This window comes from Rousettus aegyptiacus, unplaced genomic scaffold, assembly GCF_014176215.1.
Source record: "Rousettus aegyptiacus isolate mRouAeg1 unplaced genomic scaffold, mRouAeg1.p scaffold_m13_p_3, whole genome shotgun sequence".
Taxonomy (NCBI): Eukaryota; Metazoa; Chordata; class Mammalia; order Chiroptera; family Pteropodidae; genus Rousettus; species Rousettus aegyptiacus.
Window position 1 is genome coordinate 13,954,070 of NW_023416306.1, and position 72,089 is coordinate 14,026,158.

A 72,089-nucleotide genomic window follows, 5' to 3' on the forward strand; every position below is an offset into this window, starting at 1 on the left:
ATTTGCAGCCATCTTCAATCTACCATATAAATAGTACTATGGGTACGATTATAACATGTAAAAGTAATAGCAGATTCTTCATTTCTATGAACATATAGAATGTGCATCGATCAGGGATGATTGGGGAACTTGGAGCTGCTGAGAACTTGGAGCTGCTATACTATTGAAATGTGCTATTTCAACCTCCAGCTACACCCTGAAAAGCCGGTGAGAACTAAGCAAGTGGATTTCCTAGCTCCAGGGGATTGGGACTTAGGGGTAGCACTCTCTGAATAGGGACACTAAGAGCATCCTTAGATTTCTTTTCTGAATCACCTGAAATGAAGCAGCCAACTCTATCTAGCCTCTTTCTGTCTCTTACATGATGGAGGTCACACTGGGTTATCTTTTCAAACTGCTGAGGTAAGAGGATGAAAGGTCTCAGCTATCTTGGCCGTCACAAGCTAGAGTTACTCATGGGGAACGAGGCAGGAGGTCTAAAGAGGACACAGCAAAGTGGATGTTGTACATAAAAGACACTTTCTAGCACAATGTAGTTCACATTTCTTCTCCTTACTGACTACTCTTTTCTTTCTTTCTTTTTTTTTTTTTTTTTTTTAACAATGTGGGGTTTTGTCACTACAAGATATGTATGGCCTCTTTTCTCAGTTCATTGATCTGGTTTAAAAAAATAATAAATTTTTGGGGCTGACTTGCTCTCACCTGTTATTTTTATTAATGCATCTATTATAAGTCTACAACTTGAAGAAGGCCTAAATAATTTAATGACTTCTACTGTTCTTCTGTTATTTGTGTAAAGTACTGACCCCAATAACATGTACAAAATTAAATACACACAATATCCTTTCAGACACACACACACACACACACACACACACACACACACACACACACACGTATCAGTATATCCTGGATTGGATTTCCAGGGCCAGTCATGGATTTACCTGTCATCCAAGTGTAATTATCAATCAATCACATGCACATGCAGACATGTCATTCTCAAAACATGTCCCACACGAGTGATAAATTATACAATCACCTTAACTTTTAAGTATACCCTACCCAATAAAACATATAATTCACAAAGACATGCGTGATTATATAAACACATACCAATACACTGAATTCCCCTTCTCCCCACAAGCACAAAGATATTCAACCATTCTAAAAGCACACATACACACAAACTAGAACACAAAAATGCCCTCAAATTCTAAATGCACACTTTCAAATTCTTTCCTAAATTATCCTTTCCACACTAAGAACACACATCCATTCACTCAGACGCTGACAAACTCTCAGATCCACAAACATGCACGACAGAAATCGAGGAAAATGATGCACAAAGAAAAATGAACACAAAATATACAGAGATATACATTTTTACACACCCCTAAATATTCCCTATACAAATGGCACCTTCTAGAAGGCTACAGACACCTCATGGACACACATACATACCATGCTCAAACGAACCCTCATACATTCATATCCTGCATTCAAATCTAAGCACGCACTTCAAAAAATATATGGTAGAATTAAACATCTACTTTTAACTATAAAATAATCACATATAGGATGTAATAAAAATACACCCGTGCATAGTCACACACACCCACATACACAGACTCATGCACACACTCTTCTGACCCTGGTTCTCTTCTCCTGCCAACATTTTTCCCCACTTCATCTTAGAACCCAGACTTCACTCAGATGGACTTTACCTCAGAAATCTCCCCAACACAAATGAGCCTTCTCTTTTCTTTAACACAGACCTTCTAATGCAGACAATCCCCTGCCTGAGATAGCTTCTACCTGCATTGTCACCCAGACTCACTGCCCTGGCCACCAGCGAAGACTCCAGGAAAACTTTTGCAAACATTAGTTTCAACCTAGACAGAGGACAAAGAAATTCCACGTAGGAAAGATGATGTTACTTTACTTCATAAGATTCCTAAAGCTATGCTTCAAAATATTTGGACATTTCTGAGCCAGAAACTGCTAGCAGGTAGCAACTCTTATTTTGATTAAATAAGCACATCGAATCCTTCTGCCTGAGTGGAACAGGAAAAGGCATGCAAAATTTGGAATTGAAAGAAAGCTCAGCTCAAATCTTAGTTCTGCCCTAAATTAATTAAACGAATCCATAAATTACTATTTAGCAGCTACCATGTGTCAGATGCTGTGCTGATTATGGGACAAAGACTCATCTGAAACAATCTCAGTCTTTATAGTTTAGATTGAGGGAATGATACATCAACAAAGAACCTGGATATAAATTATTTAAATGCAATGAAAGATGTATTATCATCACATCTGATTATTGAACCACATTGTTACATCATACGATATTATTATTGTGTTAGCGTATCTACAAAAATGCACCCACATCTTCTTTTTTCCAATCTCCCACTTCTTGCTGCACACATCTCGACCTCTGAAGAGCTCCAGGCAAGCTCCAAAGCCGCTTTCCAACCTATCCGTGGTTTGGCACTGGATATTTCTCACATGGCAGGAAGGGCTGAGCAGCCCCTAACAAGTTCCTGAAGTCGCGCAGCATTACACGGCACTGATATTTAATTTCATTACTTTTATTCATCCAGCCTTGGGTACTTCAGCTCGTTGGGTTCCAGCCGCGATTAATTGGTTGATCTCCCACTGACTCCTGATTAGCTGCTTTTGATTAGGGCCTAATGACTTCATTTGGTCCCTAATTCAGGGGGATGAGTTGCAAAACTGCCAGCAAACAGAACAACGTTTCCCAGGCCCTGAAGACATCACTTAAATTCAGCATACACTTTCTGTTCCACTTCCTCATTGCCTCCAGACCGCGCTGCACAGAACTAAGAGAGGAAGGAAGCTTGTGACCCAGCTCCTGGCTGCTAGAGCAGATGTCACGAGAAAAAGACCTGGAAGCTGACAGCCTGGCTCCTAGGAGGAAGCACTAACGCCCTCACTGTGCCCAAAGGGAAGGCTTAGTGTGTAAAAGTTTCCCCTTCTACACATGCTACTTGCTTTATCTGAGATCAAGGTACATCCCTGAGCTTTGCCTGGATCTTTGGCTACAAATACCTGGGAGCACCCTACCTGGAAGCCCTGACTCGTAGGTAAAGTCAGAAGACATAGAGAAAACAGTCTCTCTCCAGGATCCAAATTGGCTGTTACTGCTGCTGATCCCCATTGCTCACTCTGACCTTCAAGACCACAGCCCATTATATCCTACACTAAGGCATAAGATGGTCAGATATACAAACTTGACTAAGGATATGAAGCCCCTTATATGGAGCCTCAGCGTTGGAGGCCCTCTTCAAAAGATTCTTGCTAGCCCGAAATTCCATTCCACAAATCTACTTTTAAAAAGTAAGTAATTTGGCAAACATATATTTAATGCTTACCCTGTGCCAGACCCTATGTTAGTTTTCCAAAACACACAGATGACCAAGACTCCGTCTTTGCCCTCAAGGAGCCACAGTTTATTTACTTGGGACACAAATCTTTTGATTGACAATTCAACACACCAAAGTAAGTGTCTGGGTCACGATAGGTGGTAACTATAATTATATGTACACACACACACACACAGATAAACACGCACATATAAAATATAGACATATGAGAATATGCTAAATGCAAATCATTTTAAATGCTATAAAAAGAATTAATTCTCCCTTCCCCAAGTCTTCAAAGTGCTTTCTCTATAGAGTCAACTGTTGTTACCAGTCTCTTGTGTTCTCTTCGAACATTCTATATTCAAATGCACACATTTTAAACTGAAGAAAGTAAAATTTTGTTGGGGGAAATGATTTGCCCAAAGTCACAGAGTAAGGCGATAATGAAAGAGGTTACTAGGTTCCCATATTCCCAACATACCATGTGGAACACATCCTCCATACACGTTTAATAAATGATGCTGAAAATAAACGTACACAAAACTGATGAGAAAGTCTAAAGTGACCACAGCAACTTTGTCGAATTCACTCAAAATTCTCAATTGGGAAAGCCTCCAAATGGATCCACTTTGTGTCATTTCCTAGGACCGCGAAGAGCCTGGCACAATGCTCCAGGTAAAGAAGTAGAGGCCACACATGCCAGGCAGTAATCAGAAAAACAGAGGTGCAAGAGTTGCTGTTGAAATAGGCCTGCGTTTGGGTCCTGTACAACCGTAAACACACTATAGCTGGCTTTCTATGTCTTAACATCTCTTTCCCTACACAAATTGAACAAATTAAGGTGGCAAGAAATTGATGAAATGTACCAAATTGCATTTTCTTCAGCGTAGCGAATGAAACTAGGAGGATTTCAACCGGTCACTATCCCTGGGGGGAATTAGTGATGCACTCTTAACAAATCAGAGGATAAAGCTGGTATTTTGTGTGATGTTTTGAGACGTGTAGGGGAGGGGAAGCACTGAAAGGATGGGAGAAGATAGAAGGGGTTGGGGCGAATAAGCTGGCTTTTGCCGAACTTCTGCTACGCTTCTGTGTGACTCACGTCTTCTTCAATGGCACTATTTGTAATTATACTTGTCATTTATGGAACACTCGCTAAGTACTATAAACTGTACTAAGCACTTTACACACATTACTTAATTTAAGCTCCCAAACTACCCTGTAAGGAATCACCTTTAGGTAACAGATAAAGAAACGTTAAATCCAACAGGCCGATTAACTTGCCTGGTGTCATATTGCAAATTGGCGACAAACTGGAATTTCAGCAGCTGGTTTCTATGATTCTGGAGCCTCAGTTCTAACTCTTGACTTCCTTCCATTGCAAGGCCTGGTGTGAGGACTTGCCTTAGGGCAGAGTGGGGGTGTTTGCTCAGTGATGAAACAAATTAATAGTGAAGAATTGCATGTTTGTTGATATTCTACTTTGTAACCCAGAAAATTTGAGGCAGCTTTCAAAAATACCAGTGAACCAATTGAAAACTATAAATATAGGCAAAATAGAGGGACCAGACAGGAGCAGAAAAATACTCAAACCTAGATATGAATGTCTAGCAAATAAAGGTTATTAAATTTAAGCTGCAAAATTAACTTGAGCATCCCGTCTGATGAAGCAAAAAGAGAAACAGAATTAGTTGTTTAATGTCCAATATTTATAAAGAAACATACCAATTCTTCAGAAGAAACACATTGATAAATGTTATCATCCAGTAAAAGATGATAAGACAGTTAACAACATTCATTGAGAGTTTACTACCTGTCAGTCACAGAGATTAGGCTAGGAATGTGGTGGGAAAGTAAACAAGCATGATACCTGCCTTTTACAGTCTAATGAGAAAATAGCTCTAAAGCAAGGCAAAATAAAAATTTCAGCTATGCAAGAATGTGTTGAGATAACAGAATTACCTATCTCAGTCTTGGGAGAACGGGAAAGATTTCTTGGTGGAATTTAACTAGAGGCAAAAATTATACTTAAGCAGAGGTGGGAGAATGCATATTGGTTAGGCAGATAAAGGGTACTGGGCACCGAAAGTGTGATTGGCAAAGGAACAGCATTTGCAAATACCCAGAGGTGTGGGGCAGTATGTCATATTCAAGGTCAGAGAAGTCCACTGGCTGTAACAGAGTAAAGGGCAGAATGAAAGATGAGACCAGGCCACAGAAAACCAGAGTGTGCTGGGGCCAGTTTGTAGCAGCTGGCAAGAGCTTGTTTTGTACATCTCTTCCAACTAGGGTAGTAGCTTGAAATCAGCCATGGCGGGGATATTTATACCATGGGAATTAACAAACACTATATACACAGGACTCTATTACCTCCACAGGCATCTACCAGCCCACCACTGCGTGTGATCATATTTCAAGAAGTTAATCCTTGGATTTAGACATTTTCTAAGAAGAATAAAGACATTTGGTTAATCTCATAATTAAAGAAGGGTAAAGATATTAATCTTACAATTTGAAAGTTAAATATGCATGTTAAAACTTCTAGAGTAACCACTGAAAGAATACAAGTAGAGAATGTTGTTTTCAAGATGGTGGAAGGGAAGAATGGAACTGGTAGACGTGTAGTGGGGAAGAGATGACATTGCAGACTCGCGATATCTCAGTATATTCAAAATAAACCAGATTTTTTGGGAGGGGGGAGCAGGGGGAGATAGCAAACAGAATAAGAAAGAGAACAATGGGACAAATAGAAAGTACAGAGTAACATTGTAGAAATTACACCACTGTGGCAGAATGAAATAGATTTAGCTCATCTTGTTTTTTTAGCCAGATGTTACATTTATTTGCACGAAGTTGAACATGTCACTTAATTTCCTTTGTAAAATAGTTCGAACATACATGCAAAAAGAAAAAAAAAAGAAAGAAAAGGAAAAAGAAAGAAGGAGAAGGAGAAGGAAAAGGAGGGGAAAGAGAAGAAGTTAATCTTGCAAAAGAAGTACCTCAGAGAAAAAATCAACTGAAACTGAGGGAATCAAGGAAGTCTTCATGGAAGAGATAGCATTTGGACTGATGATAACCATGAGCAAAATTCCAACCCAGCAGTTTGGAATTCAGAGAGTTAGTCATCAGCCAACAAGTGGTAGAGAAGTACAAAAAAATCAACATTAGAGAGAAGCGATGTGCAGAGATATAGTATTCTTCTTAGTTATTAGGGATATCCCTTGCCTAACTGACAGGTTGTTGTGAGAATCAAATGAGATAATGCACAAGAAAGCTTTTTTTAAAAATTGCAAAATGCTGTTCAAATGACAGGGAGCAATTCTATCATCAGTGGCTCCTTTTTCTTTTTTGAGGGTTTTCCATGCTCTTCCAAGCCCAAATGAGAAGAGAAGCCCAAACATACCACACACCGTATGTTTACACACATCATAAGGGCTGACTGACCTTTTCCACAACTATAGGGAAACCGTAATTGTCCTCTCCTCCTGGTACAGTCTCTTTTCTCGCTTGAAAGGTGAGTTTCAAGGGAGAGATTAAGAAAGCAGCCTCAGAAAATAAATCCCCTACACACTCCCGCACCACTTGCCTGATTTGAGTTGTAAATGGCTAAGGAGGTGATTGCCCTGGGCTGCAAAAGCTCTTCCCTCAGCCACTACTGCCTCTGCCTTTTGCAGCCTCATCTTTGAAGGCTGAGGGAGGGGAAGGGCACAGCCTCTGTATACTCCTATCTACTTGGGTCCAGGAGCAACATTGTAAGCTTTTCTCCCAGGATGAGGCATCCATGTCAGAAGATCTGAAAGAACATTTATCTTCCTGAAACACACACTAATCTGTCAGCCACAGGTGGAGATAAAGGGATAATGAGCAGAAAGCGAAGGGAAAGTGTCCATTTGATGGGTAGGGAGTGTGTTCTCGGGGTCACGCGCCCTCCCCATGCTTGAAAAAGAGGGACAGCTGATACGACACTCATGGGGGTAAAGGGAAATACTGCAGTACGTAGGGGAAACAGAGTCAGAACTGAATTCAAATCTCAGCCACTTCTCAGCTGCGTGACTTCTCTGATCTTCAGTTTTCTACTCCATAAAACAGGAATGCTGCTGGTGGTGATGTTGTTTTCCTAACATTACAGGTTGGTCTGCCAGTTAACTGATATAAGGGGTGTGAAAGCATCCTCCCCGGTGCTTTCCCTATCCCATCATCATTTCATGCCCCTTAACTATAACCCGCTTCTTCCATCAAAACTGACCTGTTCATGTGGTTGATAAATTGACCTGCGTTGGCTCTTGAGAAAGTTAGTACAAATAGTTAATATTTCACCTTTCTGATAAAACAGGGTCACACGTTGTCAATGACCTTGTGATATCTTGATTCTTTAGTGCCTAAACTGAAGGGGGTTCTCTAGAATTGTACGAAGCTACATAGGATGAGAGGACAGGACCAGGAAAGACTGAATGAGTAGTCTCCATGAACCTGACCCCCGCTTGAACTAGAACAGACCCTTTATCTGTTTTACATACGGGGTTTCCTAGCAGGATGTCTTCTGGGTAGTGCAGGGCTGCTGCAAAGGGACAAATGATAACATTTGAAAACTACCTTAGAAATGCAGGGGCAGTAAGGGGACAACTTACGGCAGGATTTTCCAGACGCTTGTCTAGAGTTTAGTATATTAAAAGTAGATAGATGAATGAACAAGTGATGGAATGGATGTTTTAAACAGGGAATGGAGCTCTAGATAGAGGCAGGAAGCTCAGACATTACTGATCTGATCACGTGCTGCCATTACGCATATGCGTCGCTTGTCCCCCTGCTCTTCCAGATGTCACTACTGCTGTCTTGCACACGAGCTGATGAAAGGGAAATCAGAGGCACCAGCAGTCTCATCTTACCCTGAAGGCTTCCTCCAGGAAAGCCCATTTTCCAGGTTTTATCTGGAGAGGGCAGCAGATCTCTGTGATTCCCCCAGAGGACACAGGGCCAACAGTGCCATCCAGCGGGGTCCAAACCCACCTTTCCCTTCACAAATGAGCAGTGGCAGTAATGATAATACCAACCATGACAGTGGCGTGCCAGGCCCTGTGCTAAGTACTTATATGCACTCTCCCTTTCTCCGTGACGTCTCTGCGACATAGACATTAGCGCCTCCCTTTCATAAATGAGAGCAGCGGGGCTCAGAGCAGTTAGGTGTCACCGTGCACAAAGTCATAATGCCGTTAAGTAGCAAATGCTGACATTTAAACTCAGGTCTTTGTTTCACTCTCAAGCCTAACTTTTTAATATTATACTAAGCTGACTCACTCATTAAATATAGCCTTAGGCCGTCGAACAGCCTCGGATGAATACTTTCTGAGAAACGCAGCGTTACACAGATTTTAGGCTGCTGTCTCTGTCCCCCTCAGCCATTTTCACTAACTCAAACTGATACATGCATGCAAGAGTCCTTACTTATATTTTTCTACGGTGATTCTAGTCAACTTATACATTTGGTCTCCTTTGGCCCAAATGAATATTGAAAATGGGATAAAAAGTGAGTAGATTCCTAAAGAAATGCACGGATAAGTGAGTGAAGGAGAAATTAAGTGAATGAATGAATGAATGAATGAATGAAGTATGCATCCTGCAAAACAGGGAAATCCAGTTGTTAAGTCAACTAATCATATAGTCAAGGCTGAAATTTCAGACGGATATGAGAGAATTATATGAGGGGAAAGGGTGGTTATAGGAGGGAAACATAGAAATTCTCACAGAAATACTTGAAAGCTGAGGGCACAGGCCTATGTTATAGAACAGGGAGCTGACTGCGAATATTAGGGCTGGGGCCACTTTGTTTGTATAAGACAGGTAAACATACACAGGCAGAGCTTTTAATTGTGGTGGAGAGAAGGTAGAGGGGAGCAGCTATGACACCTGCTTGGTGCCTTTGGCACAAGTCTCACTGCAGGCTTCATTCCAACCTGTGTCATCAGGAATAGGACTCAAGTAATGGGAGAACCACAGGCCCTAGGAAGATCAAGGACACATGCTTTTATGCCTCAATTAATGTTCTCCTTGTAAGGCTTTGAAACACGATTTGGCCTTTCTTTGCTGGGCTGGGCGAGACACAAATACATGTGCTGGGTCTTTTTGGAACACAAAGCCCGTGAGCGTCTATAATTAAGCTTCCTCCTATTAAAGAGGGAATAGGGTTTTGGTACACAACATAGCCTGTGTGTAAGAATGGAAACTGTGCTATTCACAAGGTACTGAGTGGGCTGTCTGCCCAGGACTGCCTGTCACAGCCCGATAAGGCTTCAGGGCACAAAAAGTTTGAAGCAAGGAATTAAGAGGTAAGCGTTCTAACCAGGAAGACTGAGGATAAGAGATGAGTGTAAAGAGAATGACAATTCACCATGTGTGGAAAGAATGTCCATTTAGAGTCTGAAAACCTATATTTTGTTGTGTTCTGGTTTCACCACTTTCTGTATTTCCTTGGTAATCCATAAGAGATCCTTAAATCCTACATTCTTGAAAGAAGGAGTTAACCAGACCGCCCTCTAAGACTGTTGCATCGGATCTATATTCTTTCTTGGCAGCGTTCATTCAGCATGCTCTGCCAGGCTTATACCAATTCACTGATAAACTTCCAACGAAACCCTGAATAAGTCAATGTCATTCCAAACGGAGGAGTGTCCTGGAGCAGAGCGCTGACATTTCCTATTTTAACCCAGCACAATCTGCTGAACGGCTCTGGGTGTCCTCGGGGGTGGGATCGTGCTCCTAATACCAAGAATAGGGTGCCCTGTAAGATGGGGTTGACTTAGAACACGTTGGGTTTATAAAAGTACCTGTAAGAATATGGAAGCAGTTATACTAACTGGAGGGCATCACGAAAAGAACTGATCCAAGGGAAGCAATGGCGACCCGAATACTGCTAAAAAGTCAGCCTTTGCTTAGAGAAGACTAAGAATGACGTAATGAGGAACAAGGAAAAAGCTCTCTTCTGGTGTTGAGGGAAAAGGCTGATGTCTGCGACGTGTTCAGGCATCTTCTCAATGCGTTTCACCACTGTGTTTTCCCACTGTGTGGACAGACTGCTCATTCAATCAGGGGCAAAGGCAGGATGGAGGCTTTGGTTGGCAGCGACTCTCCTTCCTCTTGGCTAATAGAAACTGGTTTTCCAAACCTCAGACTGGGTTGGAACCATCCTGTTGAACTCTACATGTATCTGTGTGTCACCTCCCTCTACAAGCGGATCTCTAAGTAAAACAGTATCACTGAGTTTTGAGAACGAGAGAGACAGAGGGGCACAGAGAGAAAATTATATATATATATATATATATATGTGTATATATATATACACACACACATATATGTACATATATATGTATATATATAATTACATATAAATGGGATATTTCTATATATAATTATATATATGGATATATATAATTTTGATGTATATATGGATATATATAAATTATATATAATTATATATAATTTATATATATCCATATATATCTACATATATATATGTAGATATATACACGTATCCCAAAGAAAAACTTCCAATATTCTCACTTCAAATAGTCCATTCATCCCCCAGTGGCGGCTGAGAACTGCAGGAGTCGGACGTTTCCTCAGTAAATAAAGGCAAGGAAACGCGCGCGCGGACGCCCCCAGACGGCCGTCTTCCTTTTGTTCTCGCTGTAAACGCGGGCGCGAGGCGCGGGGGCGGGCACGTGGGGCCGCCGGGCCTCCCTGAAAAGCCGAGCTCGGTTCCCCCGTGCAGAGCCGGGGGAGTCCAGCCTTTCAAAGCCGCGTTTTGAAAGCGGCCGGCGTGTTGAAAGGCGGCTCAGATGTAATTTGCGGTTCGGCGCCCGCTGCACAATGGGCTGCGCGCCAGCCGGGGCCCTGCGGGCTGCCCCGACCTGGTGAGCGCGGCCGGTGCCCGCGCAGCCCCGCGCACATCCGCGGTGGCACGCGCCCACCGCCGCCTCAAAGCTCTGAGCCCCCGCGTCGCCTACGCCAACAGCCCGCACTAATGAGTTCCACCAAGAGTGGTTCCTGTGGCAAGGCTGCCCCTGGGACTTTGGGGAGTCAGGCTGTTTTCAGTTCTTCTTTTAAGCTCACTTACTTCAAAGTTTTCCATCTGAAGCTGTTGAGAAAGCCAGGTAGACGAAAGAGAGGAAAGAATAGCAAGATTTTTTTTTTTAATAATTTTTTTAAAAAAAATCTCTAACCATCTTGAAAAATAATTCCAACAAAGTAAAGGTGATTTAAAAAATAAATAAATAGCTCAAACAACTGAAAAGAAAACAATGAGGCTAATAAGAGCTGCCCCTCCCCACCTCTCTGACCTACTCTGTTCTAACTACAGTGAGACAGACTTCAATGGAAAAGGGAAGCTTTGGGTTTCCAGGAATTGAGGTAAACCCAATCCAGGGGAAGTAAGAGGGGAAGTCACCCAGGAGAATTTCAGTGGCTTCTTAGGGAAAACCACATATCTCTTCTTTAGTAGTTAGGTAGATGGGGAAATAAATGTGAAAATTATACTGTTTATCACTTCTCCATATTACTGATGAATCTTAATACAGGTTTTGCTTTGCTTCAGTCACGGGAAATCAAAGCTCAGAGAGGTGAGATAACTTACCCAAGTTAACACAGCCCGAACGGCAGAGGCCTGAGTTCAAACATGGCCTCTGTTGTGGGTTTTTTTTTTTTTCCCCTCAACATACAATTCTGCCTTGCAAGTAAGTAAGTAAATAAATAAATAATGAAATGGAGCAAAGGAAAAACAATGGCTGGAGTTGGATTCCAATCCAGTACTCTGAAGAGACTGGAACCTCAATGCAGATAACGAAGCGTGCAAACCGGATCTGTGAAGTGCGAACCCACGCAAACTCTATGGAAAAAGGAATAAGAAATCAAACAAAGGTCTCAGTGTTCTGAAAATTCATGATGTGGTAGAGAAGCAGTATTTTCACATACATGTAGCAGAGGTTGCAAGGAGAGAAAAGAATGGGAACCAGCTCTTCCTAGGAGAAAAGCTGGAGTGATAATAGACAAATGATGGTCCGTGCCTATCAAGCAGAGGCCGAAAGTGATCAGAGCATTGGCTCAGAATCCTAGCGCTATAGTTTCCTCATTGTGTTGTCTTGGGCACATCCCTTAACTTTTCTGGTCCTTAGTATCATATTCAGCAATAGAGTTATTATGAATCTTAAAATAAATAATCTATGCAAAATGCATAAAACAGTGCTTAGCATGTTTTGTTTTAAGTTTTAAATATCTGCTACTTTTATCAAGTCCCGTTGCAAGCATTTTGCATCTATGACCTCGTTAAGTCTTTCTGACAGTGTCACGAGGTAATATAAATATACCCCTATTTTACACGTGAGGAAACTGAGCACTAAGAGTTTCTGCCAGCTGCCCAAGTTCACTCACCTAAAGAACTAAGCTCTCGACCCAGGTCAGTCTAACTGAGGTTTATTCTTTTTATAACTGTACAATATTGCCTTCCAGAACGCATACCAGAAATGCAAGTTTAAATTTGATTGAATCACAAGGTTTTCAAACATGTCAAACATTTTCCCTGTGCCAGGCATCCGCTGGGTATTGGGAATGCAGAGAAAAACAGCATGGTTCTTAGCACCAAATTCCAAAGAGAACATCATATCTATCATAGTCCTTGGCAATTGAATATTAAAAATATATATATATTCCAACACTAGCTCCCCCAGCTCTCCAGTGCAAACCTTTGCTTCAAACAGACTCTAATCTTGGACTCAGTTCTCCCTCCCCCAAACCACTCCTTCCTTAAGATTGAAAGCTTTGAAACTCAAGCTATTAGTAAAACCAGATCCAAAGATGGGACAGTTAATTCCTCCAAGAAGATTTAATATACCTCCCATTCAATACAAAGATTGTCTTTCCAATATCCTCAGTGGTTGTTGAAAAATTCCAGAGACAAGAGACTACCTTTGGGGGTGATCACTCTCCATAGACACATAGTCCCAAGTCTCAAGGATTTTTTGTAGTAAGAAACTGTAAATTCCAACTACAATTCTAGTATGTCCATTGGAATATACGAATTAGTCTGATCTCTCTTATCCTGGCTGTATTTTGAGTTACACCTCTCCCTTCCCAACCTTCTTCTTTTTTTTTTTTTTATTCTTTGAATTTGATATCTTTAATACACTAGATTCTTCCTCAGAGAATATGAATTTCAAGCTTGTCAACATCTCCAATCACTCTCCTCAGTGGGGTCTAGAACTTGTCACTATCCATCTTCAAATAAAGATGCCAGAGAGAGGCAAAACTTGGGTCCCACCAGAGCCTTATAGCTAAATTTCTATTTGGGCATTCTACTTTTATACATGCTGTCAGAGTTTGCATTAGCTTTCCTCCACCTTGGGAAGGGAGGATTCAGTGCCAGCAGCAATATTGTTAGTTCATCTGCATCTCTGTTGGGGACAGGAGGAGCAGGTAATTAATTGTTTCACTTCTGCACTAGGCAGCCGGCTTTCTTTGGAAAAGCTGAGCATCCCTCATCCAGCGATGGTTTCTGCAATTAAAGCTATCCACAGCCAGGAGTTTGATTAATAGCTGGGAGGTTTCTCCTTTGCTGACAAATGAAAAAAAAAAAAAAAAAGAGAGAGAGAGAGAAAGAGAGAGAAATGAGATAGGGAGAAGCTGAATGTGTTTGCTTAGCACAGGGCCTGGCTAATGTTCTTTCCAAAGAAAGAGCTGCACCAATTTCCTAGGGACTAAGGGGAGGGGAGAATCCCTTAAAAGTTTGCAAAGTAATGGATCCAGAAAACAGATGTGCCTGTTCCTCAGGAGCAGAGCAGAAAAAGCTGTAATCGGCAGTCTCGGGAGCTGGAGAGGATTACTACTCTCATGGCACAGATGGGAAAATAGGGCTCAGAGAAGGGGACTTGGTTTTCCCAAGGTCACACAACCTGTCAAAAGAATCAAGGCCAGCTGTTGCTGAACTATGCATTTCCCAAAGTCATGGAGTCATTTTGTTTCAGCTGGAAAGGGGAGAGAAGACTGTTGGGTCTCATTATCCTAATGGAAGAGGCAAAAGCCCTAAATCCAGAACCCTGGACCCCCACTCAGTTCAGTTCTCTCCATACCACGTCACAGCCACCTGCGACAGAAGGTATAGTTAGCAACCTAGAGTAAGATCGAGTGACCTAGAATAAGATCTACAAGAGAGAATTCTGCCACGTTATAAATTCTGCTCACTGTTTCTAGTTTTTCCCTCTATGACTATCCCAAATAATTAAAATCTCCTGCCTCCTTGGAGATTAGAAGACAACGATCCACTCCTAGAAGCACTGGAACGTCTTCTCTCCCTGCCGAGCATCCCAAGTTTTCAGAACTTCTCCTCAAAGGATGGGGAAGGCACGGGGTTGGGGGAGTTGAGAATAGCCAGTCAATAAAGGAAGTCTATGGGCTATGGAGCTAAGATCTCAGTGACAGGCAAGGAGGAAGCAGAGGCTGGACAGGTAGATGGAGGCTGCCCAAAATGCTAATGCTTTTCCTGGGGTAGAGCCAGGGCCAGAAGACAGTGAATATATATGGCATTACCTGTTAAGGCAAAGGGCAAATCAGAGGTTAGGACCATCAAAGATACCAGTAGAGCTGGGATGTCTAAGGTCATCCCCAATGAATTCTTATGGATATTGTGTCATTGCAATGAGATGGCTCTTGAAAGCCCCTGGGCCCTCTTCCCACAGGTGTGTTTCTGTTAGATTTAATGGCCCAGCCCTCTTAGAGTAGGGGTAATAGAACCTGGTGGACACAAACTCTCCTAGTATGTCTATGGGAAAAAGAAAAAGCCATACTGTGCCAGAAAGACCTTGGAATTGAATGTCATGGTTTTTATAAGCTACGTGACCTTAAGGAACTCAGTTTTTGAGTCTTGTTTTTCTCAACTCTAAAGTAGGTTTTGGTGATGATTATGTAAAATAATATGTTTATAGTACTTAACACAGTGCTTAACACATAGTTAATGATAAAAATCATAGGCAATGGTAGAAGTAGTGTTTACTACTACATGTAGCGATAATGATAAACTAAAGCAGGTAAGAATAACAACAAAATCCACTGAGGTGGAACGAATTTTTCATGGCATGATTAAATGAGGAATTGTAAACCATGACCTGTGGGAGAAATCCAGCTCACTACTTGTTTTTGTAGAGCCTGACAACTTAGAATGCTTTTTACATTTTTTTAAATGGTTGGAGGAAAAGAGCAAAGAATACCATTTCATGAACTATGAAACATATTCAAAATTCAGATTTCAGTGTCCTTAAATAAAATTTTATTGGAACACACCTGTCCATTCACTTACATTTTGTCAATGGCCATTTTTGAGCTGCAAAGTCAGACTCAAAAAGTTGCTACCAAGACAAAATGGCCCCCAAAGCCTGATCTATTTACTGTCGAGTCCATTACAGAGAACATTTGCTGGCTCCTGCATCAGATCCTCCTGTCTCACCGCTTGCCCACCATCTCTTTTAAGCTCAGTGCATCCCTGGCCTCTTGTCTGTACAGAATGTGCACAGGAGAGCCTTGAAAGTCCTGGATGTACGCCATAACGCCCAGGTACGGTGTCTGCATCCTCTTTCACAGACAAGGTGATGATTCTCCCTGTGAATGTGGGCTGATAGATGACAGTCTTCAACTCCCCACAGGAAGTTGAAATAACTGTTTTCCCATAGTCTGCGGGCCCCCTCCCCTGTGCAAATGCACGTGCTCTTTGCAAAGTCCTAACAATTCAAGTCAAAATAGAAGGGAATCTCACCCATTTTATTGCCATAGTTACCGAGATTGCAAGTTTAGATGCTGTATTAGCAGTAAGTGCTCGGTAATAATAGAAGTCAGGGAGGAGGGGACAAAAAGGATTCTGGCTCCAGTTTCTCCCTACAGCATCCTTCAGGGCAAATATACCAGAGACAGTTTGCATTAAATTGCAAAGTTGGCGGTTTTCTTGAAAAAAAAAAAATCCAAATAATTGCTTTAAAATCTCCTGTCTTCCCCTTACTGATTAACCCTTATGTAGCTCACCTCATCCTGAAACAATAAAAAGGAGGTTAAAAGAAAAACAAGTGGTCAGGGTTACCATGGAAACCAAAGTGGAAGGCAAGTGAAAGTCAATTTACGGTTTAAATACATATAAAGCATATGTATGCGTGTAGACACATTTGCATACAGATCTCCATCTCTCTTCCTCTCTGCCATCTCTAATGTGTTCTTCCTTCCAGGCCCACTTCAGGACACTCCATCTCCAGGGAGATTGTCCTGAAAATTTCAAGCTCCAGTAATCTCTCTCTTTTGAAACTCCATTTGAACTGCAGTCTGTACACAGGAATCAACTTCTAAATACACGCCGCCCTGGTAAGGAATCATGAGAACCTTTGAGGTCACTGGATACTCCATGCTGTCATCTATATGACATATGAATATATATATATATATATAATTAATTAATACTAGAATAAATAATTCAAATTACACAACCTAGATCAAAGTGTCCGTGTTCATATGCCAGTTCATAACAGTTGCTAATTGTTATTATTATTATTGTGGTTGCTAATTGTTATTATGACCTTTAAATGCACAATGTACAACTTTCCCTTGTTGATTCTAAGGGGAATCTTGAATGTATGAGAAAGGTGCAAAAAGGCAAGATGGAGGAGGTTGGGATGGGAGAAACCTTGTCATATGAAAAATGGGTAAGGACCTTGTGATCATTGCTACACTTTTTGAAGATTGCTCTATTGGCTGTGAACAAGAGGAATGGTGGGGACAATCCCCGAGAATATTATATAGCAGTTACAATAGCCCAGGTGACAGAGGCTTGGATTAAGGCAGGAGCAGCAGAAATGATGAAGAGCAGAAACATTAGGGACATAAATCAAAGCAGAAGAGACATGCTGTGTCAACCAATCCTTTTAAGTTGGTTCCACTCACTGCCACCCTCAGTTTTGCCCTCCTGGAAAACAAACCAGCCTCTCTCATTTGCAAGAGCAGGCTCAGACTGTCAGCTGGGTTGCGAAGGTTGCAGTCACCTTGAGTGGATTCCCCACGCAGCTCAGTGAGAAGCAGAGCCTTCCCTCTGCTGCTCTGTCAGCTCCACTTTGCATCAAAACTGCTTTGTATGTCACCAAGTTATTAAAGTTGTGGATTGCAGTGCTGCGTCAGGCAATGTTGTGCTGAAATTGGGTCAGCAAAGTCTGTCTCTCCAGTAAGACATGGGCTCCTGGTGTCCCCACATGCCAGCCTTGGTTGCAATGACTCCTTGGCCACCTCTCCCCAGCCAGCTTTCAGAGGAGGACATACTAACCCCGTAGTCCGGCCCTTCTATTCAGCAGCTCCAGTGGCAAATAATTCCCAACATGAAGATTGAAAGGGACCCTTCTGTTCTCTTCGTCATTGTTTGTGCTCACCGGGACTGCAAGGTCTTGCTTTTTCAAGTCTTTTTTGAATCGTCCTTTTTCATCATAGAGCAGCTATAAGAAGTGAAGAGTCAGCTGTTTTGAAACCTGAGCATGCAGATTTCCCCTCTCCCTCTCTAGGCACCTCAGGGAAGAAAGGGAAACAGAGGGGGTACAAACAAACATAAATGCAGTCAGGGAGAGTGGGAGCATTTCAGGAAGAGAAACAGAAAACTCCACTGTGGAAGACATGACCACAATGCACGAGAGACACAGAGATGCGATTTGGGGTCAGAAGAAGGATGAAGTTGCCAGTAAGCCTGTTCAAAGACAGAGAGGGACTACTTCAATTCAATTCAATTTTTTTTTCTTTTTTTTTACAATTCAATCTAATGCATATTTATCAAGCACCTATTATGTAGCAGTTGTGGGATGAACAAGAGACAAAACAAGATTCCTATCCTTGTGGCATTATATTCTAGCAGGGCAAGAAAGACAGTAAGTGATAAATATAGCAAATGATTAAATAATATAAGTTATACAGTACATCAGAAGGTAATGACCTATGAAAACAATATATAGAGAGAAAGAGACAGAGAGAGACAGAGACAGAAGAGGGGAGGAAGAATGGCAGGGAATAGGGTTGTAATTTTTAAAAAGGTGGCTAGGATAGGCCTCATTGCAAAGGTAATACTTAGTGAAATGAAGACGGTAACCAACTGGGTTACCTGGGGATGCATGTTCCATGCAGGAGGAAGAATCATTTGAAAGGACCTAAGACAGCAGTAGTATGACTGGCAAGTACAGGCCACAGCAGGAAGGACGCCAAGGCTGGAGCCATGCTGGCAACAGGAAGAACAGCCAGAAACAATGTAAGAGAGGCACAGGGGGCGCGGTCAGAGAGAGTTGATGGTCTATGGAAGGACTTTGTCTTTACCAAGAGCGATGTGGAAAGCCATTGCCCAAGAAAAGATACTGAGCTCCTAGTAGAAGGTGGAATATCATCTAGAAAGAATATTCTAGAACAGGGTTTCTCAACCATGAATGATTTTGGCTCCAAGAGGACACTTGGCAGTGTCTGGGATAGTTTTGGGTTATCACAACTGAGGGAGGTGGATAGACTCCAGGGAAGCTCTTAATCTGCAGTGCAGGGGTCAACAACTCCGACAGCAAAAATTGTCCAGTACAAACCTCAACAGTGCCGAAGCTGTGAGAACCCACACTCCAGAAGGAAGGCGAGGTTCAGCAGGCTTCTACATGCCCTTTGAGGAAAGTGTACCACCCCTTTTAGTAGAACCCAGTAGGGCCACCTTACTCATTATAGATAGTAGGGATAGTGCCTGGAGTCTGTGACAACATTAGAGAGTTATTTTATAAAAGGTTTATTTTTTTTATATATTTAAAGAAAAAATATATAATCAATCCTGGGTTATATTCATTTTTGTACCAACACAGTCATACAATATTTTTTTAATTTTATTTTTTAATGAAGGACAACACCTGTGAAGACAATGATGCCTGGAGCCCAGAAGTCATGTTGGTCTCCTCTGGCGTGGGACATGAAACAACTCTGCCTTCTTGAGTCTTCTACCCACCAGCTATGTTCCTAGGCCTAAACAATTCATCTGTGTCCTGCCATCTTACCTGTCCAGGTAAGTAGGCTTACAAACACGATTCACCTAGTTCAGGAAAATGTCAGTCATTTTCATGGGCTCACAGAAGAACACCATCTGAACTAGAAAGGTCTTTAGGGCTCCTTATCTGGTCTGCCCACCTCATTTTATAAGATAAGGAAATTGAGGCCTAGACAAGGGAGATGAATTGACAACAATCATATAGCTAATTTGTACCAGAGTCAGAACTTGGAAGATTGTCTTAGGGTTCATATTACCAACTTTCATTTTTGAATCTCACATTTGATTTAGACTAATCTCCTCAGAATGAAGCTCGTGTTATTCTCGGAGGGGAGATTGGCGGGGAGAGAAGAACAACATAAACCGTTAATGCCGTTCTTTGTAATCTCTTAGCACTTTTCAGTGTTCAAAGCTCTTTCATATATGCTTTCACGTGATCTTTTAAGTAACTCTGTGAGAAGGGGCGAGAGGGAAAGCGACTCCTATCCTGCCTATTCCTGATATGTAGAAACTGAGACTCCATGTGACTTGTCCTGTATCACACAGCTAATGAGGGGTGGAGTCACAGACTTGAATTCCAAGCCCTTCACTTCTCTTTCAGGACTGTCTGCCAACCCATCACTTTTTTTTATTCTTGATATGTCATATGGTATCTACATCATACTTTGAGTTCAATAAATGCTTATTAAATGAATAGTTGAACCGTTCTATTCCATAGATTAAATCTTGCTCCCAGAAAGACAACAGCCCACAGGGTAAGTGCCTGATACATCATAATCAAAAAGATGCTGATCTTATTCCAAAAAGTGTCAGCAAAGAATGGGGGATGGGTAGGCACTATAATTTTAGTTCACTTTTGTTTTTTGAAAGGATCCCATTATATTTTAGTTTTTTCTCTCTCTGTCATTTTCATAAGCATGAGAAAATAAGTACAAGAAGGTAAAATGAAAGATGATAAGGTGTCAAAACTCCAAATTGTCTTGGAATTACTACTTGAGAAAGACAAATCAACCAGATTACTCTAATCCCTTGCTTGTCTTCCTGCCCTGAATTGCTCTTATCTTCGAGGCTGGGACCATTTACCCCTGTACCTAAGTTCCCACCTACTGCACACTTGGGAACAAGCCCAGAGCCTGGCCTTTAGAATTGTCAAATGTCCAAATCAGAACCTCAGAGCTTCAGCAGCAAGTCCATAAGCCTGTTGGGTCAGGTCTGACCCGGTCCCGCATGCTGGAAATGAAGCCTGGATGGCCCATGCATATGCCACTGCCTTATGGCCTAATTATGGAAACTGGGTCTTTATTGTTATTTATTCATCCATCACAAACTTATAGTGAAACCTGCCTTCTGTCTTTATCTGCTCTTTTAGTCATTAATAATTATATATCGAGCACCTACTATTCGTTAGACCTTGTGTCTAGTACTGACAAAGTAAGACAAAAAGGACATAGTCCAGGTATCTAAAAGCTCAGCGTCTAGAATAATGTGTAAGAAGTATACTCGTAAGACTATTGGCAGCTACAAAATAAGGTGATTAGACTTACAAACAGCAAGGACAAAGTCCTCTGAGAATAGACAGTGGGGAGTGACTGGTTTTGCTTAGAGAAATTAGAGGTTTGGAGAAGATGCAAATAAAAAAAGAATCATGGAAGACACTTTAGGGTTAAGTGAAAAGGCATTTCGGGTGCAAGGAATAGCAAGAGCAAAGTCAGACGTGCATGAGGGCCCATGTCAATTCTGAGAAAAGAGATACCCCGATAATGTCGAATAGAGCTGAGTACATATGATGGCATAGGCGATGGGTTAAATATTTTGTGCACGTGATCTTTTTGATTCATCCCTTCCGGTCTGAGGTTTACATTTTTCATTGATGAAGAAGTGCTTGCCGTTGTGAGGAAATGGGTGACCTAAGATTGCATAGCTAGTAAGATGAACCAGTAATTGGGTATTGCTCTATCAATCTCCAGAGCCTCATTCTTATACTGTGCTGCTGCTCTATTTTATTGATGGGAACAATGAGGCCTAGAGAGGTGAATTCTTTTACTCGGAATCAGATGGCTGTGACAAATTAAATCAGATGCTAGGTCCGGGTGCATGTTCTTTCCACTAACTAAACTGGCATTCTGTGCAGGGATTTCTTAAAGAGATTTCAATGTAGAGACAGGGGCACTGCCCTCCACCACCACCTTCACCACAAGTTAGTGACAAGGACCCAGCTACTTGCTCAAAAAATGAGTGTTGTTCTTATGGTGTAAAACAATGCAAATTGCCCTTGAGTCCTTTGCATCTTGAAAGGGAAAAACGCCCAGCTACAAGAGTTTCAGGGGAAAATGTAAGGGGAAGACAAATAATAGGTTGATGGAAGAAAGAATTAGAGATCCTTTGGGAAGAAATGGGAAAAATAAAGACAATGTATTTCAAGGTGAAGCAGTGGAAGCACTTGGGACTTGGGAAAAAGGCAGGAGCAAGGGATGCACAAGATGCAAAAATTAAAAAAGACAGTGAAGGCTGCACTTGTGTAAAGAACCAAGCAAAATACACATCAGTGATGACGGCTTTGTCTGAAATCCACAGAGGAGAAGTAGGGAGGGGATATTGCGAGAAATTAATGAAGGAAAAAGCAAAGAGTTGAGATTCAGGGTCCCACTGGTGATGGAGCGCACATCCCAGTAGAAGAAGAAACGCATGACTGAAGAAGTTATAGCCTGAGAATAAAAGTAGTAACACAAAGGGGAAAAGCTAAGAGGCTTAGAAAGGAAGCCTCAAAGGATGAAAAAAGAATCCCACAGAGACAGAGAAATCACAACTCAGAGTGGGGGACATATAACATAAATAGGAAACAAAGTGTGTGGGCTCTGAGTAGAGAATAAGTGGAGATGATTTGAGCATAAGAAAGAAGGTGATGGGGATTAAGAAAATATAAATGATTCATGAAAGAAGCAAAGGTCAGGAGCTAGCATTTATCGATCATCTGTAATGTGCCTAGTCTTTTACATATGGCCTGTCACTTAATTCTCCTAACAGCCTGACGTTGTCAGTATGTTTAGCCATATATTCTAGATCCAGTAGAAATGACATGTCTTGACTAAGGTCATGCCTCTTAATGCTAGAGTTGAGATGCTCCTTTGTCCAGAGGCACCTTTTCCCCCATATTTCAACCTACCTCCATCAAGATCAGTAGGTTACACACTGGTTTCTAGAGAAAAACAACCTAAGTCAAGAAATTCTATTTACCATACTCTTTTTCTGTTAAAATACAATCAATAGAAATACTAAACTATATCAAGTGATTTGCATAGTCTCTGGAACCCAGAGATCACTCCGTAAATGTTGGTTTCATGATTATCCTTAGCCAAAAATTGGACCCAGAAAATTGATGTGATTTGTGTGTCAGCAAGAAAAGGTACTTTAAAAGGTAGAGGGAAGAAATCTCATCTTTTGGCTCCTGAGAGCTGACCATAAGCATCTCTTCCCAACTGCATGTTTAGTGATTAGTGCCGGTTATCCTGCAAGTAGCCATGTTAGAACTAGTTTACCACAGAAATCAGCAGATAGTATCAAGGTTCTCTACTCGCTTCAGCCCCTGGAGAGCTGTTTATGAAACATTTACCAGCATATCAGTGAATATTCCCCATCTCAGCGGGAAGATGTATGATCTCAATTATGTAATAGAAAAAAAAGTTTTTTAAATGAATTTTCCTTTCTCCAAAGAAATACATGCAAAATCATACTTGTAGAAACAAGATGATTTTATTGAAACAGTACAATAGATTTATTTGGAAGAAGATTTTAACTTTCTTAGGGAAAAGCAAGGCATTGGGAAGTGGCTAAGTATGAAGATACATATTCAAAATTAGAATTGGACAGCAGATATTCAGACATATATGTTAAAATTCTGAAATGTAATAGTGATATTTAAGAAAATAGCTTCTGGAATAAATGCCTCAGGATTTAAATTCCGGCTTTGCCACTTTCTGGACGTGAGATCTTAGGCCAGTTAATTAACTTCTCTTTGCAATTTCATCTGTGAAATGAGGATAATAACAACGTTCCTCTGAGGAAGTCAGTAGGATGTAGGTCAAACGAGTCACAATGCCTGGGACACAGAGATCACTCACTAAACACAGGCTTCTAGGACTATACTAAACCAGAAAAGGGACCTTGGAAATTTGGTACAATGTTCATGCAAGTGAGAATAGAGACAGTAAGAAATAGAGCAAACAGTGCTCCCTTTTCTGTCCATTCTAAGCTAATGGCTGAAATTAATACTTCAAATGCTGGAATATTTAAACACAACATGTAGGAGATGCTTAAACTCCTCTTGGAGCAGAAGACTGAATATAAATTATGAAGTTCTCAGTTTTCTTCCTGAAGAATATGGTAGAGGGGCTCTATCAGTGGTTCTCAAATCTGCTTGATTAGCAGAAGCACTCAGGGAGCTTTAAAATAAACAGACTTCTTCCTGTCCCTAACTCAGAAAAGCGTTGCTAAGTCCTTAGGGATTAGGGTGCTCACCTTTCTCTCTTTTTCAAAGCATCCTTTCCTCAGGATATTTTGGTGACCAGCTAGGTTTGGCGACTGTTGAATTATATCTCAGCTCTGTATCTATAAACCAAAGTGAAGTTTATTTTATATCCAACTGCAGGCTTGGCCCACTCTGGATGTTTCTCTTGTACCAATCCCTATACCAGAATTTGGGGCCACAGACAAGGCTAAGCACTGTCTGGGAGTCACTGTTTTCAGGGAAGCTCATTCTAACATAGGTCAGATCTGGCTCTTGCGAAGACTCTGGCTAGTGTTGAATCCATGTCCGTCTGTCCCTCTATAACATCCATCTGTCACCTTAGTTTTATCTCTCGAGGTCAAGAGTCTATGTAGAGTGTAAGACAGCACACAGCCTGGCATCTGGGGAGTGCTTGGAAACTATCCCAGGGAACCGTATATGCCTGAAATCCATGGAGTTCAATATCGATAAACAATGAAAAATGTTCTTCTCAGAGAAGGCTTCCCAGAAGATACAGAGCATTAGCTGGACTCTGACAGATGGAAGGGCTTTGAGGAGCTGAAAACTGGGTGTTTGAAATGGGGAAGCTCCTTATCCTAGGAAGGGACAAGATCAGAAATGAATTTTAGACATGTCACTTGTGGGGTGGAATGGTGAATGGGTCAAAAGGGAGAACACCGGAGGCAAGAAATCTCTCCTGCATGGCTTTGCATACAGGGAGAAGCCCATGGCACAAGATGGTGGGAGGATTTTAGGGCCACGAGGGCATTGGGCCCATGGAGTGGGATCTGGCATTTCTAGAGACCCTACTTTATGCCTCCACTGTACCTCTATTATCTAACTCCACCCCCACCCTAACCGGAGAAAGTAAGCATCCTTATCCTCACTGTACATGGGAACAACTTGAAGATAAGGAAGGTTATATGACTGTTTCAAGGCCACCCATGCAAGAAATGGTAAGAATCAGAATCCTTATTCATGTTGGCCTATCTTTAAATCTCAGGAGCTTTGAGGCATGTGAATAAACCCTAGCCAAACCAAGGATAATATGGAAGACCAGTCATTTGCAGAGAAAGCAAAGATAATATATAGATTTTAAAAAAATAATAAAAGAGGAGGTTAAAAAAAAACAGATATACATACGACAGCCTACCATTACTTGTTACAATCTAAGCAGGCCTGTCCCACCATCCTCTGGCTAATAAATGCTAGGATGAGTGTAGGGGATCTAGGAGAGAATGACATGTCAGCTGGTAAGAAGCAAATGATAGCATAGGAATGACAGATAATCCTACTCTCCTCTTTCAAACCCTCCAAGAGACTAATAGGTGTGTGTGTGTGTGTGTGTGTGTGTGTGTGTGTGTGTGTGTTTCAAGAAAGAATTTTTTCTTTTCATAAGCACTGGCCTAGATTGTTTCTCTTTACCCTTTGGTGTTTGGCCAAGTACAACTGGAGAGATGACGAGACTGAGCCTTTGCCAGGGGATAAAAAAGAATAAAAAATAAGGCCATACGTTTAGGCACTGACATTCAGAAGGGCCTACTGTCTCTTCTACTTGGGGCCTTTGCTCAAATGAAATTACTTTCTGCCCGTTGTCACCACGGTTCTCTATATATCGAGTGCTTGAGATATGGAGATGAATGAGTGGAGCTCACGTGGTTGGGTCAGACCACAGGAGACATAACCGTTGCTACTTTCTCTCAAAAAGAAGAGATTATTTTCTGGCCCCGAAGGTCCCACTCCATGCCTTATGAGATGAAGCTAAAAGGGGCCAGGATTTGTAAGGTGTCCTGATCTGTTAGTCCCTTCTGACACAAGATCAGAAACCTCTTTAACATGAATCGAAGCAATTGAGGGCACAACTCCATGTTCTGCTGACTGGTCTTTGGTTCCAGTCTTTTTCCCTTCAATCTGTCTACCTCGCCATCTCCTGAGTTACAGAGCTAAAGCCTGTTTTTTCTGACCTTGTCCCTTACTAAAGAGCTTGACCACTTCCCAATACCTTAAGAAATTTGAAGGTCCTTCTGGATCTGGTCTCCTGCTGCTTTTCTAGCATTTTCTCTTTGTTGTCTCACTCATACTTTTATCATTGGAACTAATTATAATAGGTATCACTTAATGAGGGCTTATTATGTGACAGTGTACCAATCACAGTCTCTTCATTATATCCATTTATTTTATCCCATTGTAATTCTGAGGCAAGTGTCTGCATTATGCTTATTTTACCAGGCAAGATGATAGAATTTAGGAACAGAGGAGTTAAGTAACCTGGCCCTGGTCACACAGCTTACATGTAGTAGATGTAACATTTATGTCTGTCTGGCGCCAAGCCCCATACTCTTAATCACTCATCTTTACTTCCTGTGTATCATACTACAATAACCACATGGTCACATTTCTCGCAACTAAATAATTAACTCTGACAGATTAAGAATAGAGTATTTTTTCATTGTTTTTGCCCATAGCTAGAAAACAGCCATGCAAGCATTCAGAAAATGGTTTCCAAATAGTATTATATAATAGTCTCTCTCCTAGTGGTAGATAAAGGCATGTTAAAAGCTAGCATCTAACCCTAGACAAGTTCAGATCGAACTTCTATGACTTCTGGATTTGTAACAATCAAGGGCTGAGTTGTTCGGCTGCTCTGTGCTTTAGCTTCCTATCTGAATAATGGGGTTTGTGTGAGAAGTGAGTAAATTCACATCCAGCACTTTGAGGAATGCTGGGCATGGAAGAGGTTCTCCACGAATGTGAGCCCTGATTATCAATTGGCTGACCGTTGGCCTGCAGCACTTTTAGGAACATTGTCTGCTCTTCTGGACCGAGACCCTCCTGAGCGGGGAAGTTATGCTTTGTTACGGTTTTCATACCACTCCCCTCAGGGCCTGGCACACAGCGTGAGCTCAGCCAAGGTGTTTAAATGAGTGGGCATGGTATTCTGGAATTCTGTCTCTTCTCTCATCCAGGCTATAGGGGACAAGAAGGGTACCAGATGGGGATTCTCAGTTGCCTCCCTCAGTTTCCAGGCCTATAAGAACAATGGTCTACTGCTTCCTTGTTCCCCATTCAACATTTACTTAGCAGCTGGTTTCTGAAGCTGACGACACGTCAAACCATGAAGGAACCATGTGCCAGGCACTATGTTAAGTGTCTTACATGATCACCCCATTTCATTGTGAACACCCCAGTGCATTGTAGAGAAACTGGTGGACATACAGATGAACTGCATTCCTCATGGAGGTCACAGAGGAGGGAACCTCTGTGTGCATTCTTTAATCACTTCCTACCTCCCAGGGAGCTCAATCAATGCCTTGTAGAGGGTTGAACAGCCATGCCAGAAAGAGAAAAAGCCTCTTCAGGAGGCTTATCTCAGAATGGTGTTCCTTCTTCAGACAAAGGTTTTCTGTTCCAGACTGGCCAAGAGCTCCTGATGAGTAGAAGGGTAGGGTTTGGTTCTAATTGTCCCTCCAAACAGGCCTTTATTTTCCATCCAAACGCCTATAAAGCAAAAAATCTCAACACTTCTTCCATATCACTGGTGAAAATGATGGTCCAACTCTCATGAATAGGAAGGTCGATTTGATTTCCACTTAAATATTTCGATCTCTAATCTGTCAACAGAGGTGTCAAATAATGAATGAAACACTTGAGATAGTAATCGGCCACATCCCTGGAGTTTTGAGCATCATCTGAACAATCATGTGTAAAATATATTTGAGGGCAGATTCTGGGAGCCCAGCCTTTGGAATCAGGCACCACATGGGTTCCAGCCTCACATCTTACTAACTGAAATTTACTAATTGAGTGCTTTGTAGAATCCAAACTCTCTAAGCTTAAGTTTCCTACTCTTTCCCATGACACTGGGCATAGCAGGAGGCTAGCTGAGAGAGACAAGGCAACCCAGGTCTGAGTCTGGCAAACTAACGCGTCTCGTCATTCAGAGTTCTTCAGAAGATGTGTTTTTCTGGTGCTTCACATTCTATCTCTGTTGCTCAACTGGCATCCCCTTGAGGGCAGGAGGCAGTGATTTCTTCTCTTTGTACCTTTTCACTTACCATCTGGTATGAAACTTGACATTCAGTAAATGCCCTCTATTTGTTGTCTCTATAACTGCTGATTTCTAGGTGACGGATTCTATTCAACTGGAGCGTCTGTTCCAGGGAAGCAAAACCGCCTTGTCATGAATCTGACACTTTAACATAAAAATAGGGGAAGGAGAAATTGCATCACCCTGTTATACAACTGACAGCAATTTTACAGCCAGTGACACCTTCCCTTTACAAAAGTGATTCTCCATCCCTGATGTAACATTCCAGAATGCTTCCCTGTTCCTTGAAAGGGAAGGAGGGGTCACCTCAATTCCCGGAAAGTTTTTAAAGCAAAACAAATACCAAGTCACGTTACTTCAAATCTGAGTTATGACTTCCCCAGCGTCACACGGGAAGTTCGTAGCAACGTGAAGATGAGATCTCGAGCCTCTTAGAACTGAGACACCACAATCCAGTGGACTGAATGCTGAAAAATGACCTGGGCTTGCTTTCTGATTGTATCATCCCTGTCTTTTATAAAAGCTCACACACACAAAAATTAGTGTTTTTGAGTGATTGCTACATACCTTGTGCTTTACTTGTATTAACTCCATAAATATATTATTTTTAACAGAAATATGAGTCAACTGAGACACAGTCCTGATAAATGACTTTACCAGGGTCAACTGATGCCAATTAAGTATTGGCATCTGCACAATTAACTATTTTTACTATATTGTTTTTTTTTTCCTGCCGTTCTGTGCTATATCCATTCTCTTCTACCTGTGGTTTCCTAGACTTATCCTTTATATTCATGCTACTCCTTACCAAAGAATTTCCCTTCCTCATTCTTCACCATGATTCACTTGCAGAGCTATTCTTTTAAAATTTCCAGCTCAAATAGCATGTCTTTTATAACGCCTTTCCTGACTGCTTCTAGGCAGAACCCGCCCCCCCACTGCATGTTGCCATAACAGTTTGTGTGTGTGTGTGTGTGTGTGTGCGTGTGTGTTAATTGTTGACACACAACCTTTGCCAAATTGAATCTAGGATCATGTCTTATTTATACCTCGTATGTCTTGCAGTGTGCTAGCAACAGAGTAGCTACTCCATAAATATTGGAAGGATAAGTAAAATGATGAAAATTTTCAAGAAAAAAAAGGAAAATGAGCCTTAATTTAACTAATTAAACTGCCAACATATCTGAGAAATAGGTATTAGTATCCTCGTTTTATAGCTGAGGCAAAAAAGACAGATCCTATAAAATAGCATCGGAACACAAATCTGTCTGATTCCCAAGCTTATCTTCTTTCCAGTATATTAGAAGAAGAAAAGGTACGTTCTTTGGAGAATGCAATAGGTATTGTCACATGCAGAAGCAATTAATAGAATTCACAGAAAAGAAGGGAAGGAAGAAGCAAAGGGAGAAATAACATTAAAAATAGGGAGAGTGGAATAGTGATAGTTCAAGGCAGTGAGGGAGATGCAACTTCCTAGGCAAGAGCCAGCATAGCGCCTATAAGAATGTGCAAAGGAAGGGAGATTGCAGTGACATTTAGACAGGTTAGAATGGCACCAGAATTGAACCCCAGTTAATTGGATGAGTATTCTTCAAAACTGTTTCAGGAGCCAGTAAAGGGTGAAGGGCAAAGACAGGGCCCTGCGGCAGGCAAAGGAAGAAGAATGATTTAGAGGCAGATGACACAGCTCAGGAAGGAGGTGGCGTGACCTCACTGCTTGAGAAGGAAAGTGTCTGGAGGTCTAGCAGCCTGGTCACTGAGTTCATCTTTGGTGGCCATTTGCAGTGGCATATGGAAGAGGGATGATAGCAGCCCCACAGTGATGGAAGGGATAATTGCAGACGGCATTTTACAAAAAGAGAGCAAGAAGGAATGAGGAATCAGAGGTCTCTGCTATTACCAATCACCAAAATTGTGAAATTTTTGCAGAGCGTTTATTTACTCTCAACTGGCAAGAATTCACAGATGGTGAGAGGCACTGGGGTTTCAACATTGCCTCCATGGCTAACTATTCAGGAGCCTGTGAGATACCACTTTAAATGTCAAGTGTGGTAATGGGGAAGGGTAATTGCAAGCGTTATTCTGCAAGAAAATGCTTGAGTTTAGATATACTGTAGTTTTCTCCTTAAGATAACACAAATTAGCCAAGTAACACATTCCTAAAATGTAGATGACTCTTGTAAATATAATGTATGGATTAATGTAAAAACGTTTTAAATGTGTAGGCAAGGTGGGAGGTGTTCTTGGGACAATACAGTTAGACAGAAGAGGAGCCTTTCCTTCAAGGAGTTTTCAATCCAGTATACAGTAACTTCTCCCACTTGTGTAGCCCTTTCCTATATTCCATTGAATCCTCTGTTCCATTTGATTCTCCTGGCTGTCACAGAAGTATTCCATAAACCATTCACCTCACAGACAAAGACATGGAGACCAAGTGACAAGAGGTCAAGGGACTGTTTATTAAACAGATAGTGGTGGGACCAATTTACCTGAGAGTCTTAACTCCTGTTTCCAATAGTCTTTTATCTACCACTCAGTTTGGTTGATAGCTGAATCTTTTCCTGAATTGAGGGAGAATGGGAAAATTATAAATGCATTGAATGAACTATGACTTCATTATTGAGTCTCCTATTTTCATACAATATCGGGGGGTTTAAAATGCTAGAACCACATGTTGAAGATGTTGGAATATCTGTATGATGGAATTATACCTCTAATCATAGAATGGAATTACTGAAAAGAACATTTACTCCAACTCCTGCATTTTATAGATAAGAAAATAGTCCTGGAGAGCTGAACATGCTGGAATGTCAAAGAGTTTGCCTGCCTCTCGGTCGCCATTTGGCCCACTACTGTCTAATAGGCAGTCTTTCTCATGGTACATGCAAAATGTTTTTATTTTTTACATCTATATACTTGTATTAGTCATGTTGTTCTCTTTTTTTTTCTTCATAAGGTTCATGTTGTAAACTTAAATATATAATTTTAAGGAATCGTACTCCTTACTATTCACAAAACCTATAATAAATAGAAATTAACCATAAAATATATGCATAATCATGAGAGACAATGTACTCATCTGTTAACCACATAAAATCATCTCATTTACCAACAAGCCACACTTTGGAAAATGCTGATCCAGTCCAAGTGTCCCATTTTACAGGTGAGAGACTTGAGTCCAGAGAGAAACTCTAAGCCACACTACCACTGCCTCTCCTCACTTACCTGACCTCAGCAGCAGATAGTCCAGTAACTGAAAAAGGTGCTCCTGCTCTTGTGGTGCTCAGTTTTCAGACCCATAAAAGACACTGAGACCACAGCCAATTTACCCAAAGATGATGTGCACAGAAGACCCAGCAGGACCCAGCAGTGAGTTGAACACCAGAGAGTCAGCCCCAGCTGTTAATTTCAAAATTGCTCTTTGCAAGTAGGTGTTTCCTACTGGGGAGCAGTAGACACCTTCAGAAGTTTCAGGGTCCCAAATTTAGAGGGCAGAGCTACTGAAAATCAACTTTCAATGTTCACTGCCTTGACTCACCCCTAACCCCCAACAATATTGAAAAATAGGTTCCTGGGGTGACTGACAATGGCCCAGCGAGCCTTTGCATGGGAGATCCTGGTGTTTCCCAGAGAAAACCATTTTTGGAATTTTGAAAGTCAATGGCAAGCTGAACAGTCCATTTGCAAAAATGAAGCTGGTGGGTTTTATTTTGAAATGAAAAATCAGAAAAAAAAAATGAAACTGGCAGTCAATGCCTCAGAGTTTAGGACAGACCATGACATTTTTTATAGTCATGAGTTTATCCTGGGTCTTGGCTATTCCGGAGCATGAGGAAGAGAAATTGGCAACACATTAGGAGGAACTAGGACAGCTGAACAGTCGCCTGCCTCACAATGTCTAAGTGGATATTGTAAGCTCGGAATTAAACAGGCCAGACTTAGCATCCTGATGAGCCTGGTGTGGTGGGATCCAGCATCAGTTTACAGCGTAAGAGAAAGAAATTACCTGACCAATAGGGGGCATCTTCTTTCCTTTAACAAGAAAGATCACCCATTCCATTTTGTTGACATCATCTTGGCTGTTATGAATCTTAGCAATAAATCTCAAGTATAAAGCCAGTAATAATATTAAGTGTTGGATATTATTCTCCATTTTCTAGTCTCACTGTCATTTCCAGATCTGTCCATACATTAAAATCATTTGAGGAATATTTCGAAAAACATTCCTTAAACCCAACCTCTGATACTATATCAGAATTTCCAGCAATAAGGACTATAAACATATCTAGAAAAACAGACAAAAAGATGCAGTATAATTAAAGTCCTCAAATGATTCTTAAGCCAAGCGCTTTTTTAAAAGTCAGTGTTGGTAAGCTTTATCATCTTGATATATTAGTTCCACTTTGAAACCATCTCAAATGTAAGCTGCCTGAAGTTCGTGGTGAAAATAGATTGGGTACAAATGAAGGTTGAGGGAAGAGGCTAGAAGACAATAGGACAGATGAGATAGAGACCGTGACCTAGAGACATGAAAAAACATGTTAGAGTAAGTAGTTTAATCTAACTTCAGGAGCTTGGAACACCGAAGACTCTCTAACCTTTGGAGAGAGGCTTCTCTTACTCATCCAAGGAATGAAGTCAGAGGCAGCTTCTCTGGGGATTGTGTGAGAAGTTCAGAACCTCTGAAACAGTTTCAGTTATTCCACAGAATTCTTTTTTACTCCTTTTTCCCATATATTGGTCCCCCTTTAAAAGGAAGGCTGTTCATTCCTTTTTGTGGAGGTAGACAGACCACCAAGAAAGAGTATAAAGAGAAAGATTAGATTGAGCACCAGGAAGAAGTTGGGTCATGTGACTGCATCTCATAGCCAAACCCTGGGGAGATAAAGGAACAAAGTACTGAACAACAGTGGATATGAACCAGGCTGGGTTATTTTAGGTCAGTCTTGTCTTGCATGGCTCATAGGGATGGGGTGTTGTTAGTGAGAGACAAGAGCTCAAATTGGCAGCTGACTGATTTTAATTTAATTACATAGTGAGATAGTTTCTTAAGCGCATACAACACAATCCTTTCTCCTAAACATGGGTTTAATTTTCAACAAAACACTTCTCGCATAAACAACATGTCATTTCTAAACTCTTATTGCCATTCCCAGAACTGCTTGCAGCCTTTCAGAAACCCATTATTTTATAATTATAATCAAGACTATTAGAACCGGACAATTTGTGCCAGAAAGTCCATTTACATACAGAATTGTCACTTAGTATTGTCACAGGGAGGTATCATCTCTATTTCTGCAGAATACAAGGAGAGCAGCAAACACTGCCTTTTAAACTCAATTTCTAAATGGCATGGGAGTTACTGACCTCGTCAACGTTATTCCCCAGTCACTTCTCTGACTACCCCTAGTAGAAGAGCTCAGGACACCACAGCAGCTGTTGTTACATGATGGAAAGAATGCAGCCCTGGGAATCAGGCCAACTTGGCTTCACACCCTAATTCTCTCTTTCCCAATTGGGCAATTCACTCTTTGCACCTCAGTTTTTTCACCTGAGAAATGGCGCAGCTACCAATACTTGTCATTTACTTTTAATAATTAACTAAATTGATAGATTAGAACAATAACAGGCATGTGCCAAAGGCTTAGCAAATATTATTGTGATTGATGCATATAAACTGTGTGACCTTGGACAAGTTACTCATCCTTTCTGGGCATTCATTTCCCCATTGTTAACACGAAGAGAGTGGTACCTAATTCACAGGGTAATGGCAGCAATCAGATGAGCACACATGATGCTCAATGAATTTGGCTACTTTTGATCACTCATTTATTCCACAGTTTTCACTTTGAGTTGGAAAACTTGATCTCCATCATGGAACCCAGAGTATACAATTTTATTCCAACCATCTGAAGAGCCTTTAGCTTTTGAAACTTCCTCCATAACTTCCATGTTCAATCACAGGTCTGTGATTCCCTTCAGGAAGTTATGTTGACTAAAGAAATGATACAGCAACCGAAGCATGTTGTTTACAGGAAGGCCATCATCTGCCGAGTATGATTTGTCCATTGTTAAAAACTTTAATCACATGTATCTTTGAGTTACTTTTTCCCAGGCTCTCATGGCTACAATGGTAATATCAGTAAGTACCAATAGTAAAAATTCCTTTTGGTTGATATCAATTAAAATTATGATGGTGAAGGAAGTGATTGAGAAAATTCATACAGACCACAATAGGAATAAGAGACAGATGTGGAAGTCAAGAGCCTCAGCACTGCAGTGGTCTGGGGGCTTGAAGGGGCTTGTCTTGAAAGCATGGAGGACAACATTCCCTATAGAGATGCTTCTTCATTAACTCATCAATTCTTCAAATAAATAGAAGTTGACTACCTGCTATGTGTGGGCCATCAAGCTCAGGGCTGGAGAAGCAAAAGGTGAACAGACATGCTCTCTGCCCTCATGGAGCTCCGTCATTCTGTTGAGGACTCTTGTGAGTTCACATAAGACATGCTAGGAACATGTTGATGATTTCGAGAAGGTTATATAATCTAGAAGGAGGCTGAGGTTCCAACAATACCATGGGTGGAGGCCGAGTCAGAAAGAAACTGCGTATTTAAGTTACAGTCCTCCTGTGGTCCCACAGGTTGGGAAAACAGCAATTGCTAAAACGCTGATATTGAAAAGAACACTCAATATCCCTCCTCATGCCTTTTTTATAAAGTCCCAGAGGATTATTCACCCATACAAATAGTGTTCCTTGTACTGAACATGTATTATTTTAAATACTCAGTTTCCTAATGGGTAATATTGCTATTGCCCATCTCATAGGCATGGTGTGGGAATTTAAATTAGATGTCATACATAAAGAAGAATGAGAGAATAGGACCTAAAAATAGCCATGAAAGATACCTATTATAAAGGAAGTCCTTTCCCCCGTTCTGCAAAGTAACTATTATGCCAAGAACACCCTTCTCTCACAAAAATGCATAAAATCTTCTATCTCACTTTCCACCGCACCCTTTTGCTTCATGCCTAAAGCTGCAAAATGAGAAGTGAAACCATAGCAGTTCTTTGTGTGGCTAACACTAGTCAAGGGTTTTTCACTGAGACCGTGAATCATCAGGCAAATGCATATGCATACATATTATCTATACCAAGTGATTTATTTATAACACATTTTTCTCCAGGAAGGACATGAGGAAGATTCAAAGATAGCATACATGAACAATAAGTTTAATCAATTAGAACTAGAAAATCTGGACAAAAAACAAAAACAGGAGAAAAAGACACTAAGGATAAACTGTAGCATAGTGTTTTCCTATCCTAACTCAGAGAGAACCCCTAGTGTTTTGGATACTATGACTTTTAGAGAGAGCCAAAACTCACATTCACTACTTCCCATGCATATCTTGGGATTCACTTCTCCGAGAGTCTAGTTAACTCAGTTATAAAACAACAGTAGACTATTACTCTGTAAAGCTGTTGTAAGTTATTTTCCAAATGTCCTCATTGCTTTCTTTGAATGCATCATTTTTGGAGAAACTGGGTGAGAGTTTTGTTTTCTGCAAACTCCCCTAACCATGATCTACATTAACCTCAGGAACATTATTTTCTCAACGATAACCTCTACTCTTTTGTAAATGCGGTCATCGAGTCATACCCAGCAAGAAGCAGCAATGTGTGCTCCATATCTTGAATCATTTTACAGTCCCCTGAGGAATTCAGTGTGCCATCAAACTACACGCATCTGACGCAGAAGAAATCTTTGCTGTAACTCCCGTCATGTAGATGCCCCAGCTTTATCAGCCCATGCATTTCTTGATCATCAGAAAGAGCTGACTTCCTGAGGTCATCCCACTTCTTGCTTTTCCTCTAGCCCAGATTTTTCACTAGGAGACCAAGAAGTTGAACTCCTCTCCCCGATTACAATTAGTGCCACTTTCAACCAAATTATTAATGCTACCATTATGACAGTTGTAACTTCATAGGTAATAAATTTAGAATAACATCAAGTGACAAAGTGATGGAGTGTATTTTACATATTTGCTTGAAAGATAGTGGTTAAATATGGATATTTCCAGCATGTCTCTAAGAACCTTATTTATGATAAAGGAAAGAGAAGATGTCCAAAATGAGAAATGGTTTTATAAAAACAAAAATATATCAGGGACTATTAGTTAATAAATAGACATGCTAAGGCATGACCAGGATGTTTGTAAATAAGTGTTAATCAAGTTTCCTTATGAACTTATGGCAGAATTTTAATTTTTATAAGGAAACTGACTTAAAGTGGAGGGAAGATCTGAATCCGGAGCCTCTCGAGTCACAAGTAGAATTTTAATTGTATTCAATGTAAAAGAGAAAAGTAAACGAAGACCCAATGAAGTTGAAACTCCCATATCTGCTTTGTTTTAAAATGACTAAAATGTAAAATATGAGGTGCTTTCCATCCAAAAGGATCAGGAGAACTATGACCTTTTCTGATCTCACTGGGGCCAGTCTCTTAGCTATAATTCAATTTTATGGGGTAAAAGTTGAGTTGACTTTCCCTCTCCTGGATTCCTTAGCTGAGTTGGTTAAAACATCACCTGGAGGTTCTGTGTTTTAGCACAGTATTTATTCCCTCTGCCTTGTAAACTCTGTGAGATCATCTGCCCTGTGTATCTTGTGTACCACTGAATCATGATCCCTTAACACAATGGCTACAGTGTTCCAACATTTAATACTTGTTAACCGAACAAGTACTGAATCCAGCTGCACAAGAAGTACCTCAGGAGTTTTTCCTCCTCAGATAGTGGTTGTTGCTTCATGCTGACCGCTTTCTGCATCTGCCGTTCCTTCTGGGCTCCATGGTTTGCCATCGAGCAAGGCTTTTCTGAGTCGTCTCCAGAAGATGTGCCGCCCCAGGACACTGTCCTCCCACTCCAGGTAAGTGTTCCTGCTGAGAAGGCGATACAGCTCCACCTGCTGCCGGAGCAGGGACTTCTCCACCTTCTGAAGGACAATGAAAATGATGCCCGCGCGACTGCTCAGAAACTGCCAGGTCTGGGCAATCTCATACTCAAAAATACACCATCGGCTCTGGATGAAGTGCTGGGATACCACGACGATAACCTTTCGGCTCTTGTGGAAACCTTCCTGGATGATGTTGGCAGCGATGGCCACACCAGGAATAAAGTCTCTGTAGTGAAGGCAGAGCTGAAAGGGGGGCACCCCCTCCTCCAAGTTCTTTACCAACTCATTCCTCACCCAGTCCTCATCCTGGCTTGAGTAGATAACAAAGGCATCGTAGGTGCTTTCACCTCTGCCATACTTTTTGCAGCCAGCAAGAAGCATCAGGTGGAAATAGAACTTATAAACCAGAACTGCTACCACAGATACCACGAGTACAGCGAGAACTGACAGACTAATGACAGACTTGCTCATCTGACAGGTGGCGTTTCTAAAACTGAGTACAGGCACACCCTGCATATCTAAAGGTTTCACACACACCATTTGTGTAACTCCCACCAAGAGATGCCTGTGGTCCTTGACCCACTGCAGAAAACTCTGGTGTTCACAAATGCAAGCAAAGCAATTCCCAGTGAGATTTAAGGAAGTTAGATTACTTGGGAAATGCTGTAGTTCTTGCCTATTGGAGGCCACTATACGATTAAAACTGTAGTCCAGATCCTGGAGAGAGTGGAGAAATTTATAAGGAAATAGATCCAAGGACAAAAGGCGGTTGTGACTCATATTTAGTGACTTAAGTTTAATGAGTGAGCCAAATGCCACCTGGGACACTCGTTCTAGTTGACAATTAGAGAGGTCCAGGAAGGTTAAGTTAGTCAGTGCTTTGAAGATATTTGGTACGGAGTTGTCCTGAAAAGAATTGCCAGCCATTTTCAAGACTCTGAGGCTGAACAAGCCATCAAAGATACCCTCGAAGATAATTTGGATGCGAGTATAAGAAATATCAAGGTAAAGTAGGTTTTTAAGTGATAGGAATACTGAAAAATCACTGGCCTGTTTCAAATTGGAACACTGGAAATCCAGATATTCTAGTTGCTCTAAGCCCAAGAAGTTTGAGCTCATGGTAATAATATCATTAAAACTCAGATCTAAGTGTTTCAGTCTAGTTGTCCCCCAAAAAGAGTGAGAACAGCAACTCTTTAAACTCAAACCATTTCTACTGAGATCTAGAAACTCAAGTTTTGGTAGTTTAACTTCAATAAAAGTGCTCATACCTTTGTTGGCAGTGAAAACCAACTTTTTGAGAGAGTCAAGCTCCAGCATGGGAAAATGTTCAAATTTAGAGTTAGTTAGTTTTAAGTGTTGCCATTTGAAATCTTTAGAAAGGCCTTCTAGCCTTTTTAAATACAGACTCACCAGAGAAATTGTAGAAACATTTGCCAAACAATTAAAAAAGCTAATATCATCCTCTGAGAAGTCATCAAAGTATGTCATCCGGAATTCGTCAATGGTCAAATTGCACAGTCCCTCTGCGGCAGATGTGTCAAAATGTTTTATGACTCTTTCATTTTTAAATTCTCCTAGAACCAACCGATTGATTTTTAAGCCAGCCAGGCCTTGAATACAAGTTTTCATAACATCTGTACTGTTAAAATTACTTCTCAAAGTTAGTTCATGGAGCTTAATTTCTTTAAAGGTACCTTGTTGGATGAAGTCTAAAGGGTTCAGGGACAAGTCTAAAGAGAGTTTGAATGGGGGCATTTGATGTAGAACCTGTAGGTCTTTATGACAAATAGTTTGGATCTTGTTATTGGAAAGGTCTAAGTGCTCCAGGTTGGACAGGTTAGAAAAATATTCAGGTAACTTGAAGGAATCGATAAGATTGTGAGCCACATTAAGCTCCTTCAGGGTTTTCAGATGTCCAATGGGGAAGTCCTCTAGAGACACTAGGTTTATCTCCACGGCCACCAGTGTCTGTAAACTTGATAGTCCAGAAAAGGCTCCCATGGCTAAGCTCTGGATGGGGTTTCCTGTCAATATCAAGGTGGAGAGATGGTTTAGACCCTCATATGCGTTATCTTCAATCATCTGAATTTCACACCTACAGAGAAAAGGATACAGATTATGTAGTATGTCTGCTGAATAGAAAACCCAAAATGGAAAAATAGCCCTCAGTTATCTAGCTCTTCATACAGATTTGACGTGCCATATGATTGTGCATAGGCAAAGACATCAAACAGGCCTGAACAAATAATAAACTTCACAGCTTTGGTATTATCATACTATCTATAATGATAATCTCTCTCTCTCTCTCTCTCTCTCTCTCTCTCTCTCTCGCTCTCGCTCTCGGTGTACTAAACAGAGACAGTACATTTATCAAAAAGAAATCAGTTAAAGATCAATAACTGGGGCACATAAAGACTATATGACTGATGGAGTATGTAACAGCCTTTGATCAACTTTAGCTATTCCCTACCACAAGTAAGCATGATCATAGATCTGATTGGTACAGATGATGCAGATAGTTGTTATTTGTTAGGTATGATAAATGACTGGCGAATGTCAATTTCAAAGATAAAAAGAAATTACGTATGTATCACAGAGACCCTTAATGTTGATAAAAAGTTATCCTTATATGATTGCCAGATATTTGAAAGTTGTCATTATCAGAGGTACATGTTAATAACAGATGATAGGGATGAGTTTTTTGGAAGAAAAGTCTGCTAGAGTTGACATCAAGGGAACACACTCAAAGCAGGCTTCTCTAAGAACAGTTAAGGTGAACTCTGGAAGATGAGTAGAGATTCACAAGAAAGGAAGTGAACAGAAGAGCAGATACAAAAGCCTCAAGTTAGGCGGCAGCTGTCATACATGGAGGAAAACATCTTTTGTGTCTGGAGTACAGAGAGAGAAGTGGAGAGGTATCAGATGTAGTGGTGAAGAAAGGAGGTTACAATAAGACCAAAGCTTTCAGACTAGAAAAAGTACTTTGAATTTCACCCCCAGTAAAATGGAAGCCATGCTATATACAATGTTCATAGAGGTATCCTAGAGACAAGGCTCTTATCCAGCCAACAAACAGTGAACTAATGGTAAACTCTTGCTAGCATTGCAAGTGCCCGCCAGTAGGGTTTGTAAATGAGTGCTTTCCTAGTGCACCCTGAATCACATTTGCAATGGTCCCCACTCGCCTGATCACCCTTCAGGAAGTTTATAGGTAATAAAATCCTTCCTATCCAAGGTTTTATAATTGATGGGCAACTTGATAGATGGTGGTGGGTGCAGTCAAAAGAACAATGGACAACAGAGCCAAGACTTCCAGTTCTGGTGTCTCTGCTTGTCCTTTCATACTGCATGAACTTGGCAACTCTTTTTCCTCTACAAGCCTCAGTTATCACATTTCTAAGTGAAGCAACTAAAGTTGATTATTTCTCAAGTTGCTTTCAGTAATATGTTTTTATAGCTGATAATCTTATGTATATATCACTCTATGCATCACACAAGACTAAAAGGGTCTTCCTGTGTCTCTGTTCTGTCAAAGCATGCTCATCACTTTAGAGAAGTAGAATGTTAAGATGAAGAAAACATTTAACTTAGAAGCAGGAGATGTGAACTCGAATCTCTGATCCACTGCCAACAAGCTACATGAATGTAGATAAATCACTTAAACTCTCCAAGCCTGTTTCTTTTATATATATAATTTTATATATACATATATATATAGACATGTAGACATATAGGCATATATATACATAGATACATAGATAGGTAGGTAGGTAGGTAGATAGATAGATAGATAGATAGATAGATAGATAGATGGATAGATAATCAATAGATTTCTATGGGGGGAAAAGGTTTCCTGGTCTATCACAAAGCATCCTTAGAGAACTAGTTGAATTACTGTATATGAACATTGTAAATCAATATGAATAGACAAAGGATATCTATTCCAGCAGTCCTCAACCTTTTTGGTGCCGGGGACTGGTGCTCCTCTGAGAATCTCATGCCTGATGATCTGAGGTGGAGCTCAGGCAGTGATGCTAGTGCTGGGGAGCGTCTCCAAATACAGATGGAGCTTTGCTCTCTTGCCTGCCGCCCTTATAGCAGAGTGTACAACATATAGCAAGTAGCCAACGATATCTGCTGATGAAAGAGTTTGAGTTCACTTTCTCTCCTGACTTAAAAGAAAATTCAGAGATAGAATTTTTCTTAGAAACTATCTCTTGTCCAACTGCTCAGTTCACAGACTTTATCTGTGAAACTGAGACCTGAAGATGAGAGGTGGCTTGCTCAAAATTATATAGCAAGTATGACATCTATTGAATAAATGTATAAGTGAGTAAAGATGAGATTCCACCAACTAGGCTTTCCGGCTCAATAATGAAACAATACAACAATGAACATTTTACCTTGTACAGTGTCTACATGCTCATTCATTACCTAGACAAATCCAGCACCTGCAGTTCTGAGAAGTTGGAGAAGCTATGGCTGCTTAGATGCCTCAGAGGGTTAAAGCTCAGATCCAGTTCCTTGACTGATGTGGGGATGTTATTGGGGATTTTGTAGAGATTCAGCTCCATGCACTGGTAGGTAATGTGAGGAACCACCTGCAATGATCATACATTATATGCAGTGTTTTACTGTGTACACCTCAATATACCTCTCCCCTTTCCTAGGCAAGAGTCTGGGAGGCCCTTAGTACAAGCTGAGGGGCTAGTCGACCTTCCTTTGTCCTTCCATTCATCTGTCCGTCCATCCATCCATCCATTTATCTATTCACTTCACACTTATAGAACGTATTACTCTAGATTAAGAAGGAAAGAACACCTACCGTGTACCCAGTGTTCCAACCTCTACTATAATAATGGCAACATTGACCAAGAAGCAATAGAGTCGAGTGGTGAAGAGCTGAGTCTCTGGAGTCCCAAAACTTGGGATTTCACCCCAGCTCTTCTTTGTGTTTTAGGACAAGACTTTTTTCCCCTAAGTAATTCCCCGCATTGTATATAGCCTTGGGGAGATTGCCAATCAAGGTGTCCAGACCTCCCTTAATCATAGCCCAGTTTTTGCCAGGTTAATAAGCTTGGCTTATTAACCTTAGATCAGGTGATTCAGAAATGGGGCAGGGGGGAATCTTTAAAGGACATGGACTTCAGTGGCAAGATCTAGCGAATAATGTCAAGTGTTTTATGCTGTCTTGGTTTCTGTGTTGGTTTCTATTATTCTTTCCTGAATTATTTGTCAGTGTTGTTCTCTAATCTCCCATTTAATTTCTGAATTCTCTGATTTCTTTAACAAAATGTCTTGCTTAAGCCTGCTAATTTTGGCTTTCTATTGTTTAATACCAGTAGAATCTGTTAAAAGGATTAAATGAGATAAGGTATTTAAAGAGATTATCTCAAAGCTTATTCTAGTATAAATGATCAATAAACGTTAACATTTATTAGTATTAGTTGTTATTAATCCCTTACTATATACCAGTATATTTCTTATGTTATATATTTTAACTTAATCTTCAAATAAACTTTTTAAAGAAGAAGAATAATTCAAAGAGATAAAATAATGTGTTAAAGTCTCACAGGCTATACACACAGGTCCTCACTTCACATGTCTGCTTAAATGTTACCCTTTTTTTAATTTAAATTTTTTCCAATTAAAGTCGACATTCAATCTTATATTAGTTTCAGGTATATACATATATAATGGTTAGACATTTATATAATTTATAAAGAGATCCCCCAGTAAGTCTGGTACCCACCTGACACCATATACATAGTTATTACGATATTATTGACTATATTCCCTGTGCTGTACTTATTTACATTCCTGTGACCATTACCCTTTTTAGGAGCCTCACAGACCATACTGTATAATAGAGGATGTTGCCAGTAACTTTTCTCATGCCCTCGTTCATCCTCTTTCTCGGATGCATCACCCTCTGACATCATGTTGTCCACATGATTGTTCCATATATACTGGTCATCTCCCTCACTAGATTGTACGCTGTGAAGGTCTTGCTCTCTGCTGTGTCTCCAGCACTCAGAATGGTGCCTGGCAAATGCTCGATGCTTAATAAATCTTTGTCGAATAAATCCATAAATAACTAATTGAATGGAGGTTTGCTTAAATCCAAATTTTCTGTTTAGTGTTAAGAGCAGTATAAAGACCAACATGACATGGCTCCAGACTTTGATGAGCTTATTCTAGAATAAGGGTTAAGATGGGAGCACAACTCATACTACTGAAAATGGCCATTAACAAGGTTTGAAAAATATTTCCTCTGGTTCACAAAAGGTAGAGATCGATTGTGGATACAGGGGTGGTAAACGGCTTTTGAGAAAGAGAAGATTTCAAAGTGGGTCTTGAAGGATGAGCAAGATTTAGACACATGGAAAGAGTAAAAGGCAAAAACGTTGTGAATAAAGAGGGGTGAAAAACTAGTTTAGATTAGGTGGAGCATGGAGGAAATGGTAAAACCCCAAGCCAGAGGGGAAGCCGGAGCTGGATAAGGAGGGCCCTATACTTTGTTCTCTGGCGGTACTTTTAATTGTTTCACACATATAAATTGAACAACGACTATGTACTGAACACTGGAATATAGTGATAAATAAAGCCATCAATGATCTTGCCCTCTTACAGATTCCATTTCAAAGGGAAAGACAATGAACAGATAAACAAATACATACAGTGACATGCTATAAAAATAATAAAGCAGCATAAAAGATTAGAGGTAGATGGGAAGTGGAAGGGAAGTGGATCAAGGAAGAAATTCCAAAGAAGGCGACATTAAAGCAGAGATCTGAATAAAGGGAGGGATTAAGCTGAGGAAATATCTAGGGCTGCACTGTCTAACATGTTGGCCACTAGTGACACAAGGCAATTGACTGTGACGAATGTGGATAGTCTAAACTGACGTGTATGATAAAGGTAAAATATATACGAAAGATTTAATCTCAACAAAACAAAGTAAAAAATATTTTTAATAGTTTAGTGTAAATTACATTTCAAAATCATATTTTAAATATACTGGGTTCCATAAAAATATTAAAATTAAATTCATCTTTTTATTTTTTAACATGTCTACTAGAAAATTTTAAACTATGTTTTAAATTTAGTTAGTTAAAATTTGGTTAGTTAAATTTATTATTTAAATTTACATATGTGTTCTACATTATATTACCATTGGGTGGCCCCGATCTAGGGGAAAAGCATTCCAGCTAGAGGGATTAGCAGTGCAAAGGTTTTGTGCTAGGAAACAGTCCTAATAGCAATGAAAAGTTATTATGCTTTTAAAGAGGATAATTTGTCAGAACTGAGCCTCAGAAAAAAACAGCAACAACAAATAAACAACAAACGAAAATGTACACAGTGGGTTAAAGGAAGGGAGCTGTGGAGTCAGGAGACTAATTACTACCCAAGAGTCAAGGCTAGAGAAATTGAGGACTTGCCCTAGGCTGGCACTGAGGGAATAGGCAGGGTTAGGAGATCAGAAGACTATGGGGCATGAAGAAAGAGAGAAGCCAAGAGTAAGTCTGATTTTATCTGAAGGTGACAATAATTGGAGGATCTGTCCCTATTAACTTAATGGCAGGAGAGTCACAGAAGGACAAGGAGTAGGACTGTGGGCAGGGAATTGGAGGAACAGAAGACTGAGATATCAAATTCATCTTTGTTAAATATTAAAGTCCACTATTTCCCTCACATCATCTGGTTTATGCCTTTGTTGAGTTTCTGAACCCGCTACACCCTGAAATTCCAGGACATTCTCTTGGCTTATTGGTTCTATCATGGGCTCCCAAAGCAATTAGAAAGTCCATGCAGGGAAAAAACAAAAGAGATCCAGCATGAATGGGATTATGAACCAGCTGGTAGATGTTTCACAAAGAAAGAAACTATTGCATTAACTGACATTTTATGCCTTTTTCTCTTTTTTTCCTCCCCTCTTTATCTCCCTCTCTCTGTCTCTCTTTATTTCTGTCTCTCTCTCTCTTTTAAAATCTCTTTTCCTTTCATCCTTTGAGTAGAACTTTGACTAGATTCAGAAGTCTGAAATACACTTGGAAAGTTTGTTATATTAAGAGACAAGAAAAAAAAAATCTTCCTGAAATTGAAAGGGGCCAGGTGACTGCTTAGAGCTGAATGTACAGACAACCAGCAGAAAGGAATGATAGGAAGCAGCCTTCTTACGACTCTCTATTGAAGTAGGTATTACTATAATTCTTTTATAGATGTGAGAACCAGTCTCAGAGAGGTTGAATAACTTCTTCAAGGTCACACAGCCCAGAAACCTAAGAACAAGGATTTTAAGCGGGTTTATCTGACTGACCTAAAGCCCTAAATGGCACAGGATCCCATGGGCTGCCCGTGAGTGCCTAGTAATCATGAATTAGTTGGTTCCCACCTCTTTAAGATAATTTGACTCCTTTTTGCAAATGAAACTAACCAGGGCACCACACAGTGGGAAGTTCTTGGCAGAGGGCAATTTTTCAGAACCAAGACAAACCACACAGGAGATAAACTGACTTCGAACACATACCTGCACGCAAGGGTCCCAGCTCTCAGGTCTCAGGCAGGAAAGGAAGGCCATGGCTGGGATCAGAATCCCAGCCAGGCGGGTGGTAGGCATCATTCTGGCATTTTCTGTGGCCAAAAATGACCCTGTGAAAGCATATGTAACCGTAACCACCTGCCCGGGCAGCCTCCAAGGCACTGTCTTCTTTCCCTTGCTCAGTAACCCACAGCAATTACTGTATTCAAAGCAGCACAAGCTTATGGGGCAAGAGAGGAAGTGAGAGTGGCAAGCTGAGCATTCTGGAGTTTTGTTTCTCTAATATTCATGTGCCCTGTCTAAGGAGGGGAAGTTAGAGGAAGAAGAAGAAGAAAATGTCTGCAGACCGGTGTCGGGAGCAACAGCAAGAGGAAGCTGACTTTTGTCTCCCAGTGAGTCATCTGACCTCAGCGGTAGTGAACTTAAAAAAACAATCAGATTGGCCAAGCAGTCTGTTTACTGACTAGGGCAGTGGCTTTCCAGTGTTGTTTTCATAGTGGAAACATACTGTCTACATTAGTCTCCTACGGTTGCCAAACAAAATACCACAAACTGAGTGACTTAAACAACAGAATTTAATTTTTTTTCACAAAGTTCTGGAGGCTGGAGTCTGAGGTCAAGGTGTTAGCAGGACTGATTTCTTTTCGGGCTCTCTCCTTGGCTTTTTGATGCCCATCCTCTCTCCGTGTCTTCACATGGTCTTTCCTCTGTGTTTATCTGTATCCTAAATTCCTCTTCTTGTAAGGACATCAGTCATATTGGATGAAGGCCCGCCCAGATGACCTCATTTTACCTTAATTACCTTTTGAAAGACCTTATCTTAAAATACAGCCACATTCTGAGGAGTCAGGGTTGGATCTTCAACATTTAAATTGGGAGCGGGGTACACAATTTAACCCATAGCTCCAGGCAACCTTGTGAAATCTTGGGAGAAAAACTCACATTATGAAAAATAAAGCTCCAGTGAAACACAGTTTGAAAAACATAGGGATGGTGGGAAAAGATTGGGATGAAGAATCAAATACACTGAAATTCAAATCCAGGCTGGGTGATTTACCACCTTATGGCATTGGTCAAGTCACTTAAACTAAGAAGCCTTAATTTCTGGTCCGGAAAACTGGAATAATAGTTTTAATCACAACAAAAGCTGATATTTATGACATTCGTAGAATTAAGGCCTTGTGACAGTAGGCAAATGATATAAGCCACTAAGCCCTAACTTCTGGTCTTTGAAATGGAAATAATCTTGTTTGTCTTGCATGATTGAATTAAATTAATCTATATAAAATTCCTATTTAGTGCATGGCTCATCTGTGTATTCCAGATCCAATAAATATAAAGTGAAGTTGTGAAGGAGTGTGTCATAGGGGGCCGAGCACAAATTCTCGCAGCCTACTTTAACACAGCTCTAAAATTAAGCTAAAAATAGTCCCCCTGTCAAAATTTTGCTTTGAGGATTGAGACTATATCAAAGTCTTAAATGCCTGGCACAGAGTAGGTGCTCAATAAAATGTAGTTCCATGGAAAGTTAATAGCATTTCGCTTCCACATAGTCACCCGAGATGGAAATCTCCTTGGTTTCCTCATTTCTCTCATCAAATGCATATTAACTATACTTTCTTAGGTTCTATATTCTTGATGCTTTAGCTTGGGAGCCTCACTGAAAATAGATTGCCCCTCTCAGGGCTAGCCAGTTTTTAAAGACAGCGAATAATTTGCCCTGCAGCACACCTTTCATATTCAAACTAACCAATCCAAAGCCAGTTGCTGAACCATTTCCTCTGTCTGGCTTTTTTTCTCTAGGAGGCAAAATTCTTTCACCCTTATCATCACAGGGCCAGGTACCAGACAACTAGAGAAAACTCCCTAGTGCCAGAGCCTGTTAAAATGATTCAAACTAGGCAAACTGAAGCCTACTTACGCTACCTTTCCTCACCTTTCCCACAGAAACCACAACACAGGCCCCTGCCCGTGCTTTGCCCCCACTCCTGCCTTCTGGCCAGCCATGGTGCTTCCCCACGTGGCCCTGCACAGTACGGCATGGAAACCGTGAGTAACAAACTATCTTTCCAGCGACGATTCTCTCCTGAACTGTTGGTCTCACCACACCTGAATAATAAAACCTACATTTTAAAACCAAACATTCTACTTAGTCCCAGATATTTTATCTATAAAACAATTCTAAAATGTCCATCTTCATTTCTATTATGAATATTATGATACCTCTTGGCCTAGATTAGTGTAATACATTGTTAATGGGTTTTCCATCATCCAGACTCACCTCTCCTAATGTCTCAAATCTACCAATCCATCTTTATCTCGAAATCAAAGCCATCTTTCTAAAATTGCAAATGGAATTACCTCATTCCATGATAATAATATTCTGAGGTTGTATATTGTTCATAGCTCAGGCCTCTTGACCTCCCACCTCCATTGCACACACACACAAACACACACACACAACACACACACACACACACACGCACGCACGCACACTCTACCTCCTAAGAATAAATGTGTGTTATTTCAAGCCAGACACAACTAGACTTTTACTAGGACAGAGCGCTTAACTGAATAGAGTAATGTGAGTGAGTAGTGGTACAAATCCTCTTTCTTAGTCACTGAAGAGAAAACCTTTTGATGGTCAAGATGATGCCTAAGAGAAAGGGTTCAAGATGATATCCTAGACTCTATTTTAGAAGAAGTTAATATATATGTTTTATAAAAGTCTTCCTGAAAAATTCTATGACTAGAGAATTCACAATAGTGCCTTGTAAAAAATGCTTCCTTTTTATGGTATTAACACACTATCTACTGACCTTAACCAAAGATATCAGTTTTGTGTGTCTTTTCCAGAAGGCAGGCTATGTGTCAAAACAAAAGAGAAACTTTATGCCCTCAGTTATCAAATCTTGTTTGCTTTTGTTGATGGACGGACCACCATAGTGTTATAAGGAAGAGAGACAGTGGTGATTAGCTACCATTCTGGACCCATAATTTCTATTGTAGTGTAATAATAGTCATACCTTGGGCACAGTAGTAAAGACTTAGCCAGGGGCATGAAAAGTAACTTGGTTTTTCAGCCTCTTCACGTGGAACAAGGTCAACTCAGGAGCCATAATCATTCAGTCAGTGGAGGAATCCCAACTTCACCAGCATTCCGGAGGAAGTGTTCAATATTATTGGCAGGAACTGCACATTCAGTAAGAAATAATGAAAGAACAAAGCTGACCTGTGTTAGGTTAGGCTAATTGCTGTATCAAGCTCCAAATTTTAGTGACTTAACATAATAAAAGTTTATTTCTTGCTCATGAAATTCTCAGAGAGGATATTCCTGATTGGAGGTACTCCAAGAATAATTCATAGATCCAGATTCCTTTTATTTCGCTATGCTGCCATATTCAGCATGTAGCCTCTATGTTTGCTGCATAATGTGAGAAAAGCAAGTAGAAGACACAGATATATTAACTACCTCTGTTCAGAAGTGACTTGCATCAACTCTTCTTTCGCTCCACAGCCAGAACTAGTCCCAAGCTTTCTTTCTCCTCACCTTCAAGCCTCTTACCCCCACCAAAAACTAACTAACTAATTAACTAACTCTCTCTCTCTCTCTCTCTCTCTCTCTCACACACACACACACACACACAGACTCACTAATGGATATGCTCCGCAGCGCTAATTATATTCTATATTGTGAAAGAAAACACAAATCTCTGTTGATCACTGGGTTATCTATGCTACAACTTAAGCATCCTATAATATCCATTTCATGGTGATTAAAAGAGAGTAACCAGTGAGCAATCCTAACAGCCTGACTAAGAGAAGAAAGGTCTCCTTAGTTTGGCATATTTAAGAACTGAATCTGATTCTATCCAACAATTTGAAGTTTCATGTTTTTTCACATGCTAACATCTCTCAAATCAGAATGTGTCTCATATATGACAATATATTACAATTATAATTGTTTTTTTTTTTTCTATTTCATAGTGGCAAATTAAGTAGTGGTACTTCTTGTAATCAATGGTATCTCATATTCAATGAAGAACAGTTTGTCACTAAGAGAACAAAAAATCACAGGCTCTGTTTAAGTGCATAAAGGAAACAAATATTTAAACAGAGAATGGTGAGATTTGTTTCCTAAGGACACTTCAGAAAATGTACTAAAGTAATATATATTTTGCATCTACAAAAGGAAGTAGAGTATTCAATGTTTTCCAACTTTTTGACTCATGCAATTCTCTGTTATCCTTGCATACCTATTAGTTCTATCTGTTAATGTGCCATGGACCAGCATCCCCACGATCTCTAGTTCAGAAGTACTGCTCTTAAGCGGAGGCATAAAGAATATCCTCCTGGCTCCAGGTCACCCAATTTCCTGTCTCTAGGGCTGAGTCCTCATGTTCAATACTGCCCTGTACATCTGTATATTTTTCTTTTTAATGCACCTAGTACCAGAGGCAAGTGAGTATGCCTGCAGAGGGGCCATCAAGGCAAACAGCTTAAGGAATGCCTACTCCTCCCCAACCTGAAACATATGTGATGTTTCCTGTATTAATTTAAAATTACATTGAATTTCCCCTGACTGCATTGTTGGTCCTTACCAGTAGAATTTAAACTCTGTGAGGGTAGAGCCTTTGTCTAATATTCACATGTCTTGAGTGTATGGGTGGGTGCTCAGTAAATAGTTGATGAAATAATCAATAAGCAACACATCTGAATTTGTTTTCACTATAGAGCTGGTATTTTCAGTATTTGACACCTTTTCATATCGAGTAATGTGACTCATAAAGTGTCTAGTGATTATTCTGGGGCTTCTCTACACTTTTCTGTCCCCTGTAAGTATTCCCTGGGAGTACCTGTGTCCCCCCACTCTGTATTAAGCTACACAGAGAAGCAGAGTCATAGCAAGTGGATGAGGATAAAGGTCCTCATTGCAGTAAACACCATCCTATTCCTGGGATAGAAAAATCTTCCTTTACTCATGAACCTAAGGCTAAAGCTGGTTCATTACAGCCAAGAGGTATTTGCCTCTTTGCCTGTCTCTCTACTCCCCCAGTTTCCCAATGATTTTTTGCTTGTTCATTCAGACCCTGGAAAAGCATGCTTTAACAGAGAGAGAGTTATATTTAAAATATTTAATTATCCTATTTACTTCCTGGCATCGTCATTTCCTAGAATGTGACTTATTTTTAACATCACTGAGTGTCTTTGAATATACAATGGAAATTACCAGACCAACAAAGAAGCCACCATAGGGAGGCACAGGTGGCCAACCCGATCACTTGTCGTCCATTGTAAAGACTTTGCATCTTCTTGATACCTGCCCCAGCCTTCCCAGGCAGGCATTGTCACTCTCTCCCCAGTGCTCCCACAGCAATCACATGTCATGCTCAAAAGAGATTATCCGCCTCTCCCACTGGGCTTTTAGTTCTTTGCTGATAGCAGTCAAATCAGGTTTATCTGTATATATGCTGTGCCTGTCATAGTGCCTGATACCTAGTAGGAGTTCAATGAATGTTAGTTACATCAATGACTGTGATAGCTCTGGATTATTATAGCAACTCATTTGGTTTTCATTTCATATAGAGGCTAGTAAGATCCCAGAGAGGGCAGGTTGTGTCTGTTACCTTCATAGCTGTAGCCCTGATGCCTAGTCAGTACCAGGTACACAATAAATGCTCAATAAACATTGATTGAATAAAAGAATGAGTGGATGACACATAATCAGTCCTTCCCTTGATTGATGGTCAGTCAGATTTCTCCTTTTCCTCACAACTTCTCTTGAAGAAGAGGAAGGAGAAATTGCAAAAGAATATCTGCCGCTTTTTCTAGAAGGCAAATTCCAACAAAATACTTTGATCTGGTATCTGATGCAATTCTGTGCTAGGCTTGCAGGTCACATTATATAACACGTTAATGTGGACAGCACATGCTTGCATCAGCCGGGGCACATATCTTTAGAAGAAAAGTAATAAGGACATGAGTAAATAAATATTACTTGTCAACTAGCTGGTTTAGTCCACGAGTAGCTCTCCTTTTCTCCTATCTTCCACACTAGAGGAATCCAAGAATCTGGAGTTGATTAAAATGGGAAAATGATGAACAAATATGCAAACTGAGCAAATAGACATGGAGCACTGAAAAGTACACAGTGAACACTTCTCTTGAAGTTTAGGAGGTATAACTTGACCCATACAGAGTCCAAAGTGTGGTGCGGAATTCAGAATGGCATTCCTTGTAAAATTAACTTATCTCACAGACCCTCCACAGATCTCCAGCTTTATCCCCAACCTTTGCAAAAGCCCTACTCATGTGCTCTCCCTCCCCCTGCAGAAAGTGTCACCCTCAAATCCCGTTCCTCACATGTCCTCCACCCCTGCAGACCCTTGTCCTTAACTCTTCTCTTCCTGCCAAAGTCTCAGCATTCTGTTAGCTAGAGTTCAATGTAAGTCGTTAGTTTTTTCTGCTTGGCTCGGTGATGTTGATGGTTATAGAAAAGGGGACTCAACTGACCCTAAGGAGAAGGCTGTGGGACAAAGAAGCCCTTGTGGAATGGCCACCATAGGGAAAAAAATAAAATAAAATAAAAATAGCCCCAAAAGATGGATACTTACACCGTAAAGGTGAAACTCTTTTCAACCAATTATTTTATATTTTATGTTTCTATAAGTACTTTCCTCCTTCCTGCTTTGAGTCAAAATAGGAAAAAAAAGAAAAACATTTTCTAGTGCCTTGATCTTAGAAGGTTTAGGCTCCAGGGAGCAGGAAGATGCAGAGAGAGAGAAAATAAAAAGCTTAATGCGACATTGTGAAAAAGGATTGTGCTTTGGGTAACATAAAAATATGTTTAGAATGCTAAACCTAAATATGTTTCTATTTTGACTCTGCCCTTTTAATCCACGTCAAAGGGACCATGCCTTTCTCATCTTTGACTCCTATAGAGCTCAGCATAGGGAACTGTTCAGAGTAAATATCCATTGAATGTTCCCGGAGTGGCACAATGAGAGATTAATCTCAATGATGAGTCATGGAATAATAACCGAAATACACGGGCTATGCATTCTGTTGGGAGTCTTTGCTTCTAATACTTACTCCATCGCTAGCTGTGTGACTTCAACCAAGTCACTTAACTTCTAGAGCCCTTAGTTTTCTTCATATAACAATGCTTCTCCTAAGTTGAAAATGAGGTAATATATGCTAAGACCATGACAGCTTTAAGATATATTATTTTAATTTATGTTAAAACTTGATGGAGATTTCTTATTGCTTGTGGAAAATAACACCCGATGTGCCTTTTTGATTATTCTAGGTTGATTTCTTAATATTGTACCATTTCGCGTTGAAAAAGATACAAAGTAAATGCCTGATGGAGCTCCTATTACTTTGTACGTTGGGGTTTAATTCCCACAATCCGTTTTCTTCACTAACGGAGCATAGGCCAACTTAACCAGAGCTACTGGAATTGAGTGTGAAAAGGAAGTGATGACTCAGGGTGTTTGGGGGAAGATATTGTCCTCCAAGACTTTAGCCTCAACTCAAAGCTGATCTCCACATAGCTGTCTGGTTCCTTCGGCATCCCCGACTCCCAGTCCCACACGCTCTGACACACCAGGTCCCAGCAATCTCACTTTTCTCTGGATTTCTCTAGAAGTATTGTTCTAGCCTTTATGAATATGTATTTGTATTAAAAGGCATTTTATCATAGCTAATATCCCTCCAAAACCAGGAACTGCCGAAGGCCAAGAACCTTTCTTTGCATATATATGTATTCTACATAGCATTTTACACTGTGGTAAAAGTTGACAACTGCAAGGGAGGAAGGGAGGAAGAGAAAGAAGAGGAAAATAAATGAATAAACTTGATAATAGATTACATTTTTAAAAGTCAAAATTGGAAAACTATCCATACTGTATCTCCCCCAAATAAAATAAAATTATTCGACATTGCAATATGGTACGAAGTTCAAAAATGATGCAACTAAAAAAAAAAAAAATCCTCATTCTCTGAGTAAAGAAGTAAATGCTCTCTGTACTTCCTTATACTAAGGTGCTCTGGGACTCCATAGTCAGAGCTGCACGATGAAGCCCGTGGGCCCAACTGCTTGGGGTCTCTCAATAGGCATCTGCTTCATTTTCACCAACCACAAGCCTTTGCTTCTGCTTCTGTGTGGTTCTAGCTGGAGAACACAGGCTAGAAAGTTGGCCATTCTAAAATATCTTCTCCACTTGGTAGGTGGTTTCCATGAAGGTTCCTTATTCCCACGTAACTCCTTAGCTTTAAAATGTGCTGAAACGCCAGTTTGAAATTAGACTCAGAGCCATATGGCAAAGCTGAGGGGCAGCATATGGCTGCAGATTGCTCAATGCTGATCTACAGCATCTTAAGCTCACCTTCTATCTCTCTTTACACAGGAGGCGGTGATAGGGTCAGAGTTCTGTATTTTGAATTGCTCTGCCCTTTTGCGGGAAAATGAGACTCAAATACAGTATACATGTTGAAGCTTATTTTGGTTTTCTCGATCATGGTGGGAGTTAAGTGCAGAGAAATATTTATACTCATACTTGGGTCAATGGGAAGTAAATTGTTAGGGTTAGAGATCCAGTCTGTGAACTCGAACTATGGGCCGTGCAATAGAAATGTGACTTTAAGTCAACCTAATGAGATCTTACTTGCAGATTTAGCATGCCAATGTAAACTGCTGATGGGGACAAATCAGCCAGTCCCATGAAAACAAGAAGCTTACTGTTTAACAGTGAATACAATGAGATAAGTAGAGAGAGGAGTTCTGTGGTCAAGACGTGGAAGGTAATTTTTTAAAAAGATGAAAGATCTGGAAAGAAGAGGGTACAGAGGAAAATGGAAGTGAACTGCAAGCAATCGAAAAGAAAGAATAAACATACACAGTGAAGTAAATAATTCAGGATTTTTCCCTAAAAATGCTGGGCTACTGGGCCAGTCTCCTTCCTCACCTCACTTCACTACCAATACCACCTTTATTGTGAGGACAAGGGATACTCATAACTGAGTTCAAATTCCTCAAAGGTTGACTGAGCCACTGCTAGTGGTTTGGCCCCTGCCCCTCATTCGTCTCTTTTATGGAATCAAATTTCTAAGGAAAAAGCTCTCATTTCCATGAGTAATTACTTTTTTTCTTTATGAAAACTAAAACTTAGTTATTCAAATGCACTTTTCACACAATGAAATCTGGCAGTGCTAGAACTCACATCCATATATATGTATGTGTATATATGTATGTGTATATGTATATATATGTATGTGTGTTTGTGTGTATGTATGTATGTGTGCATTCCAGCTGCATATACTATTAAACAAACCAACACACATGTAGACAATGGGGCAAATCCTTTAATGTGGAAGAAAGAAGAGCCATCACAGACACCCTAGGGGAGTAAGACAAACAAGAAGAGAGAAAGGGTTTTAGAACTCTGAAATACTACCGATCACTGTGATTCTCAGCATCATCATCACTATTGCCGTCACCAGTTGAGATCCAGGGAAGTAGTTTTGATAACAATATATCACTGAACTGTCACTGAGGAACTAAACAGCTTTATTGAGGCTTACCATACAATTCATTTATTCAAAGTGTATATTCCAAAGGTTTTTAATATATTCACAAATATGTTCTGCCATCACCATAGGCAATTTTAGAACTTTTTCATCACCATAAAAAGAAACTCTGGACTCCTTAGCTATCATTGCTGTATCCTCTGTCCATTGTTCCAGGACTAAGTAAGCCCTAATGTACTTTCTGTCTCTATGGACTTACCTATTCTGAACATTTCATATAAACGGAATGGTATAATATGTAGTCTTTTATGACTGGCTTCTTTCACATAGCATACTGTTTTCAAGGCTCACCCATGTTGTAGTATTTATCAGCACTTCATTCCTTTTTTATAGCTGGATAAAATTCTATTGTATGACTGCACTACAATTTGGTTATCCATTCACAGGGATTTCATTGAATCTATAGATCAATTTGGGAAATACTGTCATCTTATCAATTTTAAGTCTTTCAATCCAGTTAACAATCTAGTGATTGTTTCATTTCATTTATACTTTTCAATGCTAGAATTCATGTTTTGTTCATTTTTATAATTATCTGACCTACATTTTTATTTATATCTACAATGAATCTACCAGTATCATCCCAATTGCCATTCATCACAGCCTCCACTGTTTTGGGGAGAGCTCCTAGTTTGAAATTCCCAATACTTTTTTGCAAATGAATTCCATTCCTTTGAGAAGATATTAGGAACTGCTTTAAGGCTTGCTTCTTCCCCTAGGCAAAATCTCTGAACCAACCCTTTGAAGCTGGAGATTGGAACAATGCCATTCTTCTCTCTGAATGACACTCCCCATTTTAGGAGTTGAATGCTCAGTAAATGCTGGTGACAGTAGTATCTGGTCTTCTTGGCTTGCCTCTCCCAGTATGGAATCTCTGCCTTACAAACTGAAACAAAGGAGATTGGCCTGTCATTATTCTCAGTGGTGCATACGCAAGGTAGAACCTGCATTCCATTAGTGGGGTGGTGAACAGAAGAAGGAAGCAGTCACCACTTGGCTGCACTGGCACAGAACTTAGCCTTGGCAACAGGGAGCTGATGGCAGGATGCGAAATGCTGACATATTGCTTCCCCTGGGAAGATAGCTTCTCTTTGGGGAGACTGAGGGAGATAGAGTCCTATGCTGTTGATAGAGTCAGTCTGGAGTGGAGTTTTTGTCCTGTTTCATTCAGCCAGGAGTGGGGAAGGGGTAACTATTGGTTTAGATATTATAAATTCTCACGATTCCTCCTGGATTTTAGTAGATTTTCTTGAATAAATGTTTCTCCGTTTGCTGTATGCTCTTTGGATCATTTCTAGAGAATAAAAAAATTTTAAATAATTTTTACCAGTTTTTATGCGGCGAAAATCTATAGAGCTCCTCATGCCGTCATACCAGAGGGCGAACGCAAAAGTAGGCAATTTTTTTAATGTCCTAAAAATAAGGACAGTAATCATAGCACAGTCAATGGGCACACAGAAGAACAATAGAGAAGAAGCAAAGGGACGTAAAGGAAAGAGGAATGGAGCACAAAGTAGAGAGAGAAATGACAGCAGGAAGACACAAAGAAAGATAGAAAAAGGAAAACAGTGCAAAACAGCAATATTGGATCCAAGTTGGGCCAGAGTAAATTTGGGTGTGGAGCAACTGACATAATCCTGATATCAGTCACTCTGGCCCTTCACCACACACTGACTTAACTTTCAACACCACCCATTATTTCACATATTCACGTGTCAAGTTTCCTAAAAGTGATCCCGAATTCTTATTTAAAGACTACACTTTTCCCCTTTCTATTTCAAAATATAGAAATCCTTCCTGTCCTTGAAGGATCAGCTCAAATGTGCGCCTCGTCCGGTACGCATACCCTTATTTTCTTAGAGTTGCCTTGATATCTGTTCTCTCCATTCTCTGATATTTCCGGATAATTTACCTGTATCTCATTTGGGAAATGATTTTTTTTTTCTCCAGAATACCTTTGCTCCTGCTTATTCCCAAATCTATTTCTCTGAGATACCCTCAGAGATCTTTTCAATTTCTATTTTCTTATGTTAACCAGGGTAAATTTACAATTAATAACCCTAATCAATACAGATACATACATACATATATATTTTTTTTTCTTTTTTTTAATTATGAAGGCTGATTGGCACAATGGTATGCTCGAAGTCTTTGCTCCATTAAATGAATAAATAGCATTGAATGAATGAATTGAATAAATTAATGTGAGAAATAATGAAGCATGCATGTTATCAAATTGGAAAACTGAGAAAAGCAACTCACTAACCTTGTGGAGAATGGAACAAAGAAAGATCAGGGAAACCAAGATTCTCTTGTTTGTGACTCTGTCACTAAAACTTGCTATATGATCTTGAGCAAAGAGCACCTACCTACATCTCTATAATTACCTCATCTGTAAAGGTAGGAGGTACACTTTTTTTTCCTGTTCCAAGTTTCTGGTGTGCTATACAAAGAGATTGATGAGAAAATAGGGCAACAAATTCCCAGATTCCCAGGTAATTTTAAATGTAAGAGCAAGACCATTTTTTAAATTAAATGAAAAAATATAAAAAGAAGGTGTAGCTATAAGATGTTGCACATTCTACTTTGGATCCCTAACAGACATTTCCCTCCTCTTTCTTCAAGTACACAATCAGCTCAAACAAAGAGCCTGCAACTTAGAAATGATTATTTTGAACAGAGAGAACACTGGACATAACATCACAGTTTGGAAAATCTTATCTCTCCAGAGTTTTTAGCCTAGATAATTGGATCAGCCTCTCTTGCAAATGCTGCTACCTCCCAAGTCTATGGAGAAATCCGATTTTAAATTGCCACTCAGAGCTGTGAGGAACCTTAACATCTCAATTAAACAGGTGACATAAGAATAAGAAGAGAGGAAAATAAGATGGTGAACTGGATAATTCTGGGGCGAAAGGGAATTTAATTCCTTCACTAAACAAAACATCATCTTCCTTTAAGCACAGGGTGTCAAATATCAGTGGCTCCAAATAAAAAACATATAAAAACTACAATAACAAAGAATTCAATTAAAGATATCTAATTTCTCCATAGCGCATTGAAATTTTAATATCTAACTATATAAGGGAAATTGGAACATACTAAATTTTTCCCAGATTTCAGAATGAATCACTTCTGGGTTTACAAAAAAGGCTCTTCTAAATGAAGCCAGACCACTTAACAACAATTTGCCAGAAGCTATCTCTGCCAAATGCTAATATATCAGAATCTCACTGACTTCGAGAAGAGAAGATACCTCTGAAGGATGTACGAAAATTATGGACTGCTTATATCAAAACTCTGACCTGCAGAAACATTTTCATCTAGAGTTTCTTCTTTGCTCAGAAGTTATGTTGGATTATCTATCAAAGGAAGAACATACTTCTAAGGAGAAGGAAAGGAAGTTTAATCTTGTCCTGAAAATAATTCCTCCCTAAACGGTTAAGAAACATTCCTTAGACCCAGGATATGTGGTTTTGTTCAGATTTAGAAATGATAAAACTGGATAATAATTCACATAGTAGATTTATTCCACTTGACTGAAAGCATAGTAGTAGGATTGAAATAGAGCATATTTTGGATACAGGAAGATTTTGATTTGAATCTCTGCTTCACATTTACTAATTGTGTAACTTGAGGTCCCCACTTTGTCTCCACCTATGAAATGGGGGTAAAGATTTTTTGTTTGTTTGTGTGTGTGTTTGTTTGTTTGTTTATGAGGATGACAAAAGGCTGACAAAATAATATGTAAAAAATCTAGTATAATGCCTGGCACAAAGTTAGTGTGTTAGATATCTAAGACACCATTATTTACTTTATTCTTTATTATTTTGTTCCTTTACAACTTAAAATTGTTCATGCCCCTAATTTTCTTCTCTGGGTATTATTGGTGGGGTAGAGCAAATAATCATGCCGACCCATAACTGGGATTGCCTAGTCCACCCTTACCGCCCCCTAAAGTATTCCTTTTAGTTTCAATGCATACTTGACCAGTGATTTGATAGAGGAAAGGGCACTAAATTCAGTGTCAGGAACTTGAATGGTTCTCCACCTCAATTGCAATATGATCTCGAACACATCACTCGACCCTTCAGGGACTCACCATCCAACTCTTCATTCTATAATATGGCTTTTTAACCTGGATGTGGTCCCCAAATATCCACGTACCCTATATGAAATTCCCAGCACTTCTCTTAAGTCTATGTAGCACTTTATAACTTGGAAAGTGTTTTCACATTCATTGACTCATAATAAGCCCCACCAGCTAATTCATCCTCTCAGTACTGTGATGTGAGAAAGAATCGGACATCTTATTCTACTTGAACCTTTTCAAATGAACCAATTAAATGAGACAAAACATCCAGAAATGTACTTAGAATAGTTTCAAACACATAGTAAGGTCAATAAATATAAGCTATAGTTGTTATATTTTGAAATAAATTATAAGATCTTTGGTAAATAAGGCCTTGTCTTATTTCTTCCAAAGTACTTTCTGCAAATCCCAAAATACATAGGATAGTGTGTGGATAGAGAGGATGCATCCAATAAATCTATACTGACTAAATGGATAAATTGATTGTAGAAATATCTTTGAAGCTAAACACCTTACAAATAATCAATAGGAGAGGTATTCGGTAGTGAGGAAAAAAGAGAGATTGTCATAGAACAAGTAGATTAAATAATCATACATGCGTATTGCATGTGTGTGTTTTTAACATCACTTTCTCTAATCAATTTCCAGCTTAACAAAAAGACAGTATATCTGTACAGAAGCCTAAGCATCTGTGTTCTGAAGCATTCACTACAAAAATGAACCATAGCCTTTTAAAAATCTACTGGAAAACTGATACCTTTCTAGGCTCCAAAGACTCCAATAGGAAGTGAGCATACAAAATAGCTGAGACTTTTGCATTCTACATGTTCTTCAGTTTGAATGTCACCTTCATAGAGATTTTTGGACAACCTATCTAGAAAGTATCCAAACCTTTCTTATAAGCTTGAGAGGAACACCAACTATGATCCTCCTAATTTTTACATTTATCTATTTTCTGATGTTATTTATACATGTCTTCTCTCTCTCTCTTCTTATTTTAATTTTATTATTAGTTTCAAGTATATGGTATATTGGTTAGACACTTATATAGTTTATAAAACGATCAATTGATGATAGCCATTCTGTCAGGTGTGAAGTGATATCTCATTGAGGTTTTAATTTGCATTTCTCTGATGATTAGTGACGTTGATCATCTTTTCATGTCTATTGGCCATCTGTATTTCCTCTTTTGAGAAATATCTGTTGAGGTCTTCTGCTCATTATTTTCTTCATTGTTGTTGAGTTGTATGAGTTCTTTACATATTTTGGATATTAACCTATTATCAGATGTATCGTAAGTGAATATCTTCTATTCAGGTGATTGCCTTTTTGTTTTGTTGATGATTTCCTTTGCTGTACAAAAAATTTTAGTCTGATGTAGTCCCATTTGTTTATTTTTTCTTTTGTTTCCCTTGCCCAAGGCTATATATCTGAAAAGAAATTACTGTTAACAAAGTCAGAGAGTTTACTGTTTATGTTTTCTTCTAGAAGTTTTATGGTCTCGGGTCTTATATTTAAGTCTTTAATCCATTTTGAGTCTTTTGTTGTATACAGTGTAAGAAGATAGTCCAGTTTCTTTCTTTCTTTTTATTTTATTTTATTTTTTGCATGTGTAGCACATGTTTTTTCTTGAGGCAGCATGGCATAGTAGCGAGAGCACGAATTTCAGAATCAGGCAGATCTTAGTGTAAATTCCAATTCTATTACTTACCATCTGATCATCCTTAGGCAAATTCTCGAAGTTAAAGGGACCTGCACATAAGAGCTGCTGATGGGAGGATGAAATTAAATAGCACATGTACACATTCAACAAATACTTGTTTCTTTTCTTTCATCCTCTTCTTTTTCTTCTAACCATATGACTCCATGTTTCTTGATGAAGGCACTCTTCTACTGTAGTGAAATGCCCTTCTTGGAGAAGAATGAGCATTTATTTCATTTGTTCTTCTGTTCTAGGTACACTTTGAACACTGTTTGAAGAATTAAATACCCTTAAAACACAAAAACTACCTTTCTACTCCCACCCATCCAAAAGCGTAGTTAACTGTTAGAAGAGTGGACAGATACCGATTACATATGTTGGTCTCATTCTTTTGTAGTACCCCCAAGGATCAAATGAAATAAGCAAACAAAGAACCTTCCCTGGGTACGTACAGAGTGATTTTTCCTGAAGAAGTAAAACCAATTAGTTTACAGAAAGTACTCCAATGAATTGTAGAAGATATAAAATTAAATGAAAGAGAATCATAGATTATACATAACTTGTGGCCTTCCCATTCAACAAAAAGTATGTTGTTTCATAGGTAACTAAGAGTTAGGAATACTTTTATTTGAAATACAGTTTTATTTCATGCAGTGGTAACTGGCATCTAAAATTGATGGACACACACAGATTCAAGTATAATGTAAACACATTAGCATGTGCGCTCGTGCGCATGCACGCACACACACACACACACACGCACGCACGCACGCACGCACCCTAGAGTCAGGGACCTGAATCAGTCTGTACACCTGGGAGAAAACAAGTAATTAAACTGACAGGTAACGAACATTCAGAGATAATTACCGGTAATACTCAGACACACATCTGATGATTAATAGCAATAAATTCCATGCAGGTGATTAATAAAGAGGCAGGCAGTGTAGAGATAATATATAAATGATTAATAATGAAACTCTCTTCCGTTCTGGAAGGAAAGAGAAGGGAGGACTAAGAAGTTTGTCTTTCCCAACAGCTGTCACTAAGAAGGTTTGACTGCATTGAGAAAACTAGGGAGAAGTTGGAAATAGAAACATACAGGCAGAAATTATTCAGGGAATTCTTGAGCAAGTTGTTTAACTGCTCTGTTTCAATGTCCTCATATGAAGATGGGACAAGATGATATCACAAGGCTTTTCTAGCTTTATTAAAAGACTGATTACCACTGACTTCTTTAAATGTTTTTAGATAAGGAACACGGTCAATGAGAAACTGCAGGAAGATTGGGTCAAAAAGTTTAATATTAAAGATTAAGAAAGGAAAATGTTGGATGTTTGCCAACAATTGAAATTAAGAATCTCTAGGATACGGACCTCAAAGTACTGATTCATGTACTGGGAGGCACGTGTTGAATAATTGTCTACTAACTACATTTTTCTAAATTTATCAGATTGAACGTGACTCCATTTTCTTACACAGGGTATCTTTCAAAGCTTACTTTTCTAAGAAATTTCAGTAAAATTTTCTCTTCCAAAAAGTAATTATTCTAGAATAGACACCAGTAAGAAAGCTGGCTTTGTTTTTCAACATGTTATGTGTGGAATCCTAGAAAGATTTTCTTAGATTTTTCTTGATTCCCTTGTTCGGAAATTTGAACCTGATTTACAAAAGAGCAAAGAAGGGAGAAGAAACATTTCTCTATGAAGACTAGCTCAAAAAGAGTGGATCTAAATAATTGAGTGAAAGGGATATCTTTGGCAAAGCCACTTATCTAGTCCTTACCTTCGCTGACAAGGAAAATGAAAACATTAAAGTAATTTTTCCTAAAGATAAGTAGTTGGGAGTAAAACTATATTAAATTTAGCCTAGTACTGGTCTTAGAACAAAAACACCTAGGTCATTATGCCTACTCTCTCACTACCTGTGAACTTGAGTAAGTGACATAAACTGTCTCTCTCACGGTCTCTGGGGGGTCTTCAAGGACATTGGCTGCTTAATTTGATTATTTAAAGGATTTGCATACATTTTTAAGATTGCACTCTGCTTGAGTAAATTAATTAAAAGATTATCTGTTCTGTAGCTGCACAAAGAACACTCTTCCCAGATTGGACCGTTCTTGGCCATACCTTTTGCCGACATTGTGAGAGCTAAATTTCTCTCCCAAGATTTCTCCCTTCAACTGAAAGCTATTCCATATTTGACAGTTAAAACTAGGTGGAAGACAAACAAATCTTTCTTGCACACATTTTATTAAATCCTCCAAAACTTTTTATAAATCATCCTAATGCTTTAGGCAAAATTGTATTACTAGAAATGTTCAGCATTACCAGAATTTATTACTTTTTTTCTTGGTCATGAGATCTGCAACCTAGAAAAAGTCTTTATGAGGATGTAAGCATTCTGAGTTATATTGCAGAACCTGTTGTTGAGTTAAAACAGGAGAAAGAATATATATAAATAAAAGTACCTCACAATTTTGATATCATCACCCTCACCATCATCATCATAGCAAATTCTCAGAATATTATTGTCTTTCAGGCACTGTTTTGGATACTTTACATATTAACACCATGAAGAAGAAATACAAATGTATTTGCAGCTTGAGTTATAAAAACTCAACTTGTAAATGTTCTATTGAAAATGTCCTCCTTTGACCACTTAAATACATATCCTTCTTACAAAACAATGTCCTGGAATAAGAGTACCACCCAGTGGTGATTTTTTTGACCATTAAGTTTAATATTTCTTTTCTATTAAGATTTTTCTTACCCCCTCCAATAGAGATTATCATATTGCCTTTTACTAAGTAAGGCTTTAGTTGTTGCAGCCTCAGGTGACCTCTCTGTGGTAGAATGTAATATTGGATCACGATTTTCCTTCCCTCTCAACCTCTGTCCTTATTCACTGAGGACAAATTATTCTTCTACACTTTGATTACTTGGTGTTTGGTCATATGATTTCCTCAGCCAATGAAAGGTACATGAATGTAAAGTACAACAGAGCAAACAGAAGCTTTGGTCTGTGGTGTCTGACTTGTTCTCTTGAACTCTAGCCTTGCACCCTAAGAAAATCATACTGCTATGGATACTACTCTCTAAACATGAGTCCTGGAATAAAAAGACAGATGGAACCAACCTGAATGAACTCATAGCTTGAACTAGAGCTTCCCAATTGACTTGCAAACCTGTGAGAGAGAAATGAATGTTTATTGTAAACTTTTGATTTGGGGCGTAGTTTGTCCTGCATTATTATTGTAGCATTGATCACCTAATACATTTTCATATGGCCATAAGCATGTTAATTAACTCCATTTGCTTCCTGCAACTTCAGCTCCAAAATCTTATTTATTTACCTTTAGTAAGTCTACATTCTCCCTTCAACTTTTCCCCCACCTTCTATTTATGATTCTCCAAAGTTTCTAACAATGGTCAATAAACACACATAAGTTCTGCTGATAGCTTTATCAAAAAAAGAGAATTAAAGAATACTTAATTAGAAATTTACAAGATAGCTTTAAAATGACTTGATATATAATGCTATATTTTTCATATTTTCTTTCAATGCTTTTTTTGCAACACTAGATCCAGATTACCTAGGCTTAAAACCAGTCTTCAACCCTTACTAGCTCTGAGGTCTTAAACATGTTTCTTAGTGTCTCAGCTTCCTCACATATATGTGGAAATAACAGTGGTATCTACTTTACAAAGTTCTTGCTTGGCAAGATAAAGTTAGTTCATAGATGTAAGATGGTAAAATGGTAAGAACTCAAAAAGTTTGGTTATTAATGTCATCATCATCATGAACATCATCATCATCAACATCTATCATATTTCAAGGCCAATGGATGGTGTTTGACCTACCTTATGATTTAATTAGGAGTTTGCAAGTGTGCTTAAAATGAACAGATACTTCTAATTTTTTTTCTAATAGGAAGATATAACTATCACCTATAATTCTAGACAGCATATTATTAGTTTCAAAGTGCTTTAATAACTTTGAAATAATGGTGTTCTCAGAAAAACTCTCTAAGGAAAATAAAAGATCAAGGAGTAATACTCAAATTTTAATGATGAAAATATAAAGCTGAAAGAGGTTGAAGGATTTACACTAAAATACCATGAGCAATTGTGTCAGAGCCTGAGTGGAAAGAACTGGTTTATAAATAGACTCTTGGGGAAAATACTTGTTACAAAAAAATGAATATAAAAAATGTCCTTAACAAGCGAGCCTATTTCTCCAGGAAAGACTAGACCCTTTTCCTCTGCTTCTCCTCTTGAAAATATTTGTCCATTTCTAACTGTCAAATATGTTGAGTTGGTTTTGAATAAATCGACTAGGGAGTGAAATTAGGCCTTGGATATTTGATATCCAGAATTTCAACTGTCCCTACTGTACTGATCTTTAAACCCTCTAATAGGTGATTCTCCTATGTCATGTAACAGGCCATTCTTATGTCTTAAATTTTATAACCTGTCACCTCTAATTTACCTTGCTCAGAACCTATCTTTGGGAATCGTTTCTCTCTCCATGTGTTTACACTTACCATATCTCTTACCACAACTGCCTCATTTTCTCTTTAGCAAGACAGCATCATTTGAACAACTTGCTTGAATTTCATTGCTTCCAAAAAGGTACCTCTGATTTGCCCCAATTTATGTTGACTCATCCTCTTAGTTTGTGAGCAATGAATACTCTATACAGTAAATGCCAAAAAAAAAGGTCTGAGAATGTAGTTATTATAATTAAAATTAAAATTTTTATAAGCATTTGTATAGTGATATGTGTGATTATAAAGTTTCACAAGAATTAATATATAATATAATATTAAGTACTCTGAAGAAAAACTAATCTTTGATGAGTCATGTTACATTTTAGTATTTTTTTATGACTAAAGGTGATTAAGAAGAGGAAAGTTCTACTCGTATCAATATCTTATATTTATAGGGTCTATCTTGCTTTCTCAAAAATTTCTAAAGCAATTACCTGAGTAAAGTTAAAAAGACATTAATGTTTTAAAATAAAAATATTTTTCTCATTATAGAATAGCAATATGTGGCCATCTAGAAAATTTGAAAAATAATGAAAAATAAGTTTAAAAAATCCTTTTTAACTCACTCTAATCTGACACACGTCATTCAACTTTTGACATAATTTTAAGTGTTCCTTTTATTTTACACATTGCATTTTTATTTATTTTGTCTGACACTGTAAAATTTGAAATATGTAACAATCTTATGAACAAATATGATCTCCATTTCACATATAAAGAAATTTCAACTTACAAAGATAAGTGACTCATTCAAGTTTACAAGTGGGAATAAGCCACATAGAGCAATCTCTTCAACGTCCTATAAATTCCATGCTCATATCTTCCTTGTTTTTGTATTCTGCTTACAACCTCCCTCCTCCATGTCTGAGAATTTCCTCTGCCTTTTTTGCCTAAGAAATTTTATCCATCCTTAAAATCCACAATAACTAAATAAGTAAAATTTACATTTAGAATGAGAACTATATGACCTTGGACAAGTTTCCTGTGACCTCTGAACCTCATTCCTTGCTTATGAATAATACAATTGACTTAACAAATGGTCATGAGAATCAAATGAGACAATGTATATAAAGTCCATAACTAGTAACTGGTGGAGCCAGGATTTAAACCAGGTCTGTATAATTCATTCCACTGTATCCTGCTGCCTCACAAAGATTAGAAGTTTCATTAAAGCCTTCTGTCCTAACTTCCCACTATAGATATCTGCATGAAAACTATAAGTGTCGTGAAGAAAATGCAGTTCTCAGATATGCTATGCACCAGTTCTGTGACCTTGGGCTAGTTCTAACCCACTGAGCCTCCTCAGTTCTCATTTTCAAGATGGACTACTGATAGTGCCCTCTTCATAGGATCGTGATAGACACTAAACACAACGTGACTACTCAATAAATGAAAGATCCTGTTATTTCATCAAAACAACAATAATTGGTGATCACATCTAGGACCTTTTGTGTATTCCATGGTATTCTTTTGCCTCTACAATTTTCTGTGCCAAGCTGGAAAATATCCTTGTCATCATTCCCCTTGAGAGATGTTAGCAAAGCTTCCTCAGAAGAAAAACAAACAAACAAATCCTAATACAAGTACTTTCATAAGAAAGGAGAAAAAATAAAAAAAAAAAATTAAAAAGGCAAGTGAGTGGGGGTCAGTTTGTCCCAAGAGCTTTTCCCCAGAGCTGGCTGCTCACCATCTGTCTTCTTGCTCTGCTGCATCCCACACTTACACAACACATTTAGTCGTACAGGTGTCTTTGCAGGAAAAGGATGAAAGGAAAACAAGTATTCTTTCAGGATGACTCAACAGACTGGACAGAAGAAGCAAGGGATAAGGAGATAAGCAGAGAGGGGTAAAACAGGCTGTGTGAGGAAATTGGGGAAAAGACAGAAAAAAGGAAAACATGAAAAAAGGATGGGGAAAAGGGGAAGAAGAAAGAAAGAAGTGAAAAAAATAAAAATAAGAAAGTAAAACAAAAAACGGTGAGTAAAGACATAAGTCATAGGAAAAAGGAAAATGGAGAGGAAAGAGAAGGAAAATGGGAAGATAAAATAAATATGAGAAAATGGTGAATGGAAATGAAATGGATTAAAAGAAGACACAAGGTAAAAGTAAAAAAAAAATAAAAGGTGAAAGAATGGAGAAAAATAAAAGTGACGGGAAATAATATAGTGTTTGACGTAAAAAAGGAGAAAAGCAAGATAGAAATTGAATGCAGAAAATCAGAAGAAGGAAAATAAAGATGACGAAGGAGAAAAAGTGATGAAGCAGGTGCTGGAAATCAAGATAATGACTACTATTACTGTTTTAGTAAACTTGGGCTGCCATAAAAAATACCATAGACTGAATGGTTTAAACAGTATACATACATATATTTTTCGCAGTTATGGAGACCAAGATCAAGGTATTGGCACTGTTGGTTTCTGACAAGGATTGTCTGCTTGGTTTGCAGATGGCCACTGTCCTGCTGTGTTCTCACATGGTAGAGAGAGGCAGAGGCAGAAACAAACACACAAATGATAGCTCCGTAGTATCTCTTCTTAGAAGGACATTAATCTCATCATGAGAGCTTCACCCTCATGACCTAAGCTAAACTTAATTATCTCCCAAAGGCCCCTTCTCCAAATATCATCACATTAGGGGTTAGGGCTTCAATATATGAGTTGGGATGGGAACACACTTCAGTCCATAGCAACTAGTATTAAGAATAATAAACATACTGACAATAGAAAGTGGGAAGAACAGAGTTATATAGCTTATATAATTGTTGCTCCAATAATGCCTTAAGATTTACAAGATAACTTTGCAAATAATTAAAGAAAAATGTCTGTATTTTCTTTTCTGCCTCTTATAGTAAATCAGAGGTTATTTTACCCTGAATGCTTCTCTATTGATATCACAGTGTACCAGTCCTCTTTTTTATTTTGCAATTTTAAATATCTCAGCTTTGTGTGATAATTGCTAAACTTCTCTGAAAAATGTAGCAAGTTGAGATGTGCTAAATTTTGTTTACTTTAACAAAAATAAGAAATACCAACTTCATTAAAACTTAAAATTTGCTTACATTAATGCAGTTTCAATGAATTACACTGCAAATAATTTGTTAATTTTCATGTCAAGGAGATTCCTGAAAACATCTCAGTAGCAGATGATGGAGTTGAATATGCCCCAAATAAGCCATACACAATGCTGAGTCTAGAATTTACTTCTGTTGTGCAAAGCATAAAATATAAAGACATTACTCCAGAAAAAGAGAAAATAAAAACAGAACGACTTTTAGGAATTAATCCTATAGTGACTCACAGAGTACAGAGAGCACTAGAGGGGTCCACAGATATAGAAACCCAAGATTCTGAGGGGCAGAGTTAATGGAGGAGTAATTTACTCCATTTGCTACTCTTGCTGGAAGTGCACAGGCAAACAGAACTTCCTTCCCCACTTCAACATTTGAAACTATATATTAATAATAACAGCGATAATAATATCAGTTAATAGTTTTTAGTATTTGCTATCCCTTATATGTATTAATGTGTTAATTTCTGACAATATGAGATGCTATCATCTCCATTTTACAGTTAAGAAAACTGAGGTGTGGAAAGGTTAAATTACTTTTTCAGAGTTGCACAGTGAGTAATTGTCAGAGCCAGGTTTTCAGTAAAGGGGTTTGGTTCCACAAGCAACACTCTTAGTATAATCCTCTACATCTTCTAGGTCCATTTCTTGTGTACTTTTGGTGGTTTAGACAAATGCAATGTGCCTTGTAATGAACACTCCTAGTCCAGATACCCTGCCTCTCACTTGACCATCATTCAACTAAGAAGGCCATATGTATACGCTTAGACAAAGACAGGGAAAATTGTAGTAAAAGCTGTGATGGCTGTACCTATAAAGAGCAGTAGGGAAAACAATAAATGAAAAATATGTTTTAACTGGACAATCGAGAAATACGTTGTGAAAATTCCAAACCAAAAAGTTAGAAGTTTATGCAATGGTTAATTTTGTGTCAACTCAGTTAGGTCATAGTACCCAGATATGCCAGTCTACATGTTACTATGAATAGGTATTTTTTAATGATATTAGTATTTAAATTGGTAGACTTTAAGTACACTAGTTTCCTCTTCATAACATGGGTGGGCCTCATCTGATCAGTCGAAGGCCTAAAGAGAAAAAGAGGAATTGTAAATTCTGTTTCCAGACTTGGGCTGCAGTTTACATTTTCAGACTTGGGCCGCAGTTTACATTTTCTCTGGGTCTACAGCCTACTGGCCTACCTTGCAAATTTTTAGATTTACCCAATGAGCAAACTACACACACACACACACACACACACACATCTTATTGGTTCCATTTCTCTGGAGAACCCTAACTAATACAGTTTATATTGCATTTTCCAGTAGTAAGTGTCTAACATGGATGAAATGTAGTGCTTATGTGATGATTTTGTAAAACACAAGGCAGGAACTGTTGGTGGCAAAGACGAGGTCATGGAGGATCTTAAATACAAGGTAGAAGAATAGAGAGTCATCAAAGAATACAGAGGAGAGGAATGACACATTAACGACAGTGTGTGGGGTGGATCTGAGGTGGACAGAATAGGAGGAAGGGGCCCAGCTCATTAAATATTGGAACCATCCAAGTAAGAGTCAGAGGCTCCATAGGCTGCAACAATTAATTGGATGAAGGTGGTGATGGCAAGAAATGAGTTAAATGATGGGAGTTGTAAAAAGTTGTTGCTCGATGAGTCATTTTGGGAGATCATTTTCCCAAGATAACTTTTGAAAAGACACACTCTATAAACTTAACGATTTCTAAATCATCTCAACAGAACACTCTTTCCTTTCTTTTATATCTGAAGATCAGAACATTCTAGTCTAATGCCAGATGTAGGAAACCCTTTATGCCATCATTACCCACCAGCACAGGATGTGGCTCATAGACTTTTAGACCACTTTCTCCAAGAAGCCAGCCTTCACTTGTCCAGAAGCATATTCTCCCTAAGCCCCAAGTCTACAGGGCATCAGAATGATAACATTTTCAAGATAACTACTTTAAGAGAACAAAATACCCCTTATTTGGAATCCCAAATATTAAGAGTTGATAAAGGACTTTATTGCTGCTTAAGCTCTCTAAGTCTTCAAAATCTGATGAAAACTATGGTGTTTCTTCCCAGAAAAATGCACATTTACACATACATACAATTATTACACATAGTTTTAGGGATTCACAGAGCATGCCTCTTTTACCCATTAAGAACCCATAGTGTCTAGCCTTGCTGAGATAATACTCTGAAAACTGACCAATCAAGTGATTTGGAAGTATGACTCTCACTGAGAATTTCTTCACCCACATTCATTGAACTGGTCTAGGAGTTCATATATACTAGTGAGATAAACCAAAAATCCTGTTATCAGTTAAATTGTGTCACCCCAAAATTCACATGTTAAAAACCTAATGCCGAAAATGACTATATAGTAGTCCTGCTTTATCTGTGGTTTTACTTTCTTCTTTTAACCACGGTCTGAAAATACTCAATGGAAAATTCCAGATGTAATCCATAAGTTTTAAATTGAGTGCTGTTCTGAGTGATGAAATCTTATACCAGCTTTCTCCATCCAGCTCAGGACATGAATCATCCCTTGTCTAGACTCTCCTCAGATCTCTAAATCTGAATCTAAATCTCAGAGGTGAGGTTCATCAATTAGTGGTAGAATAAGGAGGGATTTGTCTCCAGGCTGTGTTCATGTACCAAACACATGATAATTACCTAGGCCCTCCCTACTCAGAGGGTGGCCTACATCCTAGCAACATCAGCATCACCAGGATCCTTGTTAGAATTGCAGAATCTCAGGCCTTACTCTGAATCTATTGAATCAGAGTCTGCATTTTGACAAAATAACCAATGGTATTGTGTGTGCATTGGACTTGAACAAACCCTGGACTAGGCTTTACATACAGAAGTTGCTTGGAAGGGTGCTGGTAGAAATTAAGGAGCAAGGGATACCCCTATCAAGTCACCTCAGACAAAAACTCTGTGTTAGAAGCAATACACCAAATAGCTCTGGGGAGGTCCCTCAGATCACCGTAATTAAGAGGGGAAGGGAAGGATTAAGAGGGGAGAGAAGCTGGAACAAGCACCCTGAAGTGCTGTTTCTAATAAATAAATAAGTAAAAAAACAAAGTCAAGAATACTTTGTTAAAATAAAATTTTACAGAGAATCTAAATAAGTAACAAAAATAAGCAGAGTTGTTCTGCCTAAAGAACTTCAGAACCGCCTCCTCTCAACCCCATCTCCACCCAGGTCAACTTGAAGTCACTTCCACAGAGCCTTAGCTTGAAAGCCACTTGCCTGGATGTACTTGCTTTTCTTAAATTAATATTATTGGGGTGACACTGGTTAATTAAATCAAATAAGTTTCAGTATACAATGTAATAATACATCATATGTGTATTGCTTTGTGTGTTCACCACCCAAAGCTAAATTTCCTCTGTTATCAGCTATTTGACCCCCTTTACCACTATATACCTCCTCCCTTCCCCTTTTTCCTCTGGTAACACGAGTCTCTGTCATGTTTGTTTTTTTTTTTTTTTTGGTTTCAGTTTTATATGCCACATATGAGTGAAATCATATAGCTGTGTTAAATAGTTTCATATAGCTCAACTT

General features: G+C 39.3%; 1 protein-coding gene across 3 annotated transcripts; it reads right to left on the reverse strand.

Annotated features, from left to right (window-relative positions):
- Positions 1-23,204: 23,204 nt before the first annotated feature.
- On the reverse strand, positions 23,205-46,203 carry TLR4 (toll like receptor 4). Of its 3 annotated transcripts, XM_016152210.2 has the most exons (3): positions 45,487-46,174; positions 41,391-41,557; positions 36,704-39,051 (listed from the first exon to the last, which is right to left on the reverse strand). In XM_016152210.2, the coding sequence occupies exons 1-3, from the start codon at positions 45,577-45,579 to the stop codon at positions 36,786-36,788; spliced, it is 2,526 nt and encodes an 841-aa protein (XP_016007696.2). In that variant the 5' UTR covers positions 45,580-46,174; the 3' UTR covers positions 36,704-36,785. The 3 variants fall into 3 exon arrangements, with proteins under 3 accessions (XP_016007714.2, XP_016007706.2, XP_016007696.2); XM_016152228.2 differs by lacking the exon at positions 41,391-41,557 and having other exon boundaries at positions 23,205-39,051; positions 45,487-46,203; XM_016152220.2 differs by lacking the exon at positions 45,487-46,174 and having other exon boundaries at positions 23,205-39,051; positions 41,360-41,508.
- Positions 46,204-72,089: the final 25,886 nt, after the last annotated feature.

Bases quoted from the DNA above. Each gene is read 5' to 3' on its own strand.
- TLR4 (XM_016152210.2), bottom strand. From the start codon at position 45,579: ATGATGCCTACCACCCGCCTGGCTGGGATTCTGATCCCAGCCATGGCC. The intron at 41,558-45,486 runs GTATGTGTTCGA...TGATCATTGCAG, and splicing joins GCTGGGACCCTTGCGTGCAG to GTGGTTCCTCACATTACCTA. The intron at 39,052-41,390 runs GTAATGAATGAG...TTTTCTCTGTAG, and splicing joins CAGGTGCTGGATTTGTCTAG to GTGTGAAATTCAGATGATTG.